The sequence below is a fragment of the Chiloscyllium plagiosum genome, unplaced genomic scaffold (assembly GCF_037043375.1).
Source record: "Chiloscyllium plagiosum isolate Xiang-an unplaced genomic scaffold, Cpla_swu_hap1 HiC_scaffold_25, whole genome shotgun sequence".
In the NCBI taxonomy this organism is placed as follows: domain Eukaryota; kingdom Metazoa; phylum Chordata; class Chondrichthyes; order Orectolobiformes; family Hemiscylliidae; genus Chiloscyllium; species Chiloscyllium plagiosum.
The window spans coordinates 60200940-60272429 of NW_028270163.1; the positions used below are offsets into that span (position 1 = coordinate 60200940).

Below are 71490 nucleotides of genomic sequence, written 5' to 3' on the forward strand. Positions count from 1 at the left end.
TGTTAAAACAGAGACCTGATCTTTGAGAATTCATTTCCACAGAATCGCACTGGGGGTCATTCAGTCCAACAGATCGAGGAAATAATTAGTCCCACTGGCCCTGCATTTTTCCCATGAATTTGTAAATGTTCTCTTCTTGAAGGTGTGTCCAATTCCCTTTTTAAAATTCCTGTTGTTTCTGCCTCCAGATTGTTCCTGTGTAAAACCATTGTTTTAGATTAGATTAGATTCTCTACAGTGTGGAAACAGGCCCTTTGGCCCAACCAATCCACGTTAACCCTCTGAAGAGTAACCCACCCAGTCCCATTTCCCTCTGACTAATGCACCTAACACTATGGGCAATTTAGCATGGCCAATTCACCTGACCTGTACATCTTTGGACGGTGGGAGGAAATCCACGCAGACACAGGGAGAGTGTGCAAACTCCACACAGACAGTCACCCGAGGTTGGAATCGAACCTGGGACCCTGGTGCTGTGACTCATTAGTGCTAACCACTGAGCCACCAACTCTGTAGCTGCACGGGGGAGGATTCCCTGTGATCAGACTGACTTTCCTGGAAACACTTCGAGTCATAGAGATGTACAGCATGGAAACACACCCTTTGGTCCAACCCGTCCATGCCGACCAGATATCCCAACCCACTCTAGTCCCACCTGCCAGCACCTGGCCCATATCCCTCCAAACCCTTCCAATTCATATACCCATCCAAATGCCTTTTAAATGCTGTAATTGTACCAGCCTCCACCACTTCCTCTGGCAGCTCATTCCATACACGTACCACCTTCTGTGTGAAAAAGGTGCCTCTTAGGTCTCTTTTATATCTTTCCCCTCTCATCCTAAACCTATGCCCTCTAGTTCTGGACTCCCCGACCCCAGGGAAAAGACTTTGTCTATTTATCCGATCCATTTATCCAATCCATCCGATCCCTTTCAAGTTTTACAACATCTTTCCGATAGGAAGGAGACCAGAATTGCACACAATATTCCAACAGTGGCCTAACCAATGTCCTGTACAGCCACAACATGACCTCCCAACTCCTGTAATCCATGCTCTGACCAAACACCTTCTTCACTATCCTATCTACCTGTGACTCTACTTTCAAGGAGCTATGAACCTGCACTCCAAGGTCTCTTTGTTCAGCAACACTCCCTAGGACTTTACCATTAAGTGTAAAAGTCCTGCTAAGATTTGCTTTTCCAAAATGCAGCACCTCGCATTTATCTGAATTAAACTCCATCGCCACTTCTCAGCCCATTGGCCCATCTGGTCAAGATCCCGTTGTAATCTGAGGTAACCTCCTTCGCTGTCCACTACACCTCCAATTTTGGTGTCATCTGCAAACTTATTAACTGTACCTCTTATGCTTGCATCCAAACGATTTATGTAAATAACGAAAAGTAGAGGACCCAGCACCGATCCTTGTGGCACTCCACTGGTCACAGGCTTCCAGTCTGAAAAACAACCCTCCACCACCATCCTCTGTCTTCTACCTTTGAACCAGTTTTGTATCCAAATGACTAGTTTTCCCTGCATTCCAATGAGATCTAACCTTGCTAATCAGTCTCCCCCGGAGAACCTTGTCGAACGCCTTACTGAAGTCCATATAGATCACATCTACTGCTCTGCCCTAATCAATCCTGTTTGTTACTTCTTCAAAAAACTCAATCAACTTTGTGAGACATGATTTCCCACAAAGCCTTGTTGACTATCTCTAATCAGTCATTGCCTTTCCAAATACATGTACATCCTGTCCCTCAGGATTCCCTCCAACAACTTGCCCACCACCGACATCAGGATTACTGGTCTATAGTTCCCTGGCTTGTCCTTACCGCCCTTCTTAAACAGTGGCACCACATTAGCCAACCTCCAGTCTCTGGCACCTCACCTGTGACTATCGATGATATCTCAGTAAGAGGCCCAGCAATCACTTCTCTAGCTTCCCACAGGGTTCTCGGGTACACCTGATCAGGTCCTGGGGATTTATCCACCTTTACACGTTTCAAGACATCCAGCACTTCCTCCTCTGTAACATGATCATTTTGCAAGATGTCACCATCTATTTCCCTACAGTCTATATCTTCCATTTCCTTTTCCACAGTAAATACTGATGCAAAATACTCGTTTAGTATTTTCCTCATTTTCTGCAGCTCCACACAAAGGCCGCCTTGCTGATCTTTGAGGGGCCCTATTCTCTCCCGAGTTACCCTTTTGTCCTTAATGTATTTGTAAAAACCCTTTAGATTCTCCTTAATGCTATTTGCCAAAGCTATCTCATGTCCCCTTTTTGCCCTCCTGATTTCCCCCTTAAGTATACTCCTCTGGAAGCTACTCTGATCCTCAACATCTCATTAAGGTTCCTTCTCTACTCTAAGGAGAATAATTGCTTTGACTTCTTCAGTCTCTCAACCCTGGGGCTGTTCAGATAAATCTCCACTGACCACCCTCGCTCCCAAACAACATCTTAACCTCCGCCTGAAGTGAGACAATACTGCAGCTGAGAATGTGACAGTGTTTTATTCAGGGTTCAGCAGAAGACTCCTGCTTTTGCATATCTTTCAAATTGTCCTGGAAGAGATAATCATCTTAGCCATCACTTTGGTGGCATCTAGGATCTTTCTGTGCACAAATCAACACACATATTTCTGATAACAATAACTACTTTTCAAAGCTGTCCATCAAGTGCAAAGGTCTTTGGAGCAGCTCAGAGGCTGTCCCCCCCATGACTCCTGGGCTTCCCCCTGTGATCCCCAGCTGCGCCCTGTGACCCCTGGCTACTCTCCATGACCCTGGGCTGCCCCCATGACCCCTGGCTACTCTCCATGACCCCCAACTGCCCCCGTGACCCCTGGCTACTCTCCATGACCCCCGGCTGCCCTCTTTGATTCCCTGACTGCCTCCATGACCCTGGGCTGCCCCCATGACCCCGGCTACTCTCCATGACCCCCAACTGCTCTCGCGTGACCCCTGGCTACTCTCCATGACCCCCAGCTGCCCCCGTGACCCTTGGCTCTCCCTGTGACCTCCAGCTCCTCCCTGTGACCCCTGGCTGCCCCTGTGATCTCCAGCTGCCCCCGTTACCTCCAGCTGCCCCCTGTGACTTCAGCTGCCCCGTGACCCCTAGCTGTCCCTGTGACCTCCAGCTGCCCCTGTGACCCCCACTGCCCCGTGACCTCTGAATGCCCCCCCACCCCCATGTCCCCTGGCTGCACAGTTGGCAGGATGTCTGGTTTGTGATACAGAGTGATGCCAACATTGTGGCATTTCCCACACCAGCTGAGGTTATGACCATGAAGGACTCTCCTTCTCAGATTCTCCCCTCGCCTGAGGTTCAACCACAACCAGCCATCTCTCTCTGCAGCCCTATGGTTGGTACAACTATGGCCACTTTACCTTCACTTTTTACTTGCTCTATGGAATGGCTTTTCTCTCAATACATGTGGTTCATTTGCATACCAGTTTAAATCTGTGCCCTCTTGTTCTTGTTTCTTTTACAAGTGGAAACAATCTCTCCCGATCTACCCTGTCCTGCTGCTCATGATTTTGAAAACGTCATGATCTCCTCACAGCCTTCTTCTCTCCAAAGAGAACCGTCTTCAATCTACCCTCACCGCTGAAGTCTCTCATTCCTGTAAATCCCTTCCGCACTCTCTCCAATTCATTCACATCTTTCATATAGTGAGCCACCCACAATTCTATCCAGTCCTCCCACTGAGGTCTAACAAGTGTCTGGTACAAGTTCACCATCACCTCCTTGTCCTTGGGCTCTATGCCCTTTTTAATAAAGCTGAAAACATTCTGGGACACTCCCATCCCCTCTCCAGCCATGCCCAGAGTCACTAGCCCTGAACTCCTCAGGCAGGAATGTTTCCGGATCTCTGGATCTCCTGCCTCTTGATGACTAGATCTCCTAACTCTTAGTTACTAGAACTCTTGCCTCCCAGTGACTGCATCTCCAGACTCTCTTGGTGACTGGATCTCCTCCCTCAGTAACTGGATCTCCTGTCTCTCAATGACAGGATCTCCTCTCAGTAACTGGGTCTCCTCCCTCTCTCAGTAACTGGATCTCCAGTCTCTCAATGACTGGATTTCCTCCCTCTCTAGTAACTGGATCTCCTGTCTCTCAGTGACTGGATCACCTGCATCTCAATGACTGGATCTCCTCTCAGTGACTGGATCTCCTGCATCTCTCCCAGGCTCAGACTGTCTCAGTCAGTGAAGAGTCTGGAATAAAACAAACAGCTGAAGATGCAAAGATCTTTCTCTTGAGATTCTTTCCCACAAGATTTGAAATCATGCTGTTAACAGACATCCATGGACAATTCTCAGAGAAGGCTTGTCATGGACCTGTCTGGAGAATTTTACAGTCACAATTCCCCCAAGTCCCAGTCTCACTGACAATGCCCAATGCTGTGAGTGTGAGCATGCAAGGGTTAAACATGAAGCTACAGACCCTTCCAGAATAAAGTTACCTCAGTTCATGAAGAGAAACCTTAATCTTTTTTGCACAGCACATGATGTCGGTTAATCTCAGTTTTGCCGTAGAATGAAGCAATTATTCTGTTTAATCGTATTACTCTGTCTGTTGACAGACCCCAGCTCAGTGATAATCCAGTCCGCAGACTCCTCACACCAATACTAAACCTGGGAACAAAGTGCAGCCAACATCAGAATTCTGAGCTGGGATTAGTAACAGTGAGGAGCTTACAGCAGTGAAGGTTTGACCAGGACACTGCTGGCTCAGATGGTCAGCTTGTTGGATCAGTGCCGTGAGCAGGCTGGTGTCCAGCAGCCTCCCTGCTCATTGTCAGGGCTTGAATGAATGGATGGGGGGGGGGGGGGGGGGGTTTGCCTGTCCAGGGCTACTTGGTTCAATATCACATTCCCAAAAACACTCACTGGGGTACACTCCCACACACACACTGACTCTCACTGGGTATAGTACCACACACACACACACACTGACTCTCACTGGGTATAGTACCACACACAGACTGACTCTCACTGGGGTACAGTCACACACACACACACTGACTCTCACTGGGGTACAGTCCCACAAACACACTGACTCTCACTGGGGTACAGTCCCCCACACACACTGACTCTCACTGGGATACAGTCCCACACACACTGACTCTCACTGGGATACATTCCCACACACACTGACACTCCCTGGGGTACAGTCCCACACACACTGACACTCATTGGGGTACAGTCCCACACACACACTGACTCTCACTGGGGTACAGCCCCCCCCACACACAGGCTCTCACTGGGGTACAGTCCCCCACACACAGGCTCTCACTGGGGTACAGTCCCACACACACTGACACTCCCTGGGGTACAGTCCCACACACACACAGGCTCTCACTGGGGTACAGTCCCACACACACTGACTCTCACTGGGGTACAGTCCCACACACACACTGACACTCCCTGGGGTACAGTCCCACACACACTGACACTCCCTGGGGTACATTCCCACACACACACAGGCTCTCACTGGGGTACAGACCCCCACACACAGGCTCTCACTGGGGTACAGTCCCCCACACACAGGCTCTCACTGGGGTACAGTCCCACACACACTGACTCTCACTGGGGTACAGTCCCACACACACACTGACTCTCACTGGGGTACAGTCCCACACACACTGACTCTCACTGGGGTACAGTCCCACACACACACACTGACTCTCACTGGGGTACAGTCCCACACACACACACTGACTCTCACTGGGGTACAGTCCCACACACACACTGACTCTCACTGGGGTACAGTCCCACACACACTGACTCTCACTGGGGTACAGTCCCACACGCACACTGACTCTCACTGGGGTACAGTCCCACACACACACTGACTCTCACTGGGGTACAGTCCCCCACACACACTGACTCTCACTGGGGTACAGTCCCACACGCTCTGACTCTCACTGGGGTACAGTCCCCCACACACACTGACTCTCACTGGGGTACAGTCCCACACGCACACTGACTCTCACTGGGGTACAGTCCCACACGCTCTGACTCTCACTGGGGTACAGTCCCACACACACTGACTCTCACTGGGGTACAGTCCCACACACACACTGACTCTCACTGGGGTACAGTCCCACACACACTGACTCTCACTGGGGTACAGTCCCACACACACACACTGACTCTCACTGGGGTACAGTCCCACACACACACACTGACTCTCACTGGGGTACAGTCCCACACACACACACTGACTCTCACTGGGGTACAGTCCCACACACACACTGACTCTCACTGGGGTACAGTCCCACACACACTGACTCTCACTGGGGTACAGTCCCACACGCACACTGACTCTCACTGGGGTACAGTCCCACACACACACTGACTCTCACTGGGGTACAGTCCCCCACACACACTGACTCTCACTGGGGTACAGTCCCACACGCTCTGACTCTCACTGGGGTACAGTCCCCCACACACACTGACTCTCACTGGGGTACAGTCCCACACGCACACTGACTCTCACTGGGGTACAGTCCCACACGCTCTGACTCTCACTGGGGTACAGTCCCCCACACACACTGCCTCTCACTGGGGTACAGTCCCACACGCTCTGACTCTCACTGGGGTACAGTCCCCCACACACACTGACTCTCACTGGGGTACAGTCCCACACGCTCTGACTCTCACTGGGGTACAGTCCCCCACATACACTGACTCTCACTGAGGTACAGTCCCACACGCTCTGACTCTCACTGGGGTACAGTCCCCCACACACACTGACTCTCACTGGGGTACACTCCCACACGCTCTGACTCTCACTGGGGTACAGTCCCCCACACACACTGACTCTCACTGGGGTACAGTCCCCCACACACACTGACTCTCACTGGGGTACAGTCCCACACAAACACTGACTCTCACTGGGGTACAGTCCCCCACACACACTGACTCTCACTGGGGTACAGTCCCACACGCTCTGACTCTCACTGGGGTACAGTCCCACACACACACTGACTCTCACTGGGGTACAGTCCCACACACACTGACTCTCACTGGGGTACAGTCCCCCACACACACTGACTCTCACTGGGGTACAGTCCCACACGCTCTGACTCTCACTGGGGTACAGTCCCCCACACACACTGACTCTCACTGGGGTACACTCCCACACGCTCTGACTCTCACTGGGGTACAGTCCCCCACACACACTGACTCTCACTGGGGTACAGTCCCCCACACACACTGACTCTCACTGGGGTACAGTCCCACACACACACTGACTCTCACTGGGGTACAGTCCCACACACACACTGACTCTCACTGGGGTACAGTCCCACACACACACTGACTCTCACTGGGGTACAGTCCCACACACACACTGACTCTCACTGGGGTACAGTCCCACACACACACTGACTCTCACTGGGGTACAGTCCCACACACACACTGACTCTCACTGGGGTACAGTCCCCCACACACACTGACTCTCACTGGGGTACAGTCCCACACGCTCTGACTCTCACTGGGGTACAGTCCCCCACACACACTGACTCTCACTGGGGTACAGTCCCCCACACACACTGACTCTCACTGGGGTACAGTCCCCCACACACACTGACTCTCACTGGGGTACAGTCCCACACACACACTGACTCTCACTGGGGTACACTCCCACACACGCTGACTCTCACTGGGGTACAGTCCCACACACACTGACTCTCACTGGGGTACAGTCCCACACACACTGACTCTTACTGGGGTACACTCCCACACACACACACCGACTCTCATTGGGGTACAGTCCCCCACACACACTGACTCTCACTGGGTTACAGTCCCACACACACTGACTCTCACTGGGGTACACTCCCACACACACTGACTCTCACTGCGGTACAGTCCCCCACACACACTGACTCTCACTGGGGTACAGTCCCACACACACTGACTCTCACTGGGGTACAGTCCCACACGCTCTGACTCTCACTGGGGTATAGTCCCACACACACTGACTCTCACTGCGGTACAGTCCCCCACACACACTGACTCTCACTGGGGTACACTCCCCCACACACTGACTCTCACTGGGGTACAGTCCCACACACACTGACTCTCACTGGGGTACAGTCCCACACGCTCCGACTCTCACTGGGGTACACTCCCACACACACTGACTCTCATGGACATTCTGCATATGACACAAAGGGAGATGCAGATAAGGAGCAAATATGAAGGCAAATATCGTGAAAGCTTTCACTACAAAGGGTTGTTGGAGTTTAAGAGTTTAATTTTCTTGTCACAAGCCATAAAAATTTTCAATTCTCAGCTGTTCCTCAAGTTGATGATGGTGTCTGTTCAAGGTGAAGGTTTCTACTGTGGGTCTGCCAGACATGAATCTAAACTACTTTCCAGCAACAGTGTTACAGGTTCCTCAGCAAAGGTGTAAAATATTCTCCTTTTACAATGGTAATTATCCTCAGTAATACTACATGAGCATATATTTAGGAACAAACTCCAAGTTGAACACATGGGAAAAGTAGAGCAGAGGTTTTGAAATTTATAGGAAGAGATGGAGTCATAGAGATGTACAGCATGGAAACAGGCCCTTCAATCCAACTTGTCCATGCTGATTAGATATCAGAAATAAATCTAGTCCCATTTGCCAGCATTTGACCCATATCTCTCTAAACCCTTCCTATTCATATACCCGTCCAGTTGCCTTTTAAATGTTGCAATTGTACCAGCCTCCACCACTTCCTCTGGCAGCTCATTCCATACACGCACCACCCTCTTTGTGAAAAAGTTGCCCCTTAGGTCCCTTTCACTTCTTTCTCCTCTCACTTTAATCCTATGCCCTCTAGTTGTGAACTCCCCTACCACAGGGAAGAGACCATGTCTATTAACCCTATCCATGCCCCTCATGATTTTATAAACCTCTATAAGGTCACCCCTCAGCCTCTGATGCTCCAGGGAAAATAGCCCCAGACTATTTAGCCCCTTCCTACAGCTCAAACCCTCCAACCCTGGCAACATCCTTGTAAATCTTTTCTGAACCCTTTCAAGTTTTACAACATCTTTCCGATAGGAAGGAGATTAGAATTGCACACAATATTCCAACAATATTCTAATCAATGTCCTCTCCAGCCACAACATGACCTCCTAACTCCTGTACTCAATACTCTGACCAATAAAGGAAAGCATACCAATTGCCTTCTTCCCTATCCTATCTACCTGCGACTCCACCTTCAAGGAAAGATTAACCTATACTCCGAGGTCTCTTTGTTCAGCAAAACTCCCTAGGAACTTATCATTAAGTGTATAAGTCCTGCGCAGATTTGCTTTTGCAAAATGCAGCACCTCACATTTATCTAAATTAAACTCCATCTGTCACTCCACAGCCCATTGGCCCATCTGATAAAGATCCCGTTGTAATCTGAGGTAACCTTCTTTGCTGTCCACTACACCTCCAATTTTGGCATCATCAGCAAACTTACTAACTATACCTCTTATGCTCACATTCAAATCATTTATATAAATGATGAAAAGTAGTGAACCCAGCACCAATCCTTGTGACATTCCACTGGTCACAGGTCTCCAGTCTGAAAAACAACAGAGTCATTAGCAGGGTCATTAGGGACATTTAAGTGACTGCTGGACATGCACATGGACAGCAGTAAATTGAGGGGTGCGTAGGTTATTTTATTTTACATTAGGATTAATCCTCGGCAGAACATCGTGGGCCAAAAGGCCTATTCTTTGCTGAAAATTTCTATGTTCTGTGTTCTAACCCTCCACCGCCACCCTCTGTCTTCTACCATCGAGCCAGTTCTGTATCCAAATGGCCAAGCTCTCCCTGTGTTCATGTGATCTAACCTTGCTAACCAATCTATCATGCAGAACCTGTCGTAAATCTTGAAAGGATGAGCAATGAAGCATTGGAGAACATTACAGTAAATCACCTGGGAGCTGGAATCTAAAGCAATGACTATCCAGGTCTGTGTGGCATGATGCAGTCAGATCCTGGTGAAAAACATACATTTCAATAAAAGCTGTCACCTCAGGGCACTCACAAAGCCGATGACACTTTGAGAAGCTTTGCTACTGTTGCACTGGGAGAAACCCAACAAGCTCCCACAAAGTCACATGCTGCAAATAATGCACTTTTGTGACAGCAATGGAGAGATAAATAGTAACCAGGACAAGGGAGATAAATCAGCTGCTTCTCTGCAAACTGGGATTTCCTGCAGTCCCATGGAACAGACAGGGCTTGGCTCAACATCAGAATCCAAACATGGCCCCTCCCAAGTGTGGCACTCTATTATTCCTGCAATGGCAGAGACAGCCTGAGTTTTGTACTCAGCCTTCTGGCCAGATGCCAAAGGCATGGAGAGAGTTATCGATGAAACCTTGGTTGGAGGGAGAAAGACAGACATTAAAATAAAACCCCCTTTGCCCCTTTTTAATTGCCTTTGAATGGGAGTACACAGGCTGGAACTAAGAAGTTAATAATCCCCTCTCACTACCAAGTCTTACAGACCAGGGTGATCCCACCAGGAAGCCTTACAATAGTGAGATTGTTGTCTGAGAGATTAGGGATAAGGGTCCCGTGGTTTTACCTGCACTCCACTCGATGCCCAGTCATGTGCAGCTGATTTGCTTGTGTTGAGGAAGGTGGGGGAAGGTTGCTGAGTTTTTCACCCTCTCAAATCAGACTGGTACGTCACCAAACACCAAATTAACAAAATACTGCTCAAAGCTTGACCAACACATAGTGGCATATTTGGATAGGAAAATCTCAGATGGGGCTGAAGGTTGTGTTCTGGGAGAGATACTATACACAGAGAATCTTACAATCACTCCCAGGACAGGGACAGGTTACATAGAGTAAAGCTCCATCTACACTGTCCCCACTGGTGGGCGGCACGGTGGCAGGTGGGCGGCACGGTGGTTAGTACTGCTGCCTCACAGCGCCCGAGACCCGGGTTCAATTCCCACCTCAGGTGACTGACTGTGTGTACTTTGCACATTCTCCCAGTGTCTGCGTGGGTTTCCTCCGGGTGCTCCGGTTTCCTCCCACAGTCCAAAAATGTGCAGGTCAGGTGAATTGGCCATGCTAAATTGCCTGTAGTGTTAGGTAAGGGGTAAGTGTAGGGGTATTGGTTGGTTGTGCTTCGGCGGGTCGGTGTGGACTTGTTGGGCCGAAGGGCCTGTTTCCACACTGTAAGTAATCGAATTCGAATTCAAAAAATCAACCACTCTTAGGAAAGGGGGAGCACAGGATTAGATACAGAGTAAAGCTCCCTCACAGTGTTCCCCCCCCATCAAACACTCCCAGGACAGGGGGAAAGCACGGAGAGTTAAACCCCTCACCACTGTGTGTTGTTGTCTTTCTGATAACTGAATTGGCTCTGAAAAAAATGTGGTGAAATGGGGAGAGCTCCAGAAACTACCAGATTATTGAGGAATCCTGCAAACTGGAAATAATGAAGATTTAAACTCAGGGTCAGGTCTGAGCTGTTCCAGACTGTGCCATTCTACCCTGGAACAGAGCTGTCCTGAACCAGGCTCAGCCTGGTGGCCAGCCATTGGAGATTAAGATCCATGCCGTACGTTACATTTCACATTCGGCTTGGTATTAAAAAGCACACAGCAGGAGCTGCAGTCAAGACAGCTGCATTCCCTCTTGGACTGCAGCTCACTGTCTGCTCCCAGCAGCATAAAGAGACATGCTGTTTTAACAAATACAACGTAGTGCTCATTTTACATTTCAAGACCAAAATAGTAGGAGATGAAAGGACAAACCGAATTAATCAAAGTTTTTGACTTGCTTCTGTTATACATATCTGGGAGCACTGATACAGGTGATAGTACCAGACTGGAGTGAACTGTCCCTTTTACCTGCCCATATAACAGTACATGCTCAGGTGGTGACAGGTGTAAACTCCTTATACACAGACAGACAGACACACATGGACTTTACAGGAGCTGACACAGATACATAAAGCCATACAGGTGTGAATCATTGCCCTGTAGGAGGCTGTTTTTCACCTTGCACAGCTACTCCATCTGCAGGATAGCCCGGTAACCAAAGGCCAAAGGAAACTGGGACAAGATTTATGCTGATAGGAAGCTGAAATGGACAGCGGTTAGCCAACACAATCTCTCCACTGACCATTAACAATGGGCTACAGCAGATAAACATCATATTCTCTGTTGCTGAAAATAGGAGTTCTTGGGGGATATGCAGCTGTACAGTGTACTTGCTTGGATGCCTGTTTACACACTAACAGACATGCCACAAACATGCACATGTAAACATACATGATGCTCAATACCACCACATGCACAAGCACACCTTGTCCACAAAAAACTGTTACATACTGCACCTGCACGGAATACTTTTATTGATAATTGTACAGTGATTATTAGATCAATTCCTGATTATAACGGTTAGAAAAAGTGCTCAAGAATATCTAAAGAATAAAAGCCATTTATAAAATATAGCAAATCTCTAAATGCATAGGTTATTCAAGTGATGTTGGAGTCAGCACTGGATCTGTTGGGAAATGGGAATTTTCTCTGGGACTTATTGTGAATAGCAGAAACTCGAGAGGATGGAACAGCAGACAAAAGAGAGAATAGGAAGCATGTGCCACTGACAAAGTGGGAGAGGAAAGATCACGATTAAAAATAAAGTGGTCAGTGTTTCATAACTTGAAGAATATCCAAGGATGAGACATGAGAATGGCCAAAGGGTCAGAGCTTTGATAGTGGGCAGTGATTGCATTACCTGGAGAGGTGCAAAAATGTAAAGGAGCAAGAATGCTGAGCTGGGTCTTTTGAACCACACAGTTGGAATTAGATTCTTGTCTACAATCGAATTATACTGCCTACCAGTTCCAGTGGCTCCTCATCCCAGGCTACTCCTGTCAACACCAGGCACATTGGGTGGGTGTGATAGGCTAAGGGTCAGGGACTATATCTCCCACTGCTCAAGGGTTAAGGAAACAAGATGGTCAGGGTTTACTTTCAAACGTGATTGTTTAACAGGGCATTTCAACCTGCTGTTGGAGCCCATCCAAACAGCTCAGTGAGACACGGGAGTACTGATGGAAGTCTGTGGTACCCACAGTTCCTTGTTTGGAAACAGTGGCTGGCTGGAGCAGCTGATTTCAGCACGTTGTGCTCTGATAGCCGCAGTGGAAGTGCTCGAGTGGATTGACTAGATGTGAGTGGTGGATGGGAGTGCATTTGATACATGAACTAGTTTTCATTTGTTATCATCACAAGGAGAGGCAGCTTAAGGTTTTCAATCATCCCCAAAAGTAATGCTAGTGACCATCATGATTAACTTTTACAGACATTGCAGCGACTTGTGTAGTCATTCAGCGAAGTAAAACTTGTGCCCTTTCATACACAGTGACAGTCTTGAGTTTCTGGAGTGCTGGGATAACGCCTGTCCCAAGCACAGCAGGCACCATGTCTCAGTAGGTCAATGTTGCTGCCCCCTGATTGTAGCAAGGACGCTCAGTCAGAGTCGCTGGCACAGAGCTCAGGGCTGGGTCACCTTTCTGTAAAACAAACTCCAGCTCTTGGTAATTCTGAAGCCTCGCAACTTCTTTATCCTAAAGATCAAGTCAAATAAACAGGTTTAAAAGGAGCAGAGACTTAGGGAGAAGGTGGAGGAAGAAAATGAGAGGAAGGCAGGAGAGATTAATTGACAAAAGGACAATGATAAAAAGAGGCAGGTACCAGTCACAGGACGAGAAACGGAAGGCAAGTGAGAGGGAGGAGGAGGTGGGAACGAGAAAAGCAGAATCATTACCAACAGTTGCTGCTCAGAAAAAAGGAAGGAGAGGTTGTAATCAGAAGCGGTTGAACTGAGTGTGGAGCCTGGCAGGCAATGACGTGTCTAATCGAAAGATGAGGTGCTGTTCCACCTGCTCTGAGCTTCATGGAAACACTGCAGAAGGCCAAGGATAGACAGGTCAGAGTGCGAGTACAGAGAATTACACTGATAAATGAACCTTTTGTCATTTAATTTCTCCTGCCCCGGATCATGTCAGAGTCTATTCATCGCCGGCCAGCTTTCTGAGTAGTGTTTCCTGGCTGTAGTGACAGGTCACAAACTGGAAACATTAACCCTGTTTCATTCCTCAGACATTGACTGAACTACTGAGCACTGCCAGAACATTCATAAACAAAGGGCACGGCCCCCTGTGCCAGTGTCCCAGTGAGTGGCACGGCCCCCTGTGCCAGTGTCCCAGCGAGGGGCACAGCCCCCTGTGCCAGTGTCCCCAGTGAGGAGCACACTACCCCCCCGTGCCAGTGTCCCAGCGAGGGGCACCCGCCCCCCCATGCCAGTGTCCCAGCAAGGGGCACACGTCCCCCCCCCGTGCCAGTGTCCCAGCGAGGGGCACACGCCCTCCCCTGTGCCAGTGTCCCAGCGAGGGACACACACACCCCCATGCCAGTGTCCCAGCGAGGGACACACACACACCCCCGTGCCAGTGTCCCAGCGAGGGACACACACACCCCCGTGCCAGTGCCCCAGCGAGGGGCACATGCCCCTGTGCCAGTGTCCCAGTGAGGGATAGGGCCCCCCCGTGCCAGTGTCCCAGTGAGGGATATGGCCCCCCGTGCCAGGTTCCCAGCAAAGGGCATGGCCCCCCCCATGCCAGTGTCCCAGCGAGGGGCACACGCCACCCCCCCGTGCCAGTGTCCCAGCGAGGGGCACACACCCCCCCGTGCCAGTGTCCCAGCGAGGGGCACATGCCCCTGTGCCAGTGTCTCAGCGAGGGGCACATGCCCCTGTGCCAGTGTCCCAGTGAGGGATATGGCTCCCCGTGCCAGTGTCCCAGTGAGGGATATGGCCCCCTGTGCCAGTGTCCCAGCGAGGGGCACACTCTTTCCCCCCCGGCGCCAGTGTGACGGCGAGGGGTGCGGCCCTCTGTGCCAGTGTAACAGCGAGGGGCGTGGGGTATATTTTGATTACCTTCCTTAGCAGTGTGTTGGGTAGTTTTCTGATCTTTGCCACTTGTTTTGGATCGATACAGAGTTCCTGACAGCTCACCCTGAGCAACGCCTGGTAAGTGAGCTCCTGTCGATCCAGTTCCACCTCGATGAAGTCATCATCCCGGACGGCAGGATTGTGAACTCGAACTTTCAGCACCAGCTCTGCAAGGACAGAGACAGCAGCAGCTTACGGCGTAGGATTGTGGTATCACCTCAGACCTTTGAACAGGTGAGGCTGCACCTTTTCTGACTGTTGACCCAATCTAACATTGCAGGCTCAGGAATTACTGATTTATTCTCCATCAGAGCGCACAACTAACTGGAATAATTTTAGAAGACCACAGCTTCCTGGCCAATTTATACAGAGCACAAACATATCAGCTGTATAAACTTTCAACTGTTAAAATGAGTCACATTAGAAATAACTCAGGAAGGACTTCAATAGGGAGTCAGTCACCGTCCTGTACTCGCCCCGCAGGATACCAGTCACCGTCCCATAGGGGCCCCGCAGGATACCAGTCACCGTCCCATAGGGGCCCCGCAGGATACCAGTCACCGTCCCATACGGGCCCCGCAGGATACCAGTCACCGTCCCATAGGGGCCCCGCAGGATACCAGTCACCGTCCCAAAGGGGCCCCTCAGGATACCAGTCACCGTCCCATAGGGGCCCCGCAGGATACCAGTCACCGTCCCATACGGGTCCCGCAGGATACCAGTCACCGTCCCATACGGGCCCTGCAGGATACCAGTCACCGTCCCATACGGGCCCCGCAGGATACCAGTCATCGTCCCATAGGGGCCCCGCAGGATACCAGTCACCGTCCCATACTCGCCTCACAGGATACCAGTCACCGTCCCATAGGGGCCCCACAGGATACCAGTCACCGTCCCATACCGGCCCCACAGGACACCAGTCACCGTCCCGTACTTGCCCCACAGGATACCAGTCACCGTCCCATAGGGGCCCCACAGGACACCAGTCACCGTCCCATACCGGCCCCACAGGACACCAGTCACCGTCCCATACCGGCCCCACAGGATACCAGTCACCGTCCCGTACTTGCCCCACAGGACACCAGTCACCGTCCCGTACTTGCCCCACAGGATACCAGTCACCGTCCCGTACTTGCCCCACAGGATACCAGTCACCGTCCCATACCGGCCCCACAGGATACCAATCACCGTCCCGTACTTGCCCCACAGGATTTTCCAGTGCGAGCAGCAGCGAAGGTAAGACCGTTTGGTTTTAAAAGTGCTTACCGGTAGCGGGCAGCGGTGTTTTTTTTTCTCTTTCACTCTCTCTTCACAGAAAGAGCGGGAGCACCAGGGGGAAGTGACGACGACCAGAGGGGCAGCCGAGACCCGGAAGCAGTTAGTGTAAGCTTACCTGGGTAGGTTTTTTCCCCCTTTAAAAGCGCGAAGGAGAGGAACCCGAGGCACTACACGGGTAGTGCCTCCCACCCGCCCTCCTCCTCTAACCTAATAATAACACCTGTTGTGGTAAGTAGGTAAGTGCTGAATTTTGCTTGTTGTATTCTTTAGACCCAGTTTTTTTAAAATAAGAGTTAGCTTTAGAGGGATGGCAGTGAAGGCAGTGCAATGTTCCTCCTGCAACATGTACGAGGTGAGGGATGCCATCGACGTCCCTGCCGATTACACTTGCAGGAAGTGCACCCATCTCCAGCTCCTCCAAGACCGTGTTAGGGAACTGGAGCTGGAGTTGGATGAACTTCGGATCATTTGGGAGGCAGAGGGGGTCATAGATCAGAGTTATAGGGAAGTAGTAACTCCAAAGATGGCAGATAGATGGGTGACAGTGAGGGGGACTGGGAGGAAGCAGCCAGTCCAGGGACCCCCTGCGGCCGTTCCCCTCAAGAACAAGTATACCGTTTTGGATACTTGTGGGGGGGATGACTTACCAGGGGTAAGTAACGGGGCTCAGGTCTCTGGCACGGAGCCTGTCCCCGTTACTCAGAAGGGAAGGGTGAAGAAGAGCAGAGCAGTAGTAATTGGGGACTCGATAGTTAGGGGCACAGATAGGCGGTTTTGTGGGAACGAGAGAGACTCACGTTTGGTATGTTGCCTCCCAGGTGCAAGGGTACGTGATGTCTCTGATCGTGTTTTCCGGGTCCTGGAGGGGGAGGGGGAGCAGCCCGAAGTCGTGGTCCATATTGGCACCAACGACATAGGTAGGAGGAGTGCCGAGGATGTTAGACAGGCTTTCAGGGAGCTAGGTTGGAAGCTCAGAGTTAGAACGAACAGAGTTGTTGTCTCTGGTTTGTTACCCGTGCCACGTGATAGAGATTCGAGGAATAGGGAAAGAGAACACTTAAATGCGTGGCTACAGGGATGGTGCAGGAGGGAGGGATTCCGGTTTTTGGATAACTGGGGTTCTTTCTGGGGACGGTGGGACCTCTATAAACAGGATGGTCTACACCTGAACCTGAGGGGCACCAGTATCCTTGGTGGGAGGTTTGCTAGTGCTCTTGGGGGGGGGGGGGGGGGGGTTTAAACTAACTCTGCAGGGGCATGGGAACCCAGATTGTAGCTTCAGGGTGCAGGGCCTGGAGTGTAGGGAGGTTAGGAACATGGCATCAATTTCCAAGGAGGGTGTCTGTAAACAGGAAAGTGGCTTGAAGTGTGTATACTTCAATGCAAGAAGTATACGAAATAAGGTAGGTGAACTTGCAGCGTGGGTTGGTACCTGGGACTTCGATGTTGTGGCTATTACGGAGACATGGCTAGAACAGGGACAGGATTGGCTGTTGCAGGTTCCAGGATTTAAATGTTTTAGTAGGGTCAGAGGTGGGGGTAAAAGAGGGGGAGGTGTGGCATTGCTTGTCAAAGATAGTATTACAGTGGTGGAAAGGACGATGGATGAGGACTTGCCATCTGGGGTAGTTTGGGCTGAGGTTAGGAATAGGAAAGGTGAGGTCACCCTGTTAGGAGTCTTTTACAGGCCTCCTAATAGTCCTAGAATCATTGAAGAAAGGATAGGGAAGGTGATTCAGGAGATGAGTGACAGTAATAGGGTGGTTGTTATGGGGGACTTTAACTTTCCTGATATTGATTGGGAAAGCTATAGCTCAAGTTCGTTAGATGGGTCAGTGTTTGTTCAATGTGTGCAGGAGAGTTTCCTGACACAATATGTAGACAGGCCAACAAGAGGTGAGGCCATACTGGATTTGGTTCTGGGTAACGAACCAGGCCAGGTGTTAGAATTAGAGGTAGGTGAGCACTTTGGGGATAGTGACCATAATTCGGTGATTTTTACTCTCGTGATGGAGAGGGATAAGTGTGTACTACAGGGCAAGAGTTATAGCTGGGGTCAGGGAAATTATGATGCGGTGAGGCATGACTTAGGATGTGTGGCTTGGAAAAGTAGACTCCAAGGCAAGAGTGTAAATGATATGTGGAGCTTGTTCAAGGAGCAACTATTGAGTGTCCTTGATAAGTATGTACCTGTCAGGCAGGGAGGAAAGGGTCGTGCGAGGGAGCCGTGGTTTAATAAGGAATTGGAATCCCTTGTTAAATGGAAGAGGGCGGCCTATCTCAAGATGAGACGTGAAGGTTCAATTGGGGCGATTGAGAGTTATAGGGTAGCCAGGAAGGACCTGAAGAGAGAGCTAAGAGCAGCAAGGAGGGGACATGAAAGGTCCTTAGTCAGTAGGATTAGGGAAAACCCTAAGGCTTTCTATAGGTATGTTAGGAACAAAAGAATGACTAGGGTAGGAATAGGTCCAGTCAAGGATAGTAGTGGGAAGTTGCGTGTGGAGGCGGAAGAGATTGGGGAGACACTGAATGAATACTTTTCTTCAGTATTTACTCAGGAACAGGGCATTGTCGTCGATGTGAATACTGAGTCACAAATAAGTAGAATGGATGGCTTTGAGGTATGTAGAGAAGAGGTGTTGGAAATCCTGGAAAAGGTGAAAATAGATAAGTCCCCTGGGCCTGATGGCATTTATCCTAGGATTCTCTGGGAAGCAAGGGAGGAGATTGCAGAGACATTGGCCTTGAATTTTATGTCCTCTTTGTCTACAGGAGTAGTGCCAGAAGACTGGAGGATAGCAAATGTGGTTCCCTTGTTCAAAAAGGGGAGTAGGGATAACTCTAGTAACTATAGGCCGGTGAGTCTCACTTCTGTTGTGGGCAAAGTCTTAGAGAGAATTGTAAGGGATAGGATTTATGCACATCTGGATAGGAATAATGTGATCAAGGATAGTCAGCATGGTTTTGTGAAGGGCAGGTCGTGCCTCACAAACCTTATTGAATTCTTTGAAAAGGTGACGAAGGAGGTTGATGAGGGGAAAGCGGTAGATGTGGTATATATGGATTTTTAGTAAGGCGTTTGATAAGGTTCCCCATGGTAGGCTACTGCAGAAAATACGGAGATATGGCATTGAGGGTGAGTTGGAAGTTTGGATTAGGAATTGGCTGGATGGAAGAAGACAGAGGGTAGTAGTTGATGGCAAAGTTTCTTCATGGAGTGCCGTCACTAGCGGTGTTCCGCAAGGATCTGTTTTGGGACCATTGCTGTTTGTCATTTTTATAAATGACCTGGAAGAGGGGTTAGAAGGTTGGGTGAGCAAGTTTGCGGATGATACGAAAGTCGGAGGAGTTGTTGACAGTGAGGAAGGATGTGGCAGGTTACAGCAGGATATAGAGAAGCTGCAGAGCTGGGCAGAAAGGTGGCAAATGGAATTCAATGTAGCTAAGTGTGAGGTGATTCAGTTTGGGAAGAATAACAAAAAGATGGGGTACTGGGCTAATGGTCGGATACTTGGTAGTGTGGATGAGCAGAGGGATCTTGGTGTCCATGTACACAGATCTCTGAAAGTTGCCACCCAGGTAAATAGTGCGGTGAGGAAGGCATATGGCGTACTGGCTTTTATTGGTAGAGGAATTGAGTTCCGGAGTCCTGAGGTCATGATGCAGTTGTATAAGACTCTGGTGCGGCCGCATCTGGAATATTGTGTGCAGTTTTGGTCGCCATACTATAGGAAGGATGTGGAGGCACTGGAACGGGTGCAGAGGAGGTTTACCAGGATGTTGCCTGGTATGGAAGGAAGATCGTATGAGGAAAGACTGAGACACTTGGGGCTGTTTTCATGAGAGAAAAGAAGGTTTAGGGGTGACTTGATTGAGGTGTACAAGATGATTAGGGGGTTAGATAGGGTTGACAGTGTGAACCTTTTCCCGCGTATGGAGTCGGGTATTACAAGGGGGCATAGCTTTAAATTAAGGGGGGGTAGATATAGGACTGAAGTTAGAGGTAGGTTCTTCACTCAGCGAGTCGTAAGTTCATGGAATGCCCTGCCAGTAGCAGTGGTGGACTCTCCCTCTTTATGGGCATTTAAGCGGGCATTGGATAGGTATATGGAGGATAGTGGGTTAGTATAGGTTAGGTGGGCTTGGATCGGCGCAACATCGAGGGCCAAAGGGCCTGTACTGCGCTGTATTCTTCTATGTTCTATGTTCTATGATACCAGTCACCGTCCCATACCGGCCCCACAGGACACCAGTCACCGTCCCGTACTTGCCCCACAGGATACCAGTCACCGTCCCGTACTTGCCCCACAGGATACCAGTCACCGTCCCATACCGGCCCCACAGGACACCAGTCACCGTCCCGTACACATTCCATAGGGTGTTAACCTGAAGGCCGATTGCTAATAAATGTCACATCTACTTGTAGTTAGAATGGTCACAGCCTTATTAGAGAACGTTTGCAAAATAATCCATACAACAGTTTAGAGGTGGATCAGAAGTATTAATGTTTCAAATCTAACAGCAAGAACACAGTCTTCGAATGTGAGCACAGACATTTTCAAATTTTGCTCAACCCAACCATTCCTAACTCTTCATGGGCAAAGTAAATTGCAATTTCCTGGAGGAGTGGAAAGCCTTAGCATGCTGATATTTGACCTGGGGAGGGATTGACAAAACAGCCACACTCAGATCGTGCTGAATTGATGAGCACGCTCTCCAGTGGTTCATGGAGGCCAGTGTCAAAAGCATTCACTTGTTGGGGGACCATGTCGCAAACAGCAACAGTAGCAATAGCATGGTCAGAGACTGTTCTCTTTTAACATCGCTTTTGTGATGAAGCAGAAGACATTGAATAAAATGGAACACACATCCGGTCGCAGCATTTCATATGTTTTGAGGGGAAGTAAATTCAAACTTCTCTTGCAGTGCCAGTAGGTGTTTGAATAAGAAGCTGCGTCTGTTCCTGATGGTGTAAATAGCTGCCACTGTCTCCTGTCAAACGCCAAACTGTGATCAGAAACCTTGGAGTTTCTCTTCGATAGTCAGGATTCTTTCATTCTCCAACTGCATTTTAATATTCAGCTCATTCAGATGGTATCTGTGAGATACTCCATCTTAGCCCAGAAGTAATAATCTGGAGTTTATGAACAAAAGAGAGAAGCTTCCCCAGTGTGTGACAGGAGATGCTGATACCAGGCTCACATTTCTGCAAACAAAACTGTGAGCAAAAATGATGTGAATGGCTGCGATTTGATGTAATGCATGATTTTCACGCATGCTGTAACATTGCAGCTAACTCCGGTTACATTGTTTGGCCACAAGAGCTTTGCGATGGAGGATGCAATTGATGGTCTGAATGTCAGGATTTTGCTCTTTCACCTTATTGACAAAACCTTTGACCTTCCCATCAGTGCTAACACTCCAACACATGGCCCAGGTAAGTTTGTTTTCCCTCAAGGAGGTATCTGTTCCTCAATGTTTCTTCACCAGTTACATGGCTCGGTATCTCCTTACAGAAGGAAACATTCTCCTGAATTGCATTCCCACAACATACGGAACATTGGCCAGCATCTGGCAGTGTCAGCTTGGATCAGTGGACTCATCAATTTGCAAAGCAGACGTCCCAATGGTCGCCAACGTCTCTTGCAGCACTTCCTCTATCAGTTGTCATGCTGATAATTGGCAGTTTAACCACGTTAGCAGAATGGAATTTTCTCACACTTTCTTGCAGTATCAACTCCTGCTAATTTGTTTTCACATACAGGCATGATTAAGTTGTCAGCAATAGGATGGGACTTATTTGACTTTGCTACAAGTTCAGCCTCCAGGTAACTCACTGGTTGAGGATTTTCCAATACCCGTACACAGACCATCAGACATTGCGTATGCTTATTGTTTTGTTTTCTCAAGCTCTTGACTTTGTTCACAAGAGATAGAGGTTTCATTTGCAAATGGCATATGTATGTTTTTGATACTATCAGAGTGTCAGCCAACTTCTCTCTGCAGATGAGATATTCCGGTAAGGGACAAGCTGCACCACCTGTCCATGAAAATCCAAAGGCCAGAAAGCACTCACTGTGCTGTCTCTGAACAGTCTTGCCTTATTTTTCTTTAGGTTCAGATGTTTCATTGAGTGAAGCAGCAGAGCAATCAACTCTTTTGACAAGAAACTTATCCATTCCTTCTTCGAAAACAAGATTTGGATCAGTGATACATGTAAAGAAATTTCTAAAACTATTCCTTTTAAAGCCCATGCTAATATGGAAACCTGTCCAGGCAAGCAGGTCAGTTCAACATCTGATTCAATCACACACCTCTTTACTGTACATAGAGTTTCCCCTCACACTAACATTTGGTAGTGGGAATACATGTTACCAGAAGCAACTGCATAAAGTGGCACTGTGCCTGAGAATTTCATATTCACTTTGCCAGGGCACGCCAGCTGAACGGTGCTAGTTGTGACGTTGTCCACATTTTTCAGGGCATTCATTGTTGTCCTGCCTAATTGTGTATGATTACATGGCATTTTCTGTGTGCACTTTTTAAGGTGTAGTGTTGTGTGTCAGATATAGTTATCCCTCTATCAACATCACAAGAAACCAATTGTCAGTTATTACCTGGTTGTTAACCGTACTCATCATATTTTTATATTTCTTTGTGTCCCCCCCACACAAGGCAGGCACAAACATTGCCTCTGGAGAGCCTGCTGAGATAGAGCAGACTCTATCTACACACAGTGCCTGTCCCTTTCCCTACCTTGCTCATTTATAGGGTAGGCTCCAGTGAAGAATAGTGGCTGGAAAGTTGCTGGGGGTCCTGCTGCTAGTGTGTTCTGTTGCTGTGATGTCAGTGACGGTTTGCGGCCTGTTAGTGAGCCAGCAGCTGCAGCCTCCGTGCTTTTGGACTCCCGCTTCTCCACATACGGGAAGGAGGGATTTGCCAGGTAGTTGGGCAGGAACGGAAGAGTTGATTCTCCATTAACCACGGGCTCTGAATCCTCATCAACTGCAGACAGACGGAGAGAGAGAGAAAGAAAACAGCAGTGAGCAGTACCTCCACACAGATGGTACGTAGCACCTTAAACACTATTATAATAACCTAAGTTACTTTGCAGAATATTGCCCATCAAAACTTGGATGTGCAAAATAAAGAGATGCTCGGACTGAAACAGAATTAAAAGAATCCACATGCATAGCAGCTTTCACAATCACTGGGTCTAACAATAAAGTAACATGGGAAATCAAGTAGCCAATTTGCAAATTGCAAACGCTCATAAACAGTAATTTGATGATAACCTGATAATATATGTTTAATGATGTTGACTGACTAATGAATATTGGCCAGGACAGGAGACAGAGAGAGACACTCTTCTGAGAAAGAGTCACTCGACCTGCTATTTTCTCTTCAGATGCTGTTAGACCTGCTGAGTTTTTCCAGCAATTTCTGTCTTTGTTTCTGATTTCCAGCATCAGTGGTTCTTTTGTTTTTCACCAGAGAGAATTCCCCTGTTTATCATTGAGATAGAGTCATGTGACCATCTACATCCACAAGAGAACATATGAAGCCTCAGTTGAACACCTTCCCTGAAATACAGTAGCTCTGGCAACACTGCACTCCCTCAACACTGCACTCCCTCAACACTGCACTCCCTCAACACTGCACTCCCTCAACACTGCACTCCCTCAACACAAGTCTCAACTTCTGTGCTCAGGTTTTGGACTGGAATCTGAACACGCAAATTTTGGATTCACCAGTGTTAGCCACTAGGTCAGGACTGATAGTGACCAAATGTTTGGTCAAAGAGGTTGATTTTAAGGACTGTAATTAAGAAGTAGAGAAAGATCGAGGGTTTAGGCTTAATCAGCTTAACATTTTTTTTCCCCCAAGGGTTTTTTCTGTTTCCATGTGTGTTTGGGATGTGTAGGCAAACATTACCATGGTGATACCCCAACATCCTGGGCAGTGCTCCACGTAAACTGTATGGCTGCTGGGAGTTTCCTTCGATCACCGCGCCAATCCTGTTGTGCATGAACCTTTAAGATCCATGCAGCAGAAAAAAAACATGACAGGAAACATTGGTCCTGTGTGTGTGTGTGTATGTACGTTTGCGAACAAATAATCAGGCAGCATCCGAGGAGCAGGAAAATCAACGTTTTGGGCAAAAGCCCTTCATCAGGAATGAGGCAGGGAGACTCCAGGGTGGAGAGATAAATGGGAGGGGGGTGGGACTGGGGAGAAGGTAGCCAAGAGTACAATAGATGGATGGAGGTGGGGATGAAGGTGACAGGTTAGAGAGGAGGGTGGAGCGGATGGGTGGGAAGGAAGATTGGTAGGTTCCATTTAAAGTTTAATTTAAAAGCAATTACATTTCTTCACGGAACACAGAAGCTTTTAAGCTCTGTGTTGCTGGACAAATCTGCGCCTGGCTGCCTTAATTTATTAAACCGGTAACCTTGCTTTAAACAGACCATACTCCTAGTGATTCTTTTGACCGATCGAACCAAGAGGCTCCTTTGGAGGGGTCAAGAGCACACAGAGTGCACAGCAGGGTTGGAAATGTCTGAGAGAGAGTGGGTGCGTGTGTGTGAGTGAGAATATAAATGGCATCTCAGTGCACCCCCTCCCCCCAAACACACACATACATAAAAGTTGGGGGGGCGAATTTGTCCTTGCAGAATTACATTTTACTTCACTCAAAAACTGCAGGAATCCATGTAAGATTCTATAAATTCATTTTTTAAGATTAGGATCAGTGTAAACATTGTGGCACAGACAGTATCACACAGGGGAGCTCACACCTTCAATACATTATCTGGGCTGACAGACACCAATTGTTAAAATTCACTTGAGAATGTAACTTTTACAAAAAAACTTTGCAATTTACATATGAAAGAACTGAAACCAACATGGTCATTCTAACAGATGGCAGACTTAAACAATCCAGGTCCTTTTCAATATATAATTTCAGTTACATCACACAGTAAACATTTGCTATAAATTCTGTGTCTTACAATCTTATGCTCCACAACCACCTGATGAAGAGGCAGCCCTGGAAGCTAGTGCTTGTTAGACTATAACCTGGTGTTGTGTGATTTTTAACTCTCTCCTATTGAAGTTGCCATGGCTTTCACAAAGATATTCACAAAGAATATCTGGGAACCAGAAAGCTACTTATGAAATTGAATCATTGCTGATTCTAACATTTTATTTTATTTCATGAACTTAATTTAAATTCCCCAGTTACAGGATCTGAACTCATGTTTCTCGATCATCGATCCAGGTCTTGGCTTTCTCGTCCAGTCACAGACTCACCAAGCAACTGTTCCCATTAGAGGACGTTATGGGTTAAGGAGGGATCAAGGACACAGAAGATAAGTTTAAATTAAGACATCACTAGACTAGGAGCCAGTGCAGGTTACTGAGTGAAGTTGGATGAACAGGACTTGGCATAAGTTTTAAGACTGGAGTAGAGTTTGCAACAAGCTGACTTTATAGTGCGTGCAAAGTAAGAGGCTGTTCCACTTTAACATTTGACCTTGGAGAGTAGTCCACCCAAGAGAAAGGGATAGAGCTGAAGGGATGAGATTGTCAGAGTGAAATATATATTAAAATATCCAGGCAGAGTGGTAAACAGTAACGTTACAGAGCAAGACAAAGAATAACGTCAGCAAATCACCTCCTAACATGGCTCGGAGTTCACGTTTCATCGTCAGTTGTGCTGCACTTTCACCTTTGTTTGTGAGAATATCTTTATTAGCCCCAGCATCAAGTAGGTAGGATACAATCTGAGTGTGACCACGTTTACAAGCCCAATGCAAACAGGTCCTGTAATGCAAGCAACAGAACCAGATTACAGTCAACAATAGACATAGTAAGGTAAACGGTTGGTTTTTGCAGATGAGGCAGTGCGGCACTCCCTCAGCGCCGACCCTCCGACGGCGCGGCACTCCCTCAGCGCCGACCCTCCGACGGCGCAGCACTCCCTCAGCGCCGACCCTCCGACGGCGCAGCACTCCCTCAGCGCCGACCCTCCGACGGCGCAGCACTCCCTCAGCGCCGACCCTCCGACGGTGCGACACTCCCTCAGCACTGACCCTCCGACGGTGCGACACTCCCTCAGCACTGACCCTCCGACGGTGCGACACTCCCTCAGCACTGACCCTCCGACGGTGCGACACTCCCTCAGCACTGACCCTCCGACGGTGCGACACTCACTCAGCGCTGACCCTCCGACGGTGCGACACTCCCTCAGCGCTGACCCTCCGACAGTGCGACACTCACTCAGCACTGACCCTCCGACAGTGCCCACTCCCTCAGCGCTGACCCTCCGACAGTGCCCACTCCCTCGGCGCTGACCCTCCGACAGTGCGGCACTCCCTCGGCGCTGACCCTCCGACAGTGCAGCACTCCCTCGGCGCTGACCCTCTGACAGTGCAGCACTCCCTCGGCACTGACCCTCCGACAGTGCGGCACTCCCTCGGCGCTGACCCTCCGACAGTGCAGCACTCCCTCGGCGCTGACCCTCCGATAGTGCGACACTCCCTCAGCACTGACCTCCGACAGTGCCCACTCCCTCAGCACTGACCCTCTGACAGTGTGGCACTCCCTCAGCACTGACCCTCCGACAGTGCGGCACTCCCTCAGCACCGACCCTCCGACAGTGCGGCACTCCCTCAGCACTGACCCTCCGACAGTGCGGCACTCCCTCAGCACCGACCCTCCGACAGTGCGGCACTCCCTCAGCACTGACCCTCCGACAGTGCGGCACTCCCTCAGCACTGACCCTCCGACAGTGCGGCACTCCCTCAGCACTGACCCTCCGACAGTGCGGCACTCCCTCAGCACTGACCCTCCCCGGTGGTGGGTTATTTTCCACGGTTTTCCCTCTAGGCCCGGTCGCCCAGCTCCTCACCAGCCGTTCACCGTGTTCTGTCCGTTCACTCGGGCTCCGCGGCCCAGCAGCTCCGAAACCAACTCCAAATCCCCGAGACTCGCCGCTTCCCGAAGCCGCTCATCAAGCTCTAGGCCGGGATCAGCCGCCATGGCGCGGCAGGAGCAACCTCTGACCCCGGGGATCCGCCCCTTCACCGTCGCCCCGCCCCAGCCCCGCGGGATCCGCCCCTTCAGCATCGCCCCGCCCCTTCAGCATCGCCCCGCCCCAGCCCCGCGGGATCCGCCCCTTCAGCATCGCCCCGCCCCTTCAGCATCGCCCCGCCCCTTCAGCATCGCCCCGCCAGAGCCCCGCGGGATCCGCCCCTTCATCATCGCTCCGCCTCTTCACCATCGACCCGCCCTAGCCTCGCGGGATCCGCCCTTTCACCAAGCCCCGCCCCAGCCCCGTGGTTTCCGCCCCTTCACCATCGCCCCGCCCCAGCCCCGTGGGATCCGCCCCTTCACCATCGCCCCGCCCCAGCCCCGTGGTTTCCGCCCCTTCACCATCGCCCCGCCCCAGCCCCGTGGGATCCGCCCCTTCACCATCGCCCCGCCCCGGCCCCGTGGGTTCCGCCCCTTCACCATCGCCCCGCCCCAGCCCCGTGGGATCCGCCCCTTCACCATCGCCCCGCCCCAGCCCCGCGGGATCCGCCCCTTCACCATCGCCCCGCCCCAGCCCCGCGGGATCCGCCCCTTCACCATCGCCCCGCCCCAGCCCCGTGGGATCCGCCCCTTCACCATCGCCCAGCCCCGCGGGATCCGCCCCTTCACCATCGCCCCGCCCTAGCCCCGCGGGATCCGCCCCTTAGCCATCGCCCCGCCCCAGCCCGGTGGGATCCGCCCCTTCACCATCGCCCCGCCCAAGCTCGTGGGATCCGCCCCTTAGCCATCACCGCGCCCCTGACTCCCGCGGGATCCGCCAATACAGTGTAGCTCCTCCCACTAGTCTCGTCGTCCCGCCCGACACAGCGCCCTCTGGAGTCTGCCTCAAACACGGTATAGTCCCGCCCCCTGCTTTTACTCCCCGCCCCTGCCACTGAAACCCCACCCCTTGGCTAGAAACCTCACCCACTACCACCTGATGAAGGAGCAGCGCTCTGAAAGCTAGTGCTTCCAAATGAACCTGTCAGACTAAATGCTGGTGTGGTGTGATGAAGGGCTTTTGCCCGAAACGTCGATTATTCCTGCTCCTCGGATGCTGCCTGACCTGCTGTGCTTTTCCAGCACCACTCTGATCTAGACTCTGGTTTCCAGATTCTGGATTGGTGGTGCTGGAAGAGCACAGCAGTTCAGGCAGCATCCGAGGAGCTGCATCTGCAGTCCTTGTTCTTACCTACCTGATTATTAACTTTGTCCACCCCACCTAGGGTCAGCGTGGCTCCCAGAGGCTCTTCAGAGCATCCTAGTCAGGCTGTTGTGTCCGAGTTGGAGATTGTCGGTTCCTGCTGTGCGGTAGCTCATACATAGAGTCATTGAGTCATAGAAACGTACAGCATGGAGACAGATCCTTCAGTTTAACCTGTCCATCCTGAATATAATCCCAATCTAAACTCGTCCCACCTGTCTACTCCTGGTTGTTATCCCTCCAAGCCTTTCCTCTTGTATCTGAATGTATTTTAAACATAGTTGTACCCACATCCATCACTTCCTATACGCGAACCACCTTCTGTGTAAGAAATTTGCTCCTCATATCCTTTTTAAATCTCTTTCCTCTCACCTTAAAAGGTGCCCCCCCCCCGCCATTCTTGAAACCTCTCATCCAAGGGAAAAGACAATTTTGCAGCTGTACAAAACTCGGTTGCAGCCGCACTTGGAGTACTGTGTACAGTTCTGGTTGCCTTGTTATAGGAAGGATGTGGAAGCTTTGGAAAGGGTTCAGAGGAGATTTACTAGGATGTTGCCTGATATGGAGGGAAGGTCTGATGAGGAAAGGCTGAGGGACTTGAGGATGTTTCCTTTAGAGAGGAGAAGGTTGAGAGGTGACTTAATTGAGACATATAAGATATAGGATGTAGGTTTGCTCGCTGAGCTGTAGGTTTGATATCCAGACGTTTCATTACCTGGCTAGGCAACATCATCAGTGGCGACCTCCGAGTGAAGCGAAGCTGTTGTCTCCTGCTTTCTATTTATATGTTTGTCCAGGATGGGGTTCCTGGGGTTTGTGGTGATGTCATTTCCTGTTTGTTTTCTGAGGGGTTGATAGATGGTATCTAGATCTATGTGTTTGTTTATGGTGTTGTGGTTGGAGTGCCAGGCCTCAAGGAATTCTCTCGCATGTCTTTGCTTAGCCTGTCCCAGGATAGATGTATTGTCCCAGTCGAAATGATTTTTTTTTCCTCCGTGTGTAGGGCTACAAGGGAGAGAGGGTCGTGTTTTTTTGTGGCTAGCTGGTGTTCGTGTATCCTGGTGGCTAACTTTCTTCCTGTTTGTCCTACGTAGTGTTTCTGGCAGTCTTTGCATGGAATTTTGTAGATGACATTGGTTTTCTCCATGGGATGTACTGGGTCTTTTAGGTTTGTTAGTTTGTGTTTGTGTGGGTTTGTGTGCTACTAGGATTCCGAGGGGTCTTAGTAGTCTGGCTGTCATTTCTGAAACTTCTTTGATGTATGGTAAGGTGGTTAGGGTTTCTGGCTGTGTTTGGTCTGCTTGTTGTGGTTTGTTCTTGAGGAATCTGCGCACTGTATATTTTGAGTATCCGTTCTTCTTGAATATGTTGTATAGGTGGTTCTCCTCTGTTTTCCGAAGTTCGTCTGTGCTGCAGTGTGATGTGGCTCGTTGGAACAGTGTTCTGATACAGCTTCGTTTGTGTGTGTTGGGATGGTTGCTGGTGTAGTTATATAAGATAATCAGAGGGTTAGATAGGGTGGATAGTGAGAGCCTTTTTTCTTGGATGGTGATGGCTAGCACGAGGGGACAAAGCTTTAAATTGAGGAGTGATGTATACATATATATATATAAGACAGATATCAGAGGTAGTTTCTTTACTCAGAGAGTAGTAGGGGCATGGAACGCACTACCTCCAACAGTAGTAGACTCACCAACGTTATGGGCATTTAAATGGCCATTGGATAAACATATGGATAAAAATGGAATAGTGTAGGTTAAATGGGCTTCAGATTAGTTCCACACGTTGGTGCAACATCGAGATCCGAAGGACTTGTACTGTGCTGTAATATTCTACGTTCTATGTACCATTAACTCTATCTATACCCTTCATTATTTTATAAACTTCTATCAGGTCGCCTCTTAACCTCCTAAGCTCAAGTGAAGGAAGTCCCAGTCTATCCAAACTTCCTTTATCATTCAAACCTTCCATACCCAGCAACATCCTAGTACATCTATTCTGAACCCACTCCAGCTTAATAATATCCTTCCTATAAGTGGGCAACCAGAACTGGACATTGTATTCCAAAAGCTGTCTCACTAATGGCATGTACAACCTCAACATGACTTCCCAACTCCAACACTTAAGGGACTAAGCAATGAAGGCAAGCGGCCTAAACATCTTTTTAAGCACCCTGTCTATATGTGACGCAATCTTCAAAGAATTATGTACCTGAATCCCTAGGTTCCTCTTTCTGTAACACTACCCAAGCCCCACCATTAATTATATAAGTCTTGCCCCTATATGTTGTACCAAAATCAATATCTTGCATTTATCCAGATTGAACACCATCTGCCATTTTTCAGCCCATTGACCCATTTGATCAAGATAAAAACTGAACGTTCTGAGGAAGGGTCACTGCACCCATAACGTAAACTTCGATTTGTTTTCACAAATGTTGATAGACTGTTTAAGAAGGGTGGTAAGGACAAGCCAGGGAACTATAGACCAGTGAGCCTGACATCGGTGGTGGGCAAGTTGTTGGAGGGAATCCTGAGGGACATGCATTTGGAAAGGCAAGGACTGATTTGGGATAGTCAACATGGCTTTGTGCATGGGAAATCATTTCTCACAAACTTGATTGAGTTTTTTGATGAAGTAACAAAGAAGATTGATGAGGGCAGAGTGGTAGATGTGATCTATATGGACTTCAGTAAGGCGTTCGACAAGGTTCTCCATGGGAGACTGATTAGCAAAGTTAGATCTCATGGGATACAGGGAGAAGTAGCCATTTGGATACAGAACTGGCTCAAAGGCAGAAGACAGAGGGTGGTGATGGAGGGTTGTTTTTCAGACTGGAGGCCTGTGACCAGTGGTGTGCCACAAGGATCGGTGCTGGGCCCTCTACTTTTTGTCATTTACATAAATGATTTGGATGCAAGCATAAGAGGTACAGTTAGTAAGTTTGCAGATGACACCAAAATTGGAGGTGTAGTGGACAGCAAAGAGGGTTACCTCAGATTACAACAGGATCTTGACCAGATGGGTCAATGGGCTGAGAAGTGGCAGATGGAGTTTAATTAAGATAAATGCGAGGTGCTGCATTTTGGGAAAGCAAATCTTAGCAGGACTTATACACTTAATGGTAAAGTTCTAGAGAGTGTTGCTGAACAAAGAGACCTTGGAGTGCAGGTTCATAGCTCCTTGAAAGTGGAGTCGCAGGTAGATAGGATAGAGAAGAAGGCGTTTGGTATGCTTTCCTTTATTGGTCAGAGTATTGAGTACAGGAGTTGGGAGGTCATGTTGCGGCTGTACAGGACGTTGGTTAGGCCACTGTTGGAATATTGCATGCAATTTTGGTCTCCTTCCTATCGGAAAGATGTTGTGAAACTTAAACGGGTTCAGAAAAGATTTACAAGGATGTTGCCAGGGTTGGAGGATCTGAGCTACAGGGAGAGGCTGAACAGGCTGGTGCTGTTTTCCCTGGAGCGTTGGAGGCTGAGGGGTGACCTTATAGAGGTTTACAAAATTATGAGGGGCATGGATAGGATAAATAGACAAAGTCTTTTCCCTGGTGCTGGGGAGTCCAAAACTAGAGGGCATAGGTTTAGGGTGAGAGGGGAAAGATATAAAAGAGACCTAAGGGGGCAACCTTTTCACGCAGAGGGTGGTACGTGTATGGAATGAGCTGCCAGAGGAAGTGGTGGAGGCTGTTACAATTGCAACATTTAAGAGGCATTTGGATGGGTATATGAATAGGAAGGGTTTGGAGGGATATGGGCCGGGTGTTGGCAGGTGGGACTAGATTGGGTTGGGATATCTGATCGGCATGGACGGGTTGGACCGAAGGGTCTGTTTCCATGCTGTACATCTCTATGACTCTATGTCCTGCTGAGCTTTTCCAGCAACTTCTGTTTTTCAGCATGTGCAGTTCTTTCGGTTTATATTTCAATGTTTGCTTACACAGAACATAGAAGATTACAGCGCAGTACAGGCCCTTTGGCTCTCGATGTTGCGCCGATCCAAGCCCACCTAACCTACACTAGCCCACTATCCTCCATATGCCTATCCAATGCCCGCTTAAATGCCCATAAAGAGGGAGAGTCCACCACTGCTACTGGCAGGGCATTCCATGAACTCACGACTCGCTGAGTAAAGAACCTACCCCTAACATCTGTCCTATACCTACCACCCCTTAATTTAAAGCTATGCCCCCTCGTAATAGCTGACTCCATACGTGGAAAAAGGTTCTCACGGTCAACCCTATCTAAACCCCTAATCATCTTGTACACCTCTATCAAGTCACCCCTAAACCTTCTTTTCTCCAATGAAAACAACCCCAAGTGCCTCAGCCTTTCCTCATACGATCTTCCTACCATACCAGGCAACATCCTGGTAAACCTCCTCTGCACCTGTTCCAGTGCCTCCACATCCTTCCTATAGTATGGCGACCAAAACTGCACACAATACTCCAGATGCGGCCGCACCAGAGTCTTATACAACTGCAACATGATCTCAGGACTCCGGAACTCAATTCCTCTACCAATAAAAGCCAGTACGCCATATGCCTTCTTCACCGCACTATTTACCTGGGTGGCAACTTTCAAAGATCTGTGTACATGGACACCAAGATCCCTCTGCTCATCCACACTACCAAGTATCCGACCATTAGCCCAGTACCCCATCTTTTTGTTACTCTTACCAAAGTGAATCACCTCACACTTAGCTACATTGAACTCCATTTGCCACCTTTCTGCCCAGTTCTGCAGCTTATCTATATCCCGCTGTAACCTGCCACATCCTTCCTCACTGTCAACAACTCCTCCGACTTTCGTATCATCCGCAAACTTGCTCACCCAACCTTCTAGCCCCTCCTCCAGGTCATTTATAAAAATGACAAACAGCAATGGTCCCAAAACAGATCTTTGCGGAACACTGCTAGTAACGGCACTCCAAGATGAACCTTTACCATCAACTACTACCTTCTGTCTTCTTCCAGCCAGCCAATTCCTAATCCAAACCTCCAACTCACCCTCAATGCCATACCTCCGTATTTTTTGAAGTAGCCTACCATGGGGAACCTTATCAAACGCCTTACTAAAATCCATATACACCACATCTACCGCTTTCCCCTCGTCCACCTCCTTAGTCACCTTCTCAAAGAATTTAATAAGGTTTGTGAGACACGACCTGCCCTTCACAAAACCATGCTGACTATCCATGATCACATTATTCCTATCCAGATGTTCATAAATCCTATCCCTTACAATTCTCTCTAAGACTTTGCCCACAACAGAAGTGAGACTCACCGGCCTATAGTTACTAGGGTTATCCCTACTCCCCTTCTTGAACAAGGGAACCACATTTGCTAGCCTCCAGTCTTCTGGCACTACTCCTGTAGACAATGAGGACATAAAATTTAAGGCCAATGGCTCTACAATCTCCTCCCTTGCTTCCCAGAGAATCCTAGGATAAATGCCATCAGGCCCAGGGGACTTATCTATTTTCACCTTTTCCAGAATTTCCAACACCTCTTCCCTACATACCTCAAAGCCATTCATTCTACTTAATTGTGACTCAGTATTCACATCGGCAACAATGTCCTGTTCCTGAGTGAATACTGACGGAAAGTATTGATTCAGTGTCTCCCCAATCTCTTCAGCCTCCACACGCAACTTCCCACTACTATCCTTGACTGGACCTATTCCTACCCTAGTCATTCTTTTATTCCTGACATACCTATAGAAAGCCTTAGGGTTTTCCCTAATCCTACCAACTAAGGACCTTTCATGTCCCCTCCTTGCTGCTCTTAGCTCTCTATTCAGGACCTTCCTGGCTACCTTATAACTCTCAATCACCCCAATTGAACCTTCACGCCTCATCTTTACATAGGCCGCCCTCTTCCATTTAACAAGGGATTCCAATTCCTTATTAAACCACGGCTCCCTTACACGACCCTTTCCTCCCTGCCTGACAGGTACATACTTATCAAGGATAGTCAATAGTTGCTCCTTGAACAAGCTCCACATATCAATTGTGCCCATGCCTTGAAGCCTACTTTTCCAAGCCACGCATCCTAAGTCATGCCTCACCGCATCATAATTTCCCTGCCCCCAGCTATAAATCTTGCCCTGCAGTGCACACTTTTCCCTCTCCATCACTAGAGTAAAAGTCACCGAATTGTGGTCACTGTCCCCAAAGTGCTCACCTACCTCTAATTCTAACACCTGGCCTGGTTCGTTACCCAGAACCAAATCCAGTATGGCCGCACCTCTTGTTGGCCTATCTACATATTGTGTCAGGAAACCCTCCTGCACACATTGGACAAACACCGACCCATCCAACGAACTAGAGCTATAGCTTTCCCAATCAATATCAGGAAGTTAAAGTCCCCCATAACAACCACCCTATTACTTTCACTCTTCTCCTGAATCATCCTCGCAATCCTTTCTTCTACGTTTCTAGGACTATTAGGAGGCCTGTAAAAAACTCCTAACAGGGTGACCTCACCTTTCCTATTCCAAACCTAAGCCCAAACTACCTCAGATGCCGAGTCTTCATCCATCGTCCTTTCCACCGCAGTAATACGATCTTTGACAAGCAATGCCACACCTCCCCCACTTTTACCCCCACCTCTGACCCTACTAAAACATTTAAACCCTGGAACCTGCAACAGCCAATCCTGTCCCTGTTCTAGCCATGTCTCCGTAATAGCCACAACATCGAAGTCCCAGGTACCAACCCACGCTGCAAGTTCACCTACCTTATTTCGTATACTTCTTGCATTGAAGTATACACACTTCAAACCACTTTCCTGTTTACAGGCACCCTCCTTTGAGATTGATGCCATGTTCCTAACCTCCCTACACTCCAGGTCCTGCACCCTAAAGCTACAGTCTAGGTTCCCATGCCCCTGCAGAGTTAGTTTAAAACCCCCTCAAGAGCACTAGCAAACCTCCCGCCAAGGATACTGGTGCCCCTCAAGTTCAGGTGTAGACCATCCTGTTTCTTCATATACTACTGCACAGAACCAAACTGCTTTTGGGATTATGTATGTATATGAAGATATTCTGTGATTAAAGCATGTTTTTGAAATAAAAACTCTTCCTACGAGTCCTGGACATTTTTCAGGAATTCTGCTCTCTCTCAGCCCTCTACTCAATCTCTACAAATATTACTCTTTTATTTGTACACTTCTCTGACATTTGCCGAAATATCTTTGTTTCAAAATCCCTGATTGTTTGGGAATCTATAAGACACTCCCAACAGTGTCATTACTTCATAACGTTTGTAAGTCCTTATGGCCTCATTTGAGAAATCTTCTGAGGTATCATCCCTCCTTACTATCATAATCTTTGATCAATATTGTGGTACCATTTTCTCTTTTACACCCCTCCCATCTCACATAAAGTTTTGCTACCCCAGAATATTGAGCTCAGACCTGTCCCACCCTGATCCGTATCTTTGTGATAGCAATAATTTCATATCCCATGTATTAATCAACACCCATTTCTGTTTTACAACAGCCTAATAGTGTTATCGCTGGTCTGTTAACCCAGAGACCCAGGTAGTGTTCTGGGCAGATGGTGGAATTTGAATTTAAGAAAAATCTGGAATAAAGAATCTAATGATAACCATAAGTCAATTGTCGGAAAGACCCATCTGGTTCACTAATGTCCGTCAGGGAAGGAAACCACAATCCTCACCTGGTCTAGCGTACACTTGACTCCAGACTGACGGCAGTGCGGTCGATGCTAAACTGCTCTCTGGGCAATTAGGAATGGACAAAAATGCTGCCCTAATCAGCAACAGCCTCATCCTGTGAATCAATGAATTTAAAAAAGTCACTCCTTACAACCTATGACTTTGAACCAGTTTGTAAACATTTGTCTCAAATATCTCTGACATAGGTTCTGTGTTTCTTTGCCTGAAACCACTCCTGAGAAGTACCTGGGATGTTTTACCAGAATCACAGAATTTTTATGGTGCAGGAAGCTATTCAGCCCATTGTGCCTACAGTGACTCTTCAAATAGAGCAGGGACAGGAATGGTTGTTGCAGGTTCCAGGATTTAGATGTTTCAGTAAGAACAGAGAAGATGGTAAAAGAAGGGGAGGTGTGGCATTGTTCGTCAAGGACAGTATTGCAGTTGCAGAAAGGATGTTTGGGGACTCGTCAACTGAGGTAGTATGGGCTGAAGTTAGAAATAGGAAAGGAGAGGTCACCCTGTTGGGAGTTTTCTATAGACCTCCGAATAATTCCAGAGATGTAGAGGAAAGGATAGCAAAGTTGATTCTCAATAGGAGAGAGAGTAACAGGGTTGTTGTAATGGGGGACCTTAACTTTCCAAATATTGACTCGGAACACTATAGTACGAGTACTATAGATGGGTCAGTTTTTGTCCAGTGTGTGCAGGAGGGCTTCCTGACACAGTATGTAGACAGGCCAACAAGGGGCAAAGCCACATTAGATGGTACAGTGTAACGAGCCTGGCCAGGTTTTAGACTTGGAAGTAGGTGAGCACTCTGATGATAGCGATCACAATTCTGTTATGTTTACTTTAGTGATAGAAAGGGATAGGTGTATACCACTGGGCAAGAGTTACAGCTGGGGGAAAGGCAATTACGATGCGATTAGGCAAGAATTAGGAAGCATAGGATGGGGAAAGAAACTGCAGGGGATAGGCACATTAGAAATGTGGAGCTTATTCAAGGAAAAGCTCCTGTGTGTCCTAGATAAGTATATACCTGTCAGGCAGGGAGGAAGCTGTAGAGCGCGGGAGCCATGGTTTATGAAGGAAGTGGAATCTCTGGCCAAGAAGAAGAAGAAGGCTTATGTTAGGATGATTTGGAGATGCCGGTGTTGGACTGGGGTGTACAAAGGTAAAAATCACACAACACCAGGTTATAGTCCAACAGATTTAATTGGAAGCACACTAGCTTTCGGAGCGATGCTCCTTCACCACCTGATGAAGGAGCGTCGCTCCGAAAGCTAGTGTGCTTCCAATTAAATCTGTTGGACTATAACCTGGTGTTGTGTGATTTTTAACTATGTTAGGATGAGATGTGAAGGCTCAGTTAGGGCGCTTGAGGGTTACAAGGCAGCCAGGAAAGACCTAAAGAGAGAGCTCAGAAGAGCCAGTAGGAGGCATGAGATGTTGTTGGTGGATACGATCAGGGTAAACCCTAAGGCTTTCTATAGGTATGTCAGGAATAAAAGAATAACGAGAGTAAGATTAGGGCCAATCAAGGATAGTAGTGGGAAGTTGTGTGTGGAGTCAGAGGAAATAGGGGAAGCACTAAATGAATATTTTTCGACAGTATTCAATCTAGAAAAGACAATGTTATCGAGGAGAATATTGAGATACAGGCTACTAGACTCGGTGGGATTGAGGTTCACAAGGAGGAGGTATTAGAAATCCTGCAGAGTGTGAAAATAGATAAGTCCCCTGGGCCGGATGGGATTTATCCTCGGATCCTCTGGGAAGCCAGGAAGGAGATTGCCGAGCCTTTGGCTTGATCTTAAAATCGTCATTGTCTACAGGAATAGTGCCAGAAGACTGGAGGATAGCAAATGTGGTTCCTCTGTTCAAGAAGGGGAGTAGAGACAACCCTGGTAATTATAGACCAGTGAGCCTTACTTCAGTTGTTGGTAAAGTGTTGGAAAAGGTTATAAGAGATAGGATTTCTAATCATCTAGAAAAGAATAATTTGATTAGGGATAGCCAGCACGGTTTTGTGAAGGGTAGGTCGTGCCTTACAAACCTTATTGAGTTCTTTGAGAAGGTGACCAAACAGGTGGATGAGAGTAAACCAGTTGATGTGGTGTATCTGGATTTCAGCAAAATGTTCGATAAGGTTCCCCACAGTAGGCTATTGTACAAAATGCGGAGGAATGGGATTGTGGGAGATATAGCAGTTTGGATCAGTAATTGGCTTGCTGAAAGAAGACAGAGGGTGGTGGTTGATGGGAAATGTTCATCCTGGAATCCAGTTACTAGTGGTGTACCGCAAGGGTCGGTGTTGGGTCCATTGCTGTTCATCATTTTTATAAATGACCTGGATGAGGGCGTAGAAGGGTGGGTTAGTAACTTCGCAGACGGCACTAAGGTCGGTGGAGTTGTGGATAGTGATGAAGGATGTTGTAGGTTACAGCGAGACATAGATAAGCTGCAGAGCTAGGCTGAGAGTTGGCAAATGGAGTTTAATGCAGACAAGTGTGAGGTGATTCACTTTGGTTGGAGTAACTGGAATGCAAAGTACTGGGCTAATGATAAGATTCTTGGTAGTGTAGATGGGCAGAGAGATCTCGGTGTCCATGTACACAGATCCTTGAAAGTTGCCACCCAGGTTGACAGGGTCGTTGAGAAGGCATAAGTGTTTTAGCTTTTATTAATAGAGGGATCGAGTTCCGGAACCATGAGGTTATGCTGCAGCTGTACAAAACTCTGGTGTGGCCGCACTTGGAGTACTGTGTACAGATCTGGTGACCGCATTATAAGAAGGATGTGGAAACTTTGGAAAGGGTGCAGAGGAGATTTACTAGGATGTTGCCTGGTATGGAGGGAAGGTCTTATGAGGAAAGGCTGAGGGACTTGAGGCTGTTTTCATTGGAGAGAAGAAGGTTGAGAGGTAATTTAATAGAGACATATAAGATAATCAGAGAGTTAGATAGGGTGGACAGGGAGAGCCTATTTCCAAGTATGGCGATGGTGAGCACGAGGGGGCATAGCTTTAAATTGAGGGGTGATAGATATAGGACAGATGTCAGAGGTAGTTTCTTTACTCAGAGAGTAGTAAGGGTATGGAATGCTTTGCCTGCAACGGTAGTAGATTCGCCAACTTTAAGAGTATTCAAGTCGTCATTGGACAAGCATATGGATGTACATGGAATAGTGTAGGTTAGATGGGCTTCAGATTGGTATGACAGGTCGGCGCAACATCGAGGGCCGAAGGGCCTGTACTGTGCTGTAATGTTCTATGTTCTACGTTAAATCATATTAAATGTGCCACTTAAATAGAGTCATAGAGATATACAGCACAGAAACAGATCCTTCGGTCCAACTCGTCCATGCCGACCAGATATTCCAACACAATTTAATCCCACTGCCAGCACCTGGCCCATATCTCTCAAAATCCTTCCTATTCATATACCCATCCAGATGCCTTTTAAATGTTGCAATTGTACCAGCCTCCACCACTTCCTCCGGCAGCTCATTCTATACACGTGCCACCCTCTGAGTGAAAAAGTTGCCTCTTAGGTCTGTTTTATATCTTTTCCCTCTCACCCTAAACCTATGCCCGCTCGTTCTGGACTCCCGACCCCAGGGAAAAGACTTTGTCTATTTATCCTATCCATGCCCCTCATGATTTTATAAACCTCTATAAGGTCACCTCTCAGCCTCTGATGCTCCAGGGAAAACAGCCTAAGCCTATTCAAACTCTCCCTATAGCTCAAATCCTCCAACCCTGGCAACAACATCTTTCCAACAGGAAGGAGACCAAAATTGCACGCAATATTCCAACAGGGACCCAACCAATGTCCTGTACAGCCGCAACATGACCTCCCAACTCCTGTACTCAATACTCTGACCAATAAAGGAAAGCATACCAAATGCCTTCTTCACTATTCTATTTACCTGCGACCCCACTTTCAAGGAGCTATGAACCAGCTCTCCAAGGTCTCTTTGTTCAGCAACACTACCAAGGGCCTTACCATTAAGTGTATAAGTCCAGCTAAGATTTGCTTTCACAAAAATGCAGCATCTCTCATTTATCTGAATTAAACTCCATCTGCCACTTCTCAGCCCATTGGCCCATCTGATCAAGATCCTGTTGGAATCTGAGGTAACCTTCTTCGCTGTCCACTAAACCTCCAATTTTCGTGTCATCTGCAAACTTACTAACTGTACCTCTTATGCTGACATCCAAATCATTTATGTAAATGACAAAAAGTGGAGGACCCAACACCGATCCTTGTGGCACTCCACTGGTCACAGGCCGCCAGTCTGAAAAACAACCTTCCTGACCACCCTCTGTCTTCTACCTTTGAGCCAGTTCTGTATCCAAATGGTAAGTTCTCCCTGTATTCCGTGAGATCTAACCTTGCTCACCAGTCTCCCATGGGGAACCTTGTCAAATGCTTTACTGAAGTCCATACAGATCACATCTACCACTCTGCCCTCATCAATCCTCTTTGTTACTTCATCAAAAAACTCAATCAAGTTTGTGAGAAATGATGTCCCACGCATAAAGCCATGTTGAGTATTCCTAATCAGTCCTTGCCTTTCCAAATACATGTACATCCTGTCCCTCAGGATTCCTTCCAACAACTTGACCACCACCAATGTCAGGCTCACTGGTCTATAGTTCCCTGGCCTGTCCTTACCACCTTTCTTAAACAGTGGCACCACGTTAGCCAACCTCCAGTCTTCCGGCACCTCACTTCCGTAGCTTCCCACAGAGTTCTAGGGTACACCTGATCAGGTCCTGGTGGTTTATCCACTTTTATGCATTTCAAGACATCCAGCACTTCCTCCTCTGTAAGATGGACATTTTTCAAGATGTCACCATCTATTTCCCTACAGTCTATATCTTCTATGCCCTTTTCCACAGTAAATCTGATGCAAAATACTCGTTTAGTATCTGCCCCATCGCCTTCAGCTCCACACAAGGCCACCTTGCTGATCTTTGAAGGGCCCTATGTTCTCCCTTGTTACCCTTTTGTCCTTGATATATTTGTAAAAACCCTTTGGATTCTCCTTAATTCTATTTGCCAAAACTATCTAATGTCCCCTTTTTGCCCTCCTGATTTCTCTCTTAAGTATACTCCTACTGCCTTATGCTCTTCAAAGGATTCACTTGATCTATCCTGTCTATACCTGACTCATGCTTCCTTCTTTTTCTTAACCAAACCCTCTTTTTCTTTAGTCATCCAGCATTCCCTACATCTACCAGCCTTTCCTTTCAGCCTAACAGGAATATACTTTCTCTGGATTCTCGTTATTTTATTTCTGAAGGCTTCCCATTTTCCAGCTGTCCCTTAACCTGCAAATATTTGCCCCCAGTCAGCTTTTGAAAGTTCTTGCCTAATACTGTCAAAATTAGCCTTCCTCCAATTTAGAACTTCAACTTTTAGATCTGGTCTATCCTTTTCTATCACTATTTTAATCTAATAGAATTATGGTCGCTGGCCCCAAAGTGCTCCCCCACTGACACCTCAGTCACCTGCCCTGCCTTAGTTCTCAAGAGTAGGTCAAGTTTTGCACCTTCTCTAGTAGGTACATTGACATACTAAATCAGAAAATTTTCTTGCACACACGTAACAAATTCCTCTCCATCTAAACCCGTGACACAATGGCAGTCCCAGTCTATGTTTGGAAAGTTAAAATCCCCTACTATAACCACCCTATTATTCTTACAGATAACTGAGATCTCGTTACAAATTTGTTTCTTAATTTCCCTCTGACTATTGGGGGGTCTATAATACAATCCCAATCAAGTGACCATCCCTTTTTTATTTCTCAATTTCACCCAAATAACTTCCCTGGATGTATTTCTGGGAATATCCTCCCTAAATGCAGCTGTAATGCTATCCCTTATCAAAAATGCCACTCACCCTCCTCTCTTGCCTCCCTTTCTATCCTTCCTGTAGCATTTGTATCCTGGAACACTAAACTGCCAGTCCTGTCCATCCCTGAGCCACGTTTCTGTAATTGCTATGATACCGCAGTCCCAGTTCCTAACCATGCCCTGAGTTCATCTGCCTTCCCTGTTCGGCTCCTTGCATTGAAATAAATGCAGTTTAATTTATCAGTCCTACCTTGTTCTATGCTTTGTCCCTGCCTGGCCTAACTGTTTGACTTGCCTTTGTTTCCAACTTTACCAGTCTCAGATTGAAATCTTTCCTCACTATCTCCCTGGGTCCCACCCACCCATTTTACTAGTTTAAATCCTCCTGAGCAGCTCTAGCAAATTTCCCTGCCAGTATATTAGTCCCTTTCCAATTTAGATACAATCCATTCTTCTTGTACAGGTCACTTCTACCCCAAAACAGCTTCCAATGATCCAAAAATGTGAATCCTTCTCCCGAGCACCAGTATCTTAGCCATGGATTCAATCTGCTCTATCCTCCTATTCCTGCCCTCACTACCTCATAGCACCGGGAGTAATCCAGATATTATTACACTCGAGTAACTCCTTTTTAAATTCCTGCCTAACTCTCTCTAATCTCCCTTCAGAATGTCAACTTTTTCCCTTCCTATGTCATTGGTTCCAATGTGTACAATGACCTCCTGCTGGTCTCTCTCCCCCTCGAGAACATCCTTGATCCTGGCACCAGGGAAACAACACACCATTCTGCTTTTTCGCTGCTGGCCACAGAAACGTCTGTTTGTACCTCGGGTTAGAGAGTCCCCTAACACAATTGATCCCTTGGAACTCGACGTACCTCTCATTACACTACAGCCAGTCTCGATACCAAAGAAACTTGGCTGCTCATGGTATGTATCCCTGAGTGTCCATCACCCACTACCTTTTCCAAAACAGCATACTTGTTTGAAATGTGGATAGCCACAGAAGACTCCTGCACTACTTGCCTACCTCTCTTACCTTTCCTGGAGTTAACCCATCTATGTGACTCTTTCTGAGACTTACCTCCCTTTGTGTAGCTGCCATCCATCACATCCCCTTGCTCCTGTAAATTCCTCATTGCCTCTACCTGCCTCTCCAATCGATCTGATAGGATTCGCAACCAATAGCATTTATTGCAGATATAATCCTCAGTAACCCGTAAACTCTCCCTAAACTCCCACATCATCAGAAGTCACACAACACCAGGTTATAGTCAACAGGTTTATTTGAAATCACAGAAGCTTTTGGAACACAGCCCCTTTGTCCACCCCAGTCCAACACCGGCACTTCCACATCATGGCTACACAAATGGAAGTGTTGCTGGTAAACATTCCCTCCATTCCCTTTAAGAATGGTAATATTAATAGATGAGACCTGCTTCCAGGTTTATGGCTGGGCCCAGGATTTGATTTGGGAATCTGAATCTAACTGAGCTGCAACCAGGTTTGATTCAGAGATTGAGGTGGAAGGGTACATTTTGTTTATATCCATTTGTGGAATGAGGGCATCTCTGGCTAGGCTGGCATTTATTGCTCAGCCCTAATTGCCCAGAGGGCAGTTAAGAGTCATTAACAAAGCTGTGGGTCTGGAGTCACATGTAGGCCAGACCAGGTAAGGATCAGACAAAAAAACTGCAGATGCTGGAATCTGAGATAGACAGGCAGGAAGCTGGAAGAACACAGGAAGCCAGGCAGCATCAAGATGTGGAGACGTCAATGTTTTAGGTGTAATCTTTCTTCGGGACCAAAGGATGCCAGATTTCCTTCCATTAAGGACATTAATGAACTAGATTTAACACAGGAGTAATGAGTGTGCGGGGATAGATTACTGAATAATACGATAAATTACTGTGGATAAAGTGTAAATTACAGAGGACAAGGGTTACATTACTGAGGATAAAGGGTAAATTACAGAGGCTGAGGAGGTAATTACTTAGGTCAAAGGAGTTCTCTTGTCCACTTAACAGCCAGACTGAATGTGAGAAATACATCATTCAGTATAAAAAATCTTGAAGACACGCTTCTATGGAAATGTCTTCCATACATTTAAAGCAAGTCTTTTTTTTAAAGCAAAGTGTAGTTTTGACTCTGCTGCAACACAATAAGAACTTGTTTTTACAGTGTCATTCTATAGGTCTTCACTGCCTATTAAATACTTCTGATTTGTATTCTCAGTTTTGTGAGTAAGCTGGAAAACAAAATGGCCATTTTCAGCACAGCAAAATCCACAACCTACAAATGTTTCCCCTTGTGGAACAAAAGCAGAAATTGCTGGAAAAGCTCAATAAGTCTTGCAAAATCTGTGAAGACAAATCAGAGTTAACATTTTCAGTCCGGTGACTCTTCCTTAGAACAGTCCCCCGACTCTTCCTTAGAGCAGTCCCCCATTGTGGGATAGGACAGCAGGTCAGGCAGCATCCGAGGAGCAGGAGCATCAACGTTTCGGGCAAAAGAATGAGCTCATTCCTGATGAAGGCCTTTTACCCTAAACATCGATTTTTCTGCTCCTTGGATGCTGCCTGACCTGTTGTGCTTTTCCAGCACCACTCTAATTTGACTCTAATCTCCAGCACCCACTTTCGCCCCCTTGTGGGATAGTCCAAGACTAGAGGGAATAATCTTGAGGGACTAGAGGGAGTAAGGGGCCACACATTTTAAGAAAGAGATGAGAAGAATATTTTTCTGTTTTAGGGGAGTGTAATCTGTGGAATTCTTTACTGCAGAGGGCTGTTGTGGTTGGATCATTCAGTATGTTCAATGTGGAAGTAAACATATTTTTAACTAGTAGAGGAATGAATGTTGATGGGGAAAGTAGTTGCGGATTATGGGATCAGCCACAATGTTATTGAATTGCAGGCCAGGCTTGGTGGGCTTAATGGCTTACTACTGCTCCTAAATCTTCTGGTAATAATGGAGGGTAAAGGGGTAAATTGCTGAGGTTAAATCGGTAATTTATTTAGGATAAAAGGGTAAATTATTAAGCAGAGGGGGTAGATTACCCTCAGTAATTACTCCTTTAACCTTAATAAAGTGGTAAATTATGGAGTGTGAGGGGTCAATTCACAAGGTGAGGGATACTTATTGAGGGCAAAGGGGTAATTACAGGGCAGTCATAAATACTAAGGGTAAAGAAAATTATTACTGAGGGGAATTTCTGAGGATAAAGGAGTAATTGGAGGGGAAGGATACTTAAAGGGCAAAGTAAGGAGGTTGGAGGTAATTAGGGACATGGGTTAAGTAGAGGCTATCAGAGCAATTCAGGTAAAGGGTAATTAAGGTAAAGGGTAATGTATTTGAGTATAGAGGAGGTAATTAAAGTGTAAATCAGCAGTTATAGGAAAAAGGGGTAATTAAGAGTGTAGAGACAATCAGGGAATAATTAGATGGCAAAGGGTTAGTTAGAAGGCAATGTACAAATATAGGGGCAATTAGATGGTTAAGGAGGTAACGAGACGGTAAAGGTGTAATCAGAGTGTAAGAGACAATTAGAGGATATTTGGATAGAAAAGGGGAATGAGAGACTAAAGGGGCAATTAGAGGGCGAAATATATAATTTGAGTGTAAAGGGGTAAGTAGAGGGTGAAAGGTATAATGAGGGTAACGAGGTAATATAGGGTATAATCTGAGGGTAAAGGTGTAGAGGTTAAAGGGTATAATTAGAGGGTAAAGGGGTAATTTCTGGTAACCCTGACATGGGGAGTATCCTGACCAAACCAGGTGACCCTGGCGGCGTGGGTCATTTCCGGTGCGTTGCAGTGTGGGAGGGAGCCGCGGTGCAGACTGGGAGCAGGCGGCTGGCGCCATTTTGGGAGCGCGGGGGGGAACGATGTTGTCGAACGCGCAGCTTCTGGATGAGTTGATGGGCCGTGACCGTAACCTGGCCCCGGACGAGAAACGCCAGAATGTCCGGTGGGACGATGAGAGTGTGAGTCCCCGGGGCCCGGTCTGACAGAAACCGAGTGACATCTCACTGGCGCCGGGAGCCTGCGGCCTGGCCTCGGGCCCCGGTTCGTGCAGAAAGGGCTTTGCCGGGAGCTGCCAGCGAGAACCCGGGAAACAAAGCGAGGGTTCCCGCTGGCTGAGGGTGCTGGAACCTCTCCCGGGGAGGCCTGAGGCCTGGGGCCTAGCTGTGTCCCTGTGCCCCGGCCCCGGGTGTGAGTGAGGGCGGGGAGGGAGAGGGTCTCGCTGCGGGTGGGTTTGAATCTGTCACCGCTGTGTGTCCCCCCCCCCCCCTGGACTGACTGAGCAGGAGGTGGAACAGTGTCTGGTGTCTGGAAGTCACCTGCTGCCAATGAGCAGAATCCTAACCAAAAAGTGATCAAGTTGATTCCGGTTGCTCGTTAATTCGTCTCTAAGCCAAGGATCTCAGACTTGTCTTGTTGTACTTAACTAGTTTCATTGGGAATTTGAGGAAAACAAACTTCCTGAGAATGCACACACTCATTCATAAAATTAACCTCTCTGGATTAAAAATAAACTTCAGTTTTTGTTAGGAAAAAAATATCCTGTGGGGAATACTGAAGATTTATGACTTTTTTTTTAATATCAGCTGCTGCTTTTGGTCTCTCTCTTCACCCCCCCCCCCCCCATGTTAATGTCATCAGTGAAAATCCTGGAGATTTTAGTAAAGATCCTGAAAACTAATTTGGGGTTGCAGATTCATTATCTTCTATCCAGTTGAAAAGTGCTTCCTTTGTGGCCTTATCACAGGGCAAGTTGTAGTAGTGCATTGGGGTGGGGAATGGTGTTGTAAACCTTATGCTTTTATAAACCAAACTCACTTTTAAGATTCTTAGTGTTTAAAATTATTATAGTAAATTGCAATCTCAAAATAAAGATGGCAGCAAATTATGAAGACCCACAACAGTGTCAGTGTTATGTAGTTTGTTTTCACTTTTTGTGACAGTTTTGTGTTATAAAATATTTAATGCTGCTATATTCTGTTCTTATGCTGTTGTCTTAATTGTGACCTAGGTTAACTGTTAGTGTGGTCGTGCAAAACCTGTCAATATACTTGTAGATTGTTCTTCCTTCAGTTCTACCCCTATTGACATTTATCTTGATGAGGCAGCAGTTAGGAATTGGGTGTGGCTTAACTGTTTGTTTCAGTAGAATATCCTGTCATAGCATGCTGCTTGCCAACTTAGTGAGTAATTTAAAATGTTCACCATTGATTGTATGCTTTTATGGGTTTTTGTTTTATTTGTTCATGGATTGTATACGTTGCCGGCAAAGCCAGTATTTATTACCCTTCTCCTAACTCACTTTAAAACTCTGGTGAGTAGCTACCTGGATCTGTTACAGTTTGTGCTGAAGGTACACTCTTGATGATAAGGCAGATATTTCAGAATATTAGCCCTGTGACAATTCCGACCAATGGATAATTCCAAATAAGATTGTGAGTGCTTGCCTCTACCTCACACTTAGTTGAGATCACTGATTAAACTATCTGCCTGCTCACTTTGTCTTGATGCTGCCCATGTTCAAATGGGTTGCAAACTGTTTCGAGGGTGAAGAACACAGTTCCTCACTTTTATTTTACCTTGTTTTGAACTTTTGTAGTGCAACAACCCACTTCCAGTTTTTTTTTGTCAAATGTCAATTTATGAATGCCTGACCGCTCTTTAACAAGTGGGACGCTGTCTGTGTTCCTTTCACCAGGGCCACTCTAGTGATTGAAGTAGAAACCCTGGATAATTTGCTTCCGTCTCCGGTGTAAGAGTGCTGAACCTGTCAGTAAGAATCCATCTGTCCTGTCTGCAAAGTCTGGATTTTGATTCTCAATCAGATTTCCTTGTGTACTGTGCAGTGACTCCCACGGCTGAAATTTGGACATGCATTTGTGCACCCCTTTTTTTCTGAAATAAGTGCAATATCTGTCAGGAGTTGTTTGAGAAACTAAAATGTAGTCTGGAGCACTGGTGGTGATTATCCAGGATTACATAGAGTTGATTGTCTTGAAATAATACTTTTGCTTTGTTCTTGGATTCCTTAGTAACACTGAGGCTACTGTGTAATTTCAGCTGTACTGGTTGCTGTAGTGTGGAATGGGACTGAGGTATTGAGTATGTTTGGTTTGGGGTGGAATTGATGCATATTGTGAAAGCGAATCTGTTACTGAAACTAATGACCACTGTTACTATTTTGCCTTTAACAGGTATGTAAATATTTCCTGTGTGGATTCTGTCCAGCTGAGTTATTTACGAACACACGCTCTGACCTGGGTAAGAATGCTTCATATAAAACTGTTTCATGATAATCCAGTTGTTCAATAGTTTAGTTATCACTGAGGACATGATCTGGTGTAACTGGCTAGTCACTCGAGCCTGTTGAGCAGTTAGTGGAGGCTGCCATGGTGACCTACATACACTGATAATTAAAGCAAGGGCAGCTCTCTAGGGTTTCTGCGCAGTGACTAAAACTCCTGACTGGCATGTGTGCCTTTCAAGGTAGAGGAATAGCAGTGATGCCCCTCAGTGGAATTGCCTGCCACAACCTGTTTGAGAGATGGTGAGGAATTGTTGGTGGCTATGGATGTATACTCCAGAGAGTGAAAGGAGCTGATGAATGAACTGTCCCCGGTCAGAATCAGCATCTCCAAAGGAAAGGACAACAGGAAGAAATTAAACAGCATCTGGTTATAATACTTCCCCAAGTCCTGTTCACCGATGACCCTATGCTTATTGATGTACATGAGCAACATCTTAATTTTAAGGTCAGTCGTTTAGAGACAGTGCCTGCGTTCCCATCAGTCCAGGACTGTTCTCGGCCACACCTTTAATCACTGTGATCAGTGTTGGACACACTACTTTGAAATGTTTCTGTCGGGCCCTCGATCTCCTTCGAATAATCTGATTTTTGGATAATTGGTATTTGGATAATCGAGATTCCTCTATATTTGGCTGTATGTTGAGAGGAATGCTCGATGAGACCTGGATGTTGTTGTGCACTATTCACTGAAAGTAGGGGTGCAGGTACAGGAGACAGTGAAGAAGGCCTTAATGGTGAGAGGGTTCCAGTAGAGGAGAAGGATGTCTTAATGCAATTAAACAGGGTATTGATGAGGCCACACCTAGAATATTGTATGCCATTTTGGTCACCTTATCTGAGAAAGGATGTTCTTACAAACGAAGGAGTGCAGCGAAGGTATTAAAACCTGATTCCTGGGATGAAATGACTCATGTATGAGGAAAGATTAATTAAGTTAGGGTTACACTCACTGGAGTTTAGAATAATCCTAGTGAGGATGGATCTCCTAGAAACCTATAAAATTCTAACAGGTCTATTCAGTGTGGGTGCAGGAAGGATGTTGCTGCTGGTGGCGGGAGTTTAGAATGAGGGATCATTGTTATGAGGTAAACCTTTTTTAAGTCTGAATTGAGAAATGTTTCACCAAGCGGTGAGCCTTTTGAATTAGAACATAGAACAGTGCAGCCGAGGAGCAGACCTTTCAGCTCCACGTGTCTGCACCGACCACGATGCCGTTCTAAATTAATCCCTGCATGTGGTCTATCCCCCGTGTTCCCTGCCTTTTCATGTCTGACTGAATGCATGTTAAATATTGCTATTGTATCTGCTTCTCTAGCAGCATTTTACAGCTACCTATTGGCTTCTGTAAAAGTTCACTCCTACAGAATGTGGTTGAGGTCAAAACAGTGTTTTCAAGGAAGTAAGATACAGCTCTTGTGGCTGATGGGAGCAAGGTTATGGAAAGAGGATGGGATTAGGATTTTGAGCTTGATCAGCCATGGTCATATTAAATGGGGCAGGCTTTAGGTGTTGAATGACCTACTCCTTCTATCTTCTATGCTTCTGAGTCTCGTCTTTTAAACATGTATTTATATAGCACCTTTAATGCGACAAAAGATTCTGGGGGCTTTGCAGGACTGAACTCATAATGCTAAGCAATGGAGAGGTAATACAGAGTAACCGCTATCTGAATAAGATTATCCGAAGAAGATCCCAAGGTCCCGATAGAAACATTACATCAAAGAGGTGTTTCCAACACTGATCATGCCTTTTGTTTACAATGATTAAAGACAAACTTGGCGTACTAAAATGCTATGGAGAATAGTCCTGGGCATCGATGGGAGCCCAGGCACCGTCTCCAAATGACAGACTTCCACTCCCACCACCGCCAAGGCAGCAGCAGTCTTACTGTTGGTGTCCAGCGTGGCTGGCCCGGGAGTGGGGGGAGGGAGGGGGCGGGGTGGGTGGGGCTGGGAGCAGGATAGGTGTGGTCGGGATGGGCAGGGCCAGAGGGTGGAGGTGGGGGCGGGTTGAACTGGACGGGTTTGGTGGCAGGTTGGATGGGGGGGTGAGTTGGCGGAGGTTGGAGCGCTGCTTTCACCAGGTGAAGTGACTCCATCTGATGTAGGAGCAGTACTCCAAATGCTTGTGATTTCACTTAAACCTGTTGGGCAATAACCTGGTCTTGTGTGACGTCCGCCCCAGTCCAATGCTGGCACCTCCTCGCCAGAGATAATGTATGGGAGCAAGAGTTCAGATAAGGAATTGGGATGATTCTAGAGATTAGTTTACTTAGGTGGTTGCTTTTGACTGGTGCAGGTTCAGTAGACTTAATGGTCCTTTTGTGTTGTAGACTTAGATGATTGTTTGGATGATTAGATCTCCTTTCTGTCTTTTATTCCAGAGGGTTTTCTCATAGTCAGTTTCCATTTAAACCATCCGTATCTGTTCATAAAACCAAAATTATTTTTGGCCTTTCCCATGGCTTTTTCTACAGGGACTTTCAAGTTTTGAAATATAATCTTTCAGAGGGAATGGCATTTGAGACAGAGCTTCCTTAGGGTGGACTTTCTGATGGTCTTGATTGTGGCATTGTGGTCATTATTTGTGACAGACATACCTTTTGTGATGTTACATTTCAATTTTTGCTCCTTTAGGTCCCTGTGAGAAGATTCATGATGACAATCTGCGGAAATAGTAAGTTTCTAGCTTTATGGCTTCTTGTGTACTGTCCCAACATGTGGAATATCCAAGTTATATCTGCCCTTTGCTCCCGCAGCTATGAGAAGAGCTCCCGTTTTATGAAAGTGGGTTATGAGAAAGACTTCCTGCGTTATCTGCAAAACCTGATGGCTGATGTTGAGCGGCGGATCCGTCGAGGTCATGCTCGGTTGGCACTATCCCAGAACACGACAACTGGAACAGCGGTGAGTGCCAGGGTTGGGCACTGATTCACTAAAAATAGCATCTGGGCTGCTTTCAACACAGTCTGATTCTACAAGCGTATAGTGAAGCCCACTCGAATGTTTATAAAGCAGTTGGTTTCTTGAGAATGAATACTGTGTGGAGGGAATTGTAAAATGAAGGGTGTGGGTGGTTATGGAGATGGGGGGTGTGTACAATGGTATGTGAGATTAACTGCTGTACTAACATTGCTGTTTCTGAATTGCTCATTATGCCTGTTTCCGGCAGACTGGAGGGCCTGTGAGTAAGAATGAAGAGAAGGGTCAGGTTTTAACAGAGAAAATAGAAGAACTCCTGGAACAGGTAAGAGCTGAAAGTATGGCTGCTCTAATAATTCTGGGAAGAGGCTCTGTTTTAGGCTTCCTGAACTTTCTCTCTGACTTGTCGTTAAAATGTCCAGCAGGAAATGGAACTAGCCGTCCCTTTGTTTGTAAAATGTCTGTATTCAGACAGTACCATGGATGCTGGCTGTGTCTGCCTATTGGAGTTACAGGGCCATGTCTTAGATGAGCAAGTGCCTTCCTAGAGTCAGTTGAGTGATTTGAGTACAATCAGTGTGTGAGGTTGGTTTGAGGAATTCCCCATGAAGTTTAGTCAGACTACACTGTGCCTCTGTAACACAGGGCTGGAGGAGGCAAGTCATCGCCAGAAGCATTCACACCGCGTGGTGGCTCATGCGGATATCGAACATTGTAACTGCACACTCCTTTTAGTCAAGTGTTAGAAGATTACAGGGTGACCTGGACAAGTTAGGTGAGTGGTCAGATGCATGGCAGATGCAGTTTAATGTGGATAAATGTATGGTTATCCACTTTGGTGGCAAGAACAGAAAGGCAGATTACTACCTCAATGGAATCAATTTAGGTAAAGGGGCAGTACAGAGAGATCTGAGTGTTCTTGTACACCAGTCAATGAAGGTAAGCATGCAGGTACAGCAGGTAGTGAAGAAGGCTAATAGCATGCTGGCCTTCATAACAAGAGGGATTGAGTATAGAAGCAAAGAGGTTCTTGTGCAGCTGTACAGGGCCCTGGTGAGACCACACCTGGAGTACTGTGTGCAGTTCTGGTCTCCAAATTTGAGGAAAGACATTCTGGCTATTGAGGGAGTGCAGCATAGGTTCATGAGGTCAATTCCTGGAATGGCGGGATTACCTTGCACTGAAAGACTGGAGCAACTGGGCTTGTATACCCTTGAATTTAGAAGACGGAGAGGGGATCTCATTGAGCCATATAAGATTATTAAAGGATTGGATACTCTGGAGGCAGGAAACATGTTTCCGCTGATGGGTGAGTGCCGAACCAGAGGACACAGCTTAAAAATACGGGATAGACCATTTAGGTCAGAGATGAGGAGAAACTTCTTCACCCAGAGAGTGGTGGGTGTGTGGAATGCTCTGTCCTAGAGGGCAATGGAGGCCCAGTCTCTGGATTCATTTAAGAAAGAGTTGGATAGAGCTCTCCAGGATTGTGGAATCAAGGGTTATGGAGATAAGGCAGGAACAGGATACTGATTAAGGATGATCAGCCATGATCATATTGAATGGTGGTGCAGGCTCGAAGGGCAGAATGGCCTACTCCTGCACCTATTGTCTATAGTCTAAGTGGGTATGGATTCAAATGTCAAATTCAGGTTGATATTCTGAATGCAGTAATTTGAGTGTTATGCTGTCAGATGTTGTCTTCCCGATCAAATGTTAAATTGGCCCTCTATTTGTCATCCGCTCTGGTGAATGAGTCATCCCATGGGAATATTTTGATCTATATGCTCTCGGCATCCTGACCTATATTTTGGATTAGTGGTGCTGGAAGAGCACAGCAGTTCAGGCAGCATCCGAGGAGCAGCAAAATCGATGTTTCGGGCAAAAGCCCTTCATCCTGACCTATATTCCTCCCTCTATCAAGGTCCCTGAAAAAAATGATCCAATTCTCTTCTCCTTGTTGTTTGAGGGAGTTTGCTGTCCACTAACTGGTTGCTGTGTTTACATTGCTGCATTTCTCAGGATTTGCCAAAGCATTTCACAGCCAGTGAAGGTGAAAGGCACTCGTAATTTGATCTTGCTTTGTTTTTCAGATTGAGGAGCTGGGCTCTGAGGGGAAGGTGGAAGAGGCCCAGGGTATGATGAAACTTGTCGAACAGCTGAAAGATGAGCGAGAGCAACTGCGATCTGCCAGCTCGGTGAGGCTTATTGGCTTGTCGTCTTTGATTATTTCACGTGATTGATACATATACCTATAGGATATTTTTAAAATAATTCTGCAGACCATCGAGAGCTTTGCGGCCCAGGAGAAGCAGATGGAGGTATGTGAAGTGTGCGGTGCATTCCTCATCGTAGGAGATGCACAGTCCAGGGTGGATGATCACTTAATGGGGAAGCAGCACATGGGCTATGCGAAGATCAAAGCAACCGTGGAGGAGCTAAAGGTTAGTGCACGGCTGGAGTGTTACAACTATCTTACTGAACTGACGGTAGACCTGACCCTGGAGTCACTAGGTTCGGTTCTGGGCACCACACTTTGGTAAGCAGATAATGACCGTGGGGGTTGTGTAGTGCAAACTGACCAGAAAATAATGAGGATTGAAAAATTAAATTGAGAGCAGCTTGCAGAGTCTGCAAATATTTTTCTACATTTGGGAGATTGAGGTGATAAAGTTGTGTGCATGTATATCCTCTGGGTGTGGGTAGGAGATGTCGACTTGCAGGTCATGGTGTTCCTATGTATTTGCTGTCTTTGTCCATCTGGATGGTAAAGATTGTGGATTTGGAAGGTGCTTTTGAAGGAGCCTTGGTGAAATGTTGCAGTGCATGTTGTAGATGATGCACACTGCTGCTATTAAGCATTAGTAGACGGAGTGAATGTTGAAACTGTTAGATGAGGTGCGTGTTAAATTAATACTTGGTCTTGGATAGTGTCAAAGCTACACTCCTCCAGGCAAGTTGCGGGTATTCCACCAAATTCCTGAGTTATGCCATGCAGATAGTGTATAGACTTTGGGGAGGTTGCTGCAGAATTTTCAACCTCCTGTAACAGGCATAGTATTTTTAATCCCTAGTCCTGTTTAGTTTATGGATGTGGATAGTGGTGGTAATGCCATTAAATGTCAAATGGTGATGGTTAGATTCTCTTGTTGGGGATGGTCATTACCTAGCATTTGTGTGGCGTGAATGTTATCCAGGTCTTACTGCGTTTGGGCACGGGCTGCTTCAGTATCTGAGGAGTTGCAAATGATGTTGAACATTCATACAATATGTATGTGCTGGCTGTGTATTTAGTGTTTTATTTCTGTCCAGGAGAAGGTTCGGAAGAAGACTGAAGAACCAGAACGTGATGACAAATTAAAACGCGAGAGGGAAGAACGGGAGCTGGAGCGAGAGCGTGAGCGGGAGGAGAGGGAGAAGAAACGGCGGCGGGAAGAGGAGGAGAAAGAGCGAGAGAGGGAGGCACGGCGTAGGAGGAGCCACTCGCGGAGCCGGCATTCCCATTCTAGCCGGGCGTCTGACAGAAGGCGAAGCAGGTCGCGTGAACGCAAGCGGTCACGCAGTAAGGAACGTGAAAAGAAACGCACCAGGTATGGAATGAGGTGTAGAGGAGACCTGAGAGTTAAAGACGATTAGTGAACAGAAACAGACTCCATCCTGTTATTCGTGGAGCACACTAGTCTCCCTGCGTCTTAGTTCATCTCCCCAGTTAGCAGACTCTTCAGTCCTCCTCGCTTGTGTGTTTACGTAGTGTCTCCATGAATGTTTCGATTATGTTTTCCTCACTTGCTCCATTTCAATTGTCTCTGAACTGAATGGCATATTAGGCTTTTTCAGCGGGAGTTAAGAATTTGCGACGTTGCATTGCCTTTGGAGCCACCTGTATGCTAGATCATACATCAGTGAATCAGAGTTTTTTTTAACTGCAGTTGATTTATAGTCTGAAGTACCGGTCGCTGTGAAGCTACCATTATAATACTGAGATTTTCCTGACTCTGACGGGAAGCTGTCACCTGCCCTGTCACAGCTGTGGTGCAGCAGTTGCCCTGCAGTGTACATATTCTTTCCTCTGCTTGTATTGTACTAGTAAGTGAGACCCCATGACAACCCAGTGCATTTACCTTTCTGGAGTGCCTGTGTCTATGCCTATAATTCAATTGCAGCGTCCAGTCTTCAGTAATAGTCACTTAAGTGGCATACCTGTGTCACTACCATGGACCAGCAAGAACCATGTTTATCTCAAATGTGTTTTACTGCTGTTTCAGCCCAAGCAAGGAAATGAGACTCCCCACAACAGGAAATTAAGTGAAATCCATGCCCAAAATGACTAATCAACAGCCGAAATTCATTTGTCAGTTCCTGGAACCTGAAGCCCATGTCAGCACTTGAATTTCCTCTGGCTGACTTCCTACCCTCAGCTACTTTTCCTCCCTTTTACCACAGCTCTGCCAAGTCCTCACTCTTGGTAGTACTTCAGGAGGAGTTAAGAGTAAGCAGGTGTTAAGTTAGTAAGTATTTTTTGACCAGTTAGTACTATGAAGTAGTTGTTCTACAGTTGTTTTATTGACTGACTTATTAAAGCAAGGTTGATTGCAAGGACATATCAACAATGTAAGGGCATTTCTAGGGATTTCATGAGACGTGGTGGAGTCCTTGCTAAGAACTCTTGAATAGTAAAGGCAAAGTTTCTTGAGGTTATCTCATGCAGCATTTTAAGTTGGGCATACTTACTCGTGCCACATTCCTGTTCATTTTGTTTATTACTTCACATTTAAGTTTTTTTTTAATCTGTTGTATTTCCTGGTGTGGCTGTGTCTAATTTTATTAGATAATTCTCCTGTGAAACGCTGAGATTTTACTGTAATAAAGGTGCTGATACAAGTTTGTTTTTTGTGAGATTTGTTAGGAAAGTGTTGAATTTCTAAGTGTGCATTTCACTTCAATTTGGTTTCACAAAAGGGGTGAGGATCGGCGGAGCAGAGACCGCTCTGAGAGAAGCAGAGACCGATCAGAAAGGAAACACCGATCCCGGAGTCGGGATCGGCGCCGATCACGAAGTCGGGATGTCAGGTCACACAAGCACAGAAGCAGGAGCAGAGAGAAAGAGAGGAGGTCAAAGGACAAAGGTACAAGCATTCAGGCTCTTCAGAACTGTTATATATTGACTTCTTTCACTGATATCTCCCAAGACCTTTCTTAGCATGGAGCCAGTTGATTAAGGTGCTTGTATATCTATAGGACAGGATCTGTGGTTTGCAAACTAAATCTGTTCCAATCATCATTGGGTAAGCTTAGTTACGTGACAGTGAGCTGCGTAACTGTCAAACTCACAACTCCAGCCCTGGATGGAACTCTGAGGGTCAATCTTAGTTACACCCCCCCCCCCCCCCCCCCCCCCCTGCTGGTTTGAATGGATGTAACAACAGTTCCTCTTCTCTCACTCGTGGTCTGTACAACTGTCCTGTGAGCGCAATCGCTTCAAATCCCAATGATTGGCGGATGGAATGTCCTAATGTTGACTACCTCAGCATTGATATAACCATTGTAGAGATGTTTATTAAAATAATAAATCTGAAATACCTATTCTTAAGAGTTAAACCACAAGATCGACAATTTAACCAAAATAGTATTAATGAGTCCAAAACTCAGAATCTTCAGAAATTAAACATTAATTAACAGGTGAATTGTGATTGATTGTAAACTATAAATTACACAGAGTTGGCTTGACAGTTCACTCAGCATTTATATCATCAATTTCAATCACACATTCTTCCAAACGTTGTCTTCCTTGTGAATTTCACTCTTCCCTTTCTAGAATTTAATCTAATTCCCAGCTGATAGCAACAGCCACACCACATTTCCCAGGTGCACTCTTCTGTAAGGGCATATTCTGTGTTCTTTCAACCAGGTGTGTCCCCAGAAATTTTGATTTCCAATCTTTTAGCTTCCTTATAAAAGGAAGAACGTAGAACAGTGCAGCTGAGGAACAGGCCCTTCAGCCCAATGTGTCTGCACCGACCACAATACTGTTCTAAATTAATCCCATCTGCCTGTATGTGGTCTATCCCCCGTATTCCCTGCCTTTTCATGTGTCTGACTAAATGCCTGTTAAACATTGCTATTCTATCTGCTTCCGCTACCTTGTCTAGCAGCGTTTTACAGGTACCTATTGCCCTCTGTAAAAACAAACTTTCCTCGTATCTCCTCTGAACATGTCCCCTCTCCATCTTTAAATCTGTGCTCCCTTGTATTTGACATTTTCATCCTGGGGGAAAAGACTGACTATCCATTCCTTTCATTTTATCTTCTTCTATTGGATCGCCCCTCAGCCTTCGATGCTTTAGCAAAAACAATCAAGGTTATCCAACTCTCCTTATAGCTAATACACTACAAACCTGACACCTTCTTGGTAAACCTCTTCCAAAGCCTTCATATCATTCCTATAGTGTGGCAACCAGAACTGCACCTAATACTCCAAATGTGACCTGACTGACTTATACAGCTGCAACGAGATTTACCAACTTGTATACTCAGTGCTTGACCGATGAAGTCTAACATTCCGTATGCTGTCTTTACCACCTTATCCACTTGTGTAGCTACTGTCAGCGCTATGGACTTGCATCCTAAATCCTTTTGTGTATTAGTGTCCCTAAGGATCTTGCCATATACTGTGTACTTTTCTCTTGCATTTGACCTTCCAAAACACACCACATTTCATGTAGAGAGCAGTACGTGTATGAATGAGCTGCCAGAGGAAGTGGGGGAGGTGGTACAATTACAGCATATATCTGGTCAGCTTGGATGAGTTGGACTGAAGGGTCTGTTTCCATACTGTACATCTGACTCTATGACATCACACTTGTTTAGGTTAAACTCTCGAGTGGATTTCCTTTCTCTGTTTAACTTTTTAATTAAGGTCTGTCTCAAGACAAATTTTGAAACCATAAATTCCATCCTAGAATATTGTGAAAATAATTTAATTGTTTGAGGGATGCAGCATTGCAGGCAAGTTGACTGTTACCACATCTCTAAATGGCCTGGCAAGGGTAGTAATGAACAGTTGTCTTGGATAGCTGCTGTCCATAATGTGTAGGTATATCCAGGGTCCTGTTCCAGGATTTTGACCAAATAACAATATAACTTCAAGTCTGGGTGAAGGTGGTTCTGTTCCCATGCATGTGCTGCCTTTGTCCTTCTGGAGAGTAAAGATTGTGTGTTTGGAAGGTGCTGTAAAAGGAACTTTGAGTTGTTACAGTGCATCTCGTGGGTGGTACGTGCCGTTGCCATTGTGGTGGAGAAGGAAGTGAATGTTTAGGGTGGTGGATAGGGCATCAATCAATTGGACTGCTTTGTCCTGGGTGGTGGTGTTTCTTTTTTCTGAGCAGTACTCATCCAGGCAAATGGAGAATGTTCCATCACGCTCCTGACATGAAAGTGATTGATTTTATATTCAGTTTGAGGGAGTAAAGATTGTTTTTAAACTTAAATGAATTATGAAGGCACGAAAACAGAGCTGAATTGAACTGGAAAGTTAGGTTAAGGGGTCAATAAAGATGCAGTGGCAAATATCAAAAAGGATGTTGCAGAATACACAAAATTAATATGATGAGAGGACACATAATCTGTGGTCAACTAAAGTTTCAAAACAGTGTCAAACAGCATGGCGATCATGCATCAGGTGCACAAGGCACTGCTGAGACCAGATCTGGAGAACATCCCAATGAAGAAGGGAGGATGAAGCAACCCCGTGGCTGACCAGGGAAGTCAGGGCCAGCATAAAAACAAAAAAAGAAAGCAAACAATGTGTTGAAGATTAATGGGCAGCTGGAGGATTGGGAAGCATTTAAAAACCAGAGGACAGGATGTGGGTGGGAGGGATAAATTTGAGTAAGCGAGCTTGTAATATTAAAAGAAAATTGCAAGAGTATTTTTAGATATCTAAAAGATAAGAGACAAGAATAGACATTGACTGTTGGAAAATGTGACCAGAGAAGTAGTAATAGGAACTGAGATGTGATGGAGGATATGAATCGGTACTTTGCTGATGTCTTCCACTGTGAAAACTGATGCAATGTACAAAATTTTTGTGTATTGGCAATTGCTAAGGAGAACGTACTAGGGAAGCTGAAAGTCTGAAGGTGGATAGGTGGACTGCACCCTAGAGTTTTGAAGGAGATGGCTGAGGAGATTGTAAAAACATTGGTGATCTTGCAGGAAATGCTGGATTAGGAAGTGACCCAGAAGAGTGGAAAATGGCTGAAGTAGCATCCCTGTTTAAGAAGGGAAGGAGGCAGGGACCTATAGTTTGGTTAACCTGACTGTGGTCCATAGAACTATAGAAATGATACAGCAGAGAGGGAGGATATTCAGCCCATTTTGTTCATGTTGTCCCAAAGACAGCACGGTGCCGTTTCTAATCCCATCTTTCCTATGGAACATCACTTGAACCAGGTTCCTAGGGCAGCTACTGAAAATAATTTGGCATATTACCCTGTATCCGATGGGCTTTTACTTTTTTGACTGGCAAACTTCACTCATTCATTTAATGAATCAAACTGCATTCATTCATTCATTCATTGAATCAGACTTCATTCATTAATTCAGGGAATCAAATTTCACTCTTTCATTCAATGATGCAAACTTCATGCTTTCATTCAGTGAATCAAACTGCATTCATTAATTCAGTGAGTTAAACTTCACTTGTTCATTCCATGCTGCAAACCTCATTCATTCAATGAATCAACCATCATTCTTTCAGTCAATGAATCGGGCACAATTTATTCGGTGAATCAAACTTGACTGACTCATTCAAGGAAGCAAACCTCAGCCCGTTCGTTCAAGGAAGCAAACCTCATTTTTTTTAAATTAATGAATCTGACATGCCTCATTCATTCGCTGAATTCATTAATTCAGACCGGTGGGATCTTGTCAACTGCTTCACTAAAATCCATGTGGACAATATCCACTGCACTACCATCTTTGATTCTCCTTGTCACTTTCTCAAAAAATTCAGTCAAATGCATAAGGCATGACCTTTCTTAACCAAGCCGTGCTGACAATCCCCAACTAGTCCATGCCTTTCTAAGTGACAGTTTGTCCATTTTCTCAGGATTGATTCTAACAATATACCCATCACCAAAGTAAGACTAACTGGTCTATTATGTTTGACATTTCCTTTGGACTTTGTTTAACCAACAGAACTGCATTTGTATTCCTCCAGTCCTTTAGCACTCACCAGTGTCTAGTGAAGATTGGAAAATAATCCTGAAAGCAGCTGCTATTCCCTTCCTGACAACCTTCAACATCCTGGGGAGTAATCCATCCCAACCTGGTGACTTAGCTACTTTCAAGAATTCCAACTCCTCTAACACTTATTCTAATCATTTTATCAAATATTTCACACTCCTGGATTATTATATTCTCATCGCCCCTTTGTGAATACAGAGACAAAAAATTCATGTAAAATTCTTCCCATATCCTTTGCGTGTTCACCCTTAATCTCTAATAGGTCCCACTTTTTTCTTAACTATCCTGTTGCTCTTTATATTCTGGTAAAACATCTTTGGGTTTTCCTTTACCTTGCTAATATTTTTTGTGCCCTCTTTGATTTCCTTATTTCTTTTTTAACGTTTTATCTCTGTACTTTCTGTACTCCTTTAGGCTATCTGCAGTGTTGAGTTTTTTTTGTAACTATTGTAAGGTTTCTTTTTCTGTTGAATCTTCAATTTACTAGACAACTATGGGGGTCTAGATTTAGCAGCACTATTCTTATTTTTGTGTTCCAAGAATCGTACTTTAAGTGCTTCCCACTGGTTTATCCTTTAGCAGTCCTGTGCAGTCCACCTCAGCCAAATCACTTTAGTTTTCTAACATTTGCCTTTCCCTAAAACTCTTACTCCTGATTTCTTTCTGTCCTTTTCCATAATGAATCTATCTGAATTGTGGTCACTATCCCTGATATGATTAGATTAGATTACAGTGTTGAAACAGGCCCTTCGGCCCAACAAGTGCCCATTGTCACGTTACCCACTTGCCCAGTTTCATTTCCCAAAACTAAATCCATCATTGCATTTCCTCTGGTTGAGTTTGTCACATATTGTCCAGGAAAAATTTCCTAAACATGGTACATGAATGTTTCACCCAGTGGTCCTACAAAGTATTTTCTACACTTGTCCTTTTGTCTCCCCCTCTCTTTTGGTGGGTGTGTGACTGCTCCTTTTTTTAATTTCATAAGCTTAACCCATAAAGCCTTGGTTGTTAGCCTGCTTAGCATGTCATCCTTTCTCACAACTGTAATTGATTCTTTAACCAATACTGCTTTCCCCCCATTTTTTTTTTTGTCTGTCACACTATTCTGAAAACTCTCTATCCTGGGATATTGAACTGCCTTTCCTTTAGCCAGGTTTCTGTTATGGCAATGACCTTGTGCTGCCATGTCTGTCTGTGCCCGTAGTTCATCTGCCTTGTGTGTAATACTCCTCACATTGAAATACAAGCAGCTCAAACCCTATGTCACTATCCTTTGCTGGACTTGCTTTTGTCTTTAGTTAGTGATGTTGTCAGTGTCTCAATGTTCTACCTCCTCTTTCCTGATCTGAATCAGACCCAACAGAATCGACACTTTCATTCCCATCCCCCTGCCATACTTATTTAAAACCTCACCAACAGGGCTAACAAAAGCCGCAATGAGGATATTTGTCCCTCGTCTGCCCAGGTCCAGCCAATCAGGCTTGTACAGGTCCCACCTTCCCCCAGAAACAGTCCCAGTGCCTCAAGAATCTAAATCCCTCCCTGGTGCACTATTTTATCAGCCATGCATTCATTTGATCTGTCCTCTGACCCCTGCTGTCGCTAACGTGGCACTGGGGTTAGTCATGATTACTGCATTTGAGATCCTGCATTTTAATTTATTTCTGAACTTCCTAACAGTGGTTGATACAATTTGACAGTCCGTTGTGGAGTACTTGGAAATGAATGGTAAAATATGGCTGAGTCAGCATGGCTTCATCATTGGGAGGTCATGCCTGACAAATCATAGAATTCTTTGATCTGGGGAACAAGCAGGTTAGACAAAGGAGAGCCAGTGGACATGATCTATTTGGATTTCCAGCAGGTCTTTGACATGGTGCTGCACAGGAGGCTGCGGAATAAAGTAAGAGCTTGTGGTGTCGGGTAAGGTACTGGCATGGAGAGAGGATTGGCTGACTGGCAGATGGCAGAGAGTGGGGATTAAGGGGTCGTTTAAGGATGGCAGCCAATGACTAGTGGAGTTCCACAGGGTTTGGTATTGGGACCACTACTATTCACGTTAGACGTTAATAATCTGAACAGAGGGCATTGTTGTGAAGTTTACAGATGACACAGGTAGTGTTGAGGAAGCGGGGAGGCTGCAGAAGGCCTTGGTCAGGCTGGGAGAGGGGCAAAGAAGTAGCAGATGGAATACAATTGGGAGAGTGAGAGATTATGCACTTTTGAAGGAAGAACAGAGGCATAGACTCTTTTCTAAACTGGGAAAGGCTTCAGAAATCTGAATCACAAAGGGACTTGGGAAATCCTAGTCCAAGGCTCCCTTCAGGTTAATGTACAGGTTCAGTTGGCAGTTAGGAAGACAAATGCAATGTTAGCATTCATTTCAAGTGGGCTAGAATATGAGTAAAGATGTACTGCCGAGGCTGTGCAAGGCTTTGGTCAGACCACGTTTGGAATATGGTGAGCAGTTTTAGGCCCTGCATTTCAGGAAGGATGTGCTGGCATATGTGGAGGTCCAGAGGAGGTTTACAAGAATGATCCCAGGGATGAAAGGCTTGTCAAATGAGGAGCGGTTGAAGACTCTGGGTCTGTAGAAGTTGAGAAGGATGAGAGAGAATCTGATTGTAACTTACAGAATATTGAGGGGCCTGGATAGAGTAGGCATCAAGATGATGCTTCCCATAGAAGGAGAGACTGGGAACAGAGGTCACTGCCTCAGTGAAAGGACAATTCTTTTGAGCATGTGAATCTGTGGACCTAATTGCTGCAGAGGGCTGTGGAGGCCAAATCATTGAATGTATTTAAGACAGTGAGGTAGGTACTTGTTCTTGCTAAAGGGGATGAAGGGTTACAGGAGAAGGCGGGGGAAAAAGGTTGAGAAATATATCTGCCATGATCAAATGGCTGAGCACACTCGCTGGTCCAAACAGCCTAATTCTACATCTGTTTTATGGTCTACTGTTTTGCAGAAGTGGCCAACTTAACGAAGGAGGGATGGAATCTATTTGAAGCAATTTAGACAAGGTTTGAGTCTCGATGTCTGGAATGGGCAGATTGTCTTAAGCGATAAAAGTTGTACAGGCTCAGTTTGGATCTTCAGGAACTTGGAGGAATAAGAAGTGATAAAATTGAAATAAATAGTGTCATGAAAGAGGAGTGTTTTGACAGGGTGAATCTTGAAAGGATATTTCCGCTTAAGGAGAATTGAGAATTAGGGTCACTGCTTAAGTGAGTTGCCCATTTAAAACATTTTTTCCTCTGTCAGGAGTCTTTGGAGAGGTTCAGGGAAGGGTTTACAGAGCATTGAGTAGATGAGAGGGAGAAGTAATAATTGTACAGAGAAGGCTTAAAGGGCCGAGTGACCTTCATCTGCTCCTGACTGAAGTATGTCAGCATTAACAGCAAGAATGCTACAGAATTCCCAGCCAGTGACTTGCTGCTGCTGTTGTTGCTGCTCCAGTATTTACATAGCTACTACAATGTTAATGGTTTGGTGACTGGGGGGGGGTGGGTTCCTTGCTAATTAATATTGCACAATGCACATTGGCAAGAAGGTAAAGGAAAGCTTTGAAAATACAGGGGAACCTCAATTATCCGAACATGATGGCCAGGTACTACTAAGTTCGGATATTCGATTATTCGGTTAATCGATTTAAATGCCTTTCCTCTAGGACTCTGAATCTGCTCCCTATTGAGGAGACTGCAGCAGGGTACAGCCCGCGGGTCCCCCAATCCCATCCAATACCGCCCCCCCACCCCTCTGTAGAACTCCAGGGAAAATGTGGGGCGAGAGAGCGGGCAGAAGGTCAGTCATTTGGAGATGGTGCCTGTTTAATCACTGTAATGAAAGACACGATCACTGTTGGAAACACGTCTTTGATGTAATGTTTCTATCAGGACCTGGAGATCTCCTTTGGATAATCCGATTTTCGGATAATTGGTATTCGGATGATCAAGGTTCTTCTGTACTCCAAAGTTGAATCAGTCCATTAGATGTTGTGGCGTCTTTATTGGGTTACAGTCCTGTCTGGAGTGTAAAAGTATAAACATTAATCTCAGGAAAAAGCATTACCAGTTGATCCATTGTGCAGTCACCACCCAATCAACTCCAGTCCTTTGTTCTCTTCCAGTTGTGTTTTGAAAGTTACTGTTGAATGTATTTGCACTAGCTGTACCAGCTGACATGTTGCAGCAACAACTGCTTGTTTTAAATTGTTACTTAATGTGGAAACAGGCCCTTCGGCCCAACAAGTCCACACCGACCCGACGAAGCGTAACCCACCCATTCCCGTACATTTACCCCTTTACCTAACACTATGGGCAATTTAGCATGGCCAATTCACCTGACGTGCACATCTTTGGACTGGGAGGAAACCGGAGCATCCGGAGGAAACCCACACAGACACCGGGAGAATGTGCAAACTCCACACAGTCAGTCGTCTGAGTCGGGAATTGAACCCAGGTCTCTGGCGCTGTGAGGCAGCAGTGCTAGCCACCGTGCCACCCCATTTTTTTTCCCTCCCCCAAATTTATCCTCAAATTTAAAGCCTTTGATAAATGAACCAATCCTGCTGCCACCTCCATTCAGCCATTACCTGAAAATGATGCCATTGTCTCCAGTAAGTTTCTATTGTTATGTTTCAGAAAGGAGAGACTCTGATGAAATGAGGAAAAGCAGTCGGAAACCCAGTCAGACAGACCGAGAGTGTGTAGAGGTTCGGCCAGACGCCATGGAAGTGGACGCCACTAAAAGCGAGGTCAATGGGAGAGATGAAGACCTAAAATCTGAAGGTGACACTCAGTCCAATTAAAACTGATCTGATTTGACCTCAGATCAGACCAAGGTAAGTGTCTCTTTTGCATTCCTCGGTTAGGGTTTGCCCTTTGTTTTTTATGGTTCGCTTTAGCAGTGCAGTGTAAGTATTGCAACAGAAGACGGAGAGACTCTAACCAACAAACGCACGGGAAGGTATACTATGTAAAACGTCGAGCGAAGACAACAGACTAGTCTTGACAGATTAAGAGGCAAAATGTGCATCTGGGAGACACTAGGTACTTTACTTTACCTCTGCATATTCTATGTAATGTTCTGAAACCTGGTCCTCGTTTCTGTTCCTTTATGGATCTGGTGAATGGCAATGAATGAATTTGATTTAATAATAATGTTAAGAAAACTGTAAAGTTTTGGGAAATTGGATTGTGTGGGTTGGTTGGTTGCTGTGAATTGTTATCACTTGAATAAGTTTAGAATTCATTAAGTAGGTGGAGAATGGTTTTTCCTGTTTCTGTAACTGCATCTAAGGCATCTATTTGAAGAAAATTTTTTTTTTAGTTTTAACAAAATCTGTTAATGTCACGGATGTTGTAGATTTTTTGTTTTTTTTTGTTTTTTTTTAAAAACTGCCTTGCACTCTAATGGAGTCTTTCTGTAACTCGAGCCAGTAGCTTGGATTGATGGAAGTGTAGGGTTTATGACTAAGTGAACCTGAGAACCATATCTCACACTGCGCTGATCTTGTGAGCCGCCCATGAAAGCAAATTAAAAATCAAGGAATCAGTGAATGAATTGCAGGTACTCATGCCAGGTACACTCCTTTCTCTACACACCTGTGTTTGAATGCTTTTGCCTGTTTTTAAAAATAAATCTTTAATTTTTTTTAAGCTTGCTATTTCATAATGTATTTGCTGATCATGTTTAACACAGGATTTAAATATTCGTTTCCTGTCACCATAATTTTTTTTGACAATTGTGGAATTGTTTCTGTGCAGATTTGTTACAGAACTCTCTTCAAACTACAGGGGATGGAAGGGAATTTTCAAGAATTTAACTTTACTTTTCACATAAATTTAAAACAAACAAAGCTGTAGCAGCCTCCTGTTTGCGTGCAGTACATTACAGGTCCTAGCACAGAGGTACGACTTGCGAGTTCTTTGCCCTCCGTCCCCCTTCCTTGCCCTCCCATCCCATGTCAAGTGAGCTCTTAGTCCGATGGTATCCTGCCATGGCAGATGAAGTTGTTTTTGTTAATATTAAATACAGAAAGACATTTGAATGGCAGTGACTTTGGTTACAACGTGGGCAAAGGAATTGTCAATATTAATTCTTTGCTTGTGATCAGCTTCCTGGCTGATCAGCTGTTGGCCCAACTAAACTCTGGATCTGTGGGAGGGTTCTAAAGAAGCTCTGTGAAAGTGTGAATAATGATATTCAGCAGAGGTTTCTAGCACATAGGCACATTGACAAGTCAGTACTGCCGGGTCAGTCTGGTTACTATTGGACGTGGTCTCTCTGCCAGTTTGATTAGGTCAAGGTACTGGAGCCTGTTTGACTCCAATGTTCTCTATTACCCGCCCTCCTATCTCCCACAACACATTCCAGCTATTAAATGAAGCCAGTGCTTGCCTCAGTCTTACAGCTGAATACCCTCCATTAATAAATATTTCCAAGTGCCTATTTGATACTGGCTCCCTTAACCTTTATCCTTTGCTTATCTGAATTGTACCAGGTTGAATTTCTGTCACACTAAGTATATTTCTCAGTTACACATTTCCCATTTGAAATAACCTTTTTTTGGAAACTGATGAGCCCCAACCTTTGAATTCCATCTCATTCTGGGGCTGTACCTTTTTCTGTGTAGGAACAGTAGGCCTGAGGAAGGGATGTGTGCAAAAAGTGCTTAAGGTGATAGGACAGATTAAGATCATGGTGAAAAAGGCATGCACAAGTCTGGGCTATTAAATAAAGGCATAAAGTAGAAAATGGAGAATGGTGAATATTTTTATAAAACATTTAGTACACCCTCGACTGGAGTATATGTCCACATCTGGACACTGCACTTTAGGAAGGATACAGAGACTCTAAAAGAGGTGCAGGAAAGATTTATAAGAATGTTTCCAGGCTTAAGGAAAATCAGTTATGTGGATAAATTAGAGAAACTGCACTTCTTTAGGGAAGACCAATCTCGGATTTGATAGGTGCTGAAAATCATCTACTGGACAGGAGATTAAGAAATACACTTGCTGGGGTTGGGGGGCTGGGGGTATTCTTAAACTAGAAAGATCACTCTTACAGAGAGCTGATATTGTCTCCACTGACCCCTGGTGCCAATGGTGTCCTTCCATGGAAATTGAAAATGTTGTTAATTATTAGATGCATAATGACATTTTGAAAATTTTATGCATGTGGCATTGCTATACCCTTTTCCTCTTACCTCAAATCCCACATCAATGATCAGCTTTCAGAGGGGCACAGGAGAAAAACGAAAGCATTGACACTAATGTTCACCTGTAATGGCTAGCATGATACATAATTGAAGCAGTATCTCTGGTCTGTTTCTGGGCTACGTGCAGCCCCATTAAATATAGGCAGTTAGCAAAAATGTCACTGAGCTAAGTCATGAATTATTTCTCTGCCACCTCTCATGAGTCTGCTTTGACTCACTTACTCTACACCATTTTTTCACCATCCCAGGACGTTCTACCTTCAAAGCACTAGGAATGCAATTTGTTTATTCTCCTGTGCTGTTGTATTAAAAACCAGGCCTCACTAATTCCCCCTTACCCCCTCACACGTTACTGTACATCGCTTCGTTATTGACAAACTAGGAATTTTATTGAGGTATGTTGGGATGTTTGTGCTTGTGTAAGGGCTATATGAATCATAATTGTGATTGCACCTACTGATCCATTTATAACAGAGTTAATGATAAGGAATTTGAAGAAACAGCCTTTAATTTTATCTGTGGGCTCACTAACTCCAGATTCCCTGAGAACATTGTTGACAGCGCTCTTTAATATATTTAATATTGGAGGGATGGGAGAAACATTTTTGCAATAATGAGTTAACAAATATGGTTTCAATTGTTTCGGTGAAGGAAGGGATTTGTGGCTCCCAATGATTTCAGCGGGGAACGAAGGGTATGAATCACTCTCTAAACTGGAGTGAACTGGTGGGACTTGGGGACAGGAGAGTCCAATATAGAAATGGAATCCAGGGAGCTGGGCAGATGGGAGAGTGCATGCTGTATTTGAATGCTGGCTTGATGGACCAAATGGCTGTTTCTCTGCACTTTTCTTAAATCCCATATTGCCTTCACATATCCACATGGATAATGTTTAAAATTTGTAAACAAGTGAAGCATTCTGTAAAGTGAACATTATGCTGAGGTTACTGTAGAAGTTACAATTAAACATTAACTGGTTTGTTTAAGGCAGCAGCACACATCAAGGAGAGCTTTCCAGTAAAGAATTAATATTGACCAACCACAAGGTAAAATGTTTTTCACATGTACAGTCACTGCCCTTGACCCTTTTTATGTTGTGTGATAAATTGGTTGACAAACTCTGTATGCTGTCTGTCATTACAGATGGGAGATTACAGTAAATCACTACTTAAGGATACAGTAGAGGTGGGCTGTTTACACTCTGAGAAAGGGTTTCCTTTTCTAGGTTAGAGCTGTAGCCAGTCGTTAGCAGAAACCCCAGAAGACAAGTGCTCTGTGTAGGGCAGTAGGAAGTCTCCAAGAGGTACTTTCCTTTTGCCTTTTTTTTTTAAAAAACAGAAAATAAATGGTTGTGTATAATGGTGAGCACGTTTTATGCATTTGTTTTACAGTGATTCTAATTGCATGTTGTCAAATGTTTAATTTCTACAGGCGTGGCCATTTTTGAAGATGTCAAGGAATCCCCGTTGAAGATTCGACTGCTCGACCTGAAGTCTCTGCCCAGTTAAAACAAGGTGAAAGAAAGCTGTAGTGGTGTAGGGAGAGGGAAAGAGTGAGAGAAATTGTAATTTAAGCAAAAAAATTCATTTCAGAACTTTTATGTACAATTAGCTGCCCAAAGAAGTTCCCATTTCTTGTGCTTGCAATACTCTTTTTCACTAACAGTGAACTCGAGTCCTGTTTTTTCCACAAGTGTCAGACTAAAGTGAGCAGCACCCAAACCATGTGACCTGCAAATGTGTACCCGGTTTCCTTGACGTTTACATTTCTTGGCAAACTGCTATCTGTAAATACACAGGCCACAAAGTTGTATAGAGCTGTTTTGATTAAGAGGCTGATTTTTACCATGCTCCTGTCGCCACTATCCTTTTTTTTTTGTTTTTTGTAGTATTAGGCTGCCTGCCTCTTTCTCAGTTTCCCATCCAGCTGTGAGGACGAGTGTTTTTCCCTGCCCTGCTGTTCCTGTATTTTGAAAATGGTTGCTGTAATTTGCAAATTTTAGTGTTGAGTATGAATAAATTTTTTTTCAGTAAATCTTCTATTGTGCCTTGTGTTTTAACTTTTTAGTTTTGTAGCTCACGTTTTTCAGGTGGAGCATGTCAACTTGGTCTTGTGTTACCAGTCACAGCCTTTGGGGTGCAGCACCCTTCTGCATTCTCTACAGTGTCATCTTGTTAGTTGCAGTCTGGTTGGCAAATACTGCATTGGGTCTGAAAGTTAAGTCCCATGTGGAGACTTGAGCTGAGAATGCAGCCTAACACTGCAATACTGGGGAATGCTGATATATATTTCATTTCTATTTTAGTTGAGTCATTTCAACCGAGATTCTTTTTGCATCCTGTAGATGTATAAGAACCAAAGGCAGTATTTTAAAAGAATATTGTTCCTGGGGTTCTGCCCAATGTTTTGGGGTGGGGAAACCCATTTAGTTTACTGTCCTATAGGGAAGGAACTCTGCCATTCTTACCTGGTCTGGGTAAGAATCGTATTCCTGTTAGGAGTTCATTTTATACATTTACAAAGAATCAAACTCCTGCACTTAAATGCTTAACGTATAAATACATCAAGTACAAAAATAGAAAGAGTGCTGTTCGGTGATTTTACAAAAAAAGGCAATCATTATCTCCTGAGTGGGAATGGATTTCCTTTGGCATTAACCTTAGAACCAGTTGATCTGAAGCTTTAAGTCACAGTGTGGTGCCCAGGATTTCTACCATCTTTGCTGCATGGGTTTGTAATGGTTTAGCTTAGGCCAGTCTAGCATCCTTCTGGTGGCTTCAGTGTTTCGGCAATGTCGTTGACCCTGAACTGTCCCCTGAAATGGTCTTGGTTCAACTTTAGTTCAAGGGCAATTATGGATGTACAGCAACTGCTTTGCTCACCAGTCATGTCCACGTTCCAAGAAAAGAAAACAACTCAGTTTGCAATATTTTTGTGGTAATTTGGATGCCTATATTGTCTCTCATTGGCTAGAAAGCACATGTAGATATGTGAAGGCAGCAGTCATTCAGATGTTGCTGTGTAAATGCTTGCTCTTTATGTTGATTATTGATTAGACTACCTGAGTTCTACTTGGTGTAGGGAGTGTCTGTGACAACACTTTGTGGAACAACTTGTTTACCAATTCCAACTTGAGACAGGTCATACATACAGTAAAAATCTTGTTTTATTGAAACAGAATTGTATTCCTGTTAGGAGTTCATTTTATACATTTACAAAGAATTAAACTCCTGCACTTAAATGCTTAACGTATAAATACATCAAGTACAAAAATAGAAAGAGTGCTGTTCGGTGATTTTACAAAAAAAGGCAATCATTATCTCCTGAGTGGGAATGGATTTCCTTTGGCATTAACCTTAGATCTGAAGCTTTAAGTCACAGTGTGGTGCCCAGGATTTCTACCATCTTTGCTGCACAGGTTTGTAATGGTTTCGCTTAGGCCAGTCCAGCATCCTTAGCCATGTTATAGAAGATTCCCTTCTCTGCAATGAGATTGCTTGGTGTATCAAACTCTGCTATCCTCCCTTTCTCTAGGACCAAGACCCTGCCAGAAAGAAAGTGGAATAAAGTTATTCAATGATCAACAGTTTCTTCCAGGGTTCCCCATTAGCTTGAATCCATTGTCATGTTACTGAATTTAAGCAGTCGCACTGTTAAGTGAATGAT

The 71490-nt window shown here is 45.9% G+C and overlaps 3 protein-coding genes across 11 annotated transcripts in view; 1 reads left to right on the top strand and 2 right to left on the bottom strand.

Moving 5' to 3' along the window:
* Nucleotides 1-12375: 12375 nt before the first annotated feature.
* ankrd40 (ankyrin repeat domain 40) lies at nucleotides 12376-27344 on the bottom strand. 2 transcript variants are annotated; one of them, XM_088000779.1, is made up of 5 exons: nucleotides 27189-27344; nucleotides 25953-26101; nucleotides 23033-23281; nucleotides 14984-15165; nucleotides 12376-13559 (listed from the first exon to the last, which is right to left on the bottom strand). In XM_088000779.1, the coding sequence occupies exons 1-5, from the start codon at nucleotides 27317-27319 to the stop codon at nucleotides 13473-13475; spliced, it is 798 nt and encodes a 265-aa protein (XP_087856905.1). In that variant the 5' UTR covers nucleotides 27320-27344; the 3' UTR covers nucleotides 12376-13472. The 2 variants fall into 2 exon arrangements, with proteins under 2 accessions (XP_087856905.1, XP_087856904.1); XM_088000778.1 differs by having other exon boundaries at nucleotides 12376-13613.
* An 18595-nt stretch (nucleotides 27345-45939) lies between these two features.
* luc7l3 (LUC7-like 3 pre-mRNA splicing factor) lies at nucleotides 45940-69858 on the top strand. Of its 7 annotated transcripts, XR_015761443.1 has the most exons (13): nucleotides 45940-46086; nucleotides 48319-48385; nucleotides 51068-51107; nucleotides 51190-51337; nucleotides 51603-51677; nucleotides 53446-53550; nucleotides 53635-53796; nucleotides 54665-54942; nucleotides 56312-56478; nucleotides 65246-65445; nucleotides 69050-69127; nucleotides 69256-69338; nucleotides 69713-69858. XR_015761443.1 is itself a non-coding variant. In XM_088000777.1 (11 exons), the coding sequence occupies exons 1-10, from the start codon at nucleotides 45988-45990 to the stop codon at nucleotides 65410-65412; spliced, it is 1308 nt and encodes a 435-aa protein (XP_087856903.1). In that variant the 5' UTR covers nucleotides 45940-45987; the 3' UTR covers nucleotides 65413-65445; nucleotides 69050-69858. The 7 variants fall into 7 exon arrangements, 3 of the variants coding, with proteins under 3 accessions (XP_087856903.1, XP_043571123.1, XP_043571125.1); XR_015761442.1 differs by having other exon boundaries at nucleotides 69050-69338; XR_006315284.2 differs by having other exon boundaries at nucleotides 69256-69858.
* A 1114-nt stretch (nucleotides 69859-70972) lies between these two features.
* The window catches only part of abcc3 (ATP-binding cassette, sub-family C (CFTR/MRP), member 3), a 145882-nt gene continuing 145364 nt past the window's right edge, over nucleotides 70973-71490 (bottom strand). For both annotated transcript variants that reach the window (XM_043715184.2, XM_043715185.2), the window contains exon 31: nucleotides 70973-71368. In XM_043715184.2, the coding sequence (XP_043571119.2) occupies nucleotides 71260-71368 (109 nt within the window). In that variant the 3' untranslated portion in view covers nucleotides 70973-71259. The remainder of the gene's footprint in view (nucleotides 71369-71490) is intronic.

Bases quoted from the DNA above. Each gene is read 5' to 3' on its own strand.
- luc7l3 (XM_088000777.1), top strand. From the start codon at position 45,988: ATGTTGTCGAACGCGCAGCTTCTGGATGAGTTGATGGGCCGTGACCGT. The intron at 46,087-48,318 runs GTGAGTCCCCGG...TGCCTTTAACAG, and splicing joins TCCGGTGGGACGATGAGAGT to GTATGTAAATATTTCCTGTG. The intron at 51,338-51,602 runs GTGAGTGCCAGG...TGTTTCCGGCAG, and splicing joins ACACGACAACTGGAACAGCG to ACTGGAGGGCCTGTGAGTAA.
- ankrd40 (XM_088000778.1), bottom strand. From the start codon at position 27,319: ATGGCGGCTGATCCCGGCCTAGAGCTTGATGAGCGGCTTCGGGAAGCG. The intron at 26,102-27,188 runs GTGAGGAGCTGG...CTTGCATTACAG, and splicing joins CAGAACACGGTGAACGGCTG to GACCTGTTTGCATTGGGCTT. The intron at 13,614-14,983 runs GTAATCAAAATA...CTTGATCTTTAG, and splicing joins CCAACACACTGCTAAGGAAG to GATAAAGAAGTTGCGAGGCT.